Source organism: Ruditapes philippinarum, unplaced genomic scaffold (assembly GCF_026571515.1).
Source record: "Ruditapes philippinarum isolate M1 unplaced genomic scaffold, ASM2657151v2 ctg2922_1_1_1_1, whole genome shotgun sequence".
Classification (NCBI taxonomy): Eukaryota; Metazoa; Mollusca; class Bivalvia; order Venerida; family Veneridae; genus Ruditapes; species Ruditapes philippinarum.
This window is the reverse complement of record NW_026865831.1, coordinates 201077-264350: the sequence shown is the minus strand read 5'-3', so window position 1 is coordinate 264350 and position 63274 is coordinate 201077. Positions and strand designations below refer to the sequence as shown.

The window sequence follows — 63274 nt, the reverse complement described above, 5'->3', positions numbered from 1 at the left end:
AAAGTGCTTGATCTATATATTTTGACCTAACCCTATATATATCTATCTTATGTTATTTCCCGTGATAAAGCCCTGACTTTATTTTCTTTTCTTCTTTTTTTAAATCTTTAAACTTATGACAGTATTTAGATTCTATGACCCGATTACTTTGATGAACTTTGTATGTTTAAGATAGGCAGTTACGATGCCGCATTGATCCGCGCACTTTATACGCGGTAGCGGGAAATAATTTTAAGTTTGGCGCGAAAAAGTAGTCCGAGATTTCCCGAGTAAAGGCGGAAAAGAACGAAATTGCAACTTTGCTTGAAAATCGGATAGAAATTCAACCAATGAAAATAAGAGGATACTTGACCAATCATCATCCGATTTAAACTCCAAAACATCCAATGAAATTATAGTATTTTTAACCAATTAGAAAGAGGAATGTATTGACTAATGAAAATCTTTGTTTACATGACGTTTTAAAGTTCATGAACCAAAAATAATTCACAACCCAGAAATCATTGCGAAAATAACCCGCTAGTTTTGAGCAGCGATAAGAAAGGTGAGAAAAATTATACATATAAGCTCAACTTAAATGAAATAACGTGTTTTATTATTAGTAAAAGTAACAAACCACATCTTCTTTCATCGATAATAGGTGTAAGTTGTTCGAAAAAGTCATAATTATACGCCAAATACTGGAGTAAACCAATTCAGTTTAGGCGCTTCGCGTGTGGCCGCCAGGGTTTCATTGCTCTATTTTATTGTTTTTCAAGAACATGTTGCATTTATTGAATAGTTATGATCTTGAAAATGTCTGTCATTAACATATTTTCATTCACGTTTCGTAAAAAGACAAATTTACTTCTCTGAACATGAAATATTTCTCTGTACAATGCAACTTCCGGTTGCTAAAAATAGAACTGTGTTTTCCAATTTGTCATAAATTTGTTTTCTGGTTCTAATGTTTATCCTTCTAAATGGTCTATGAATTTAATGTTAAATTGATAACAGTTTTTCACCAGATGTATCAAGTGTCTTATATATATAGATCTACATAGATGAAAGGAATTTAAAACATCAATTCTAAATTGTTTAGGTTTCCAACACTGCATGTTTATATCTGGCAAGACATATTTTAAGCACAAGTCTGAACAAAATCTCAATTTACAAGTGTCAGTATCAATAGTTTAATTTGTTTTCAGATAGACAATGGCTCGTACAAAGCAGACTGCTAGAAAATCCACAGGAGGAAAGGCTCCTCGTAAACAGTTGGCCACCAAGGCTGCAAGAAAGAGTGCGCCATCAACTGGAGGTGTCAAGAAACCTCATCGTTTACAGGCCCCGGAAAAGTAGCCCTTGGGGAAATCAGAAGGTTTTTCCCAAAAAATCCCCCCGAGTTTTCTCATCAAAAACTCCCCTTTCCCGAGATTGGGGCAGAGAAATTTCACAGGAAATTTAAAACAGATTTTTGAAATTTTTTAACGCAGAATTGGGGCTTTTCAGGTGTGGAAATGTTTGAAAAAATTTGGTTTTTAAAATTATTCTAGAATGAAAAATTGCCCTTTCTAACTTAAACCCGTTCAAATTTTTCCCAAATATGAAAACCTTTTGTTGGGGGCCCTTGGGCCATAGCTTTCCCTTTAAAACATACATACCACAAGTCTGTTTGCAGATTATGCTTTTTTAGAGATTATTTATTTTCCCATTAGAAATAATTTTAAATAAAATCCTTTTTTTCTGGGAAAAATTAAAAACCAACTTTTTTCAAGTTAAAAGGGTTTTAAAAATTTAATTCAAAATTAAGCCAAAAACATTTCAGGAAATGATGCCAATAATCCTTTGGTATTTCTGTGCACCCTTCAATTAGTTAAGATCATTTAAATTAACCCCAATGTGGCTTGCTGAGGGACACAAAAAACTGCAATTAATAACTGGCTAGCATAAATTGGAGAAGAAAAAAAAAGATGCCAATAATTGAGATGTGTAAATACTGGTAAACTAGGTTTTATGAAACTATGTAAATTATAGAAACTGCTTGCTGATCTTGACCCAAAACCCCCATGCAAAAAGTCCCAGAAAGTAACCTAGAAATTATGACATATAAGGTTAACAATAACGATTTCTGTTAACCACTGTTAACAACATAATGCAAGCGCATTGTTTGTTTAGCATGATATAACTGTTGTGGAATCCAATAGTTAGAGTTTCTGATTATTTATTTAATCTTGCAGATTAATGTAGAAAGCTCAACATATTTTTACAGATCTTGTCATCATGTAAGCTTTTGTTATTTAGTCGTAAAAGTAATATTTGTTTATTCATCTGTTTAAATAGGAAGCCAGTGAAGCTTACTTTTGGAACTCTTTGGGAAAACACCCCCCTTGTGTCTATCCATGCCCAAAAGAGTCCCCCAATTTAAAGGGCCCAAGGGCATTCAGTTCCCGAAAAAATTAAGAGGAGAAAGAAACAAAAATAAAAGAAACTCCATCCAAAAATTTTTATAAAGCAGTATCGGTTTATTTTTATAGAAATTGGATTTACATAGTGTTTCCAAAAACTTTTTTTCCCAAAACATTAGTTTCGGGCCAAAAAAGACTCCCTTTATTTTTTATAATTTCAGATTTTTAACAAGTGTAATATTTTGTACGTTTTATAACAATTCAGGGGCATGCCTAGAGAATTTTATCCATTTTAAAAAAATCATGATCACAATTTACTTCATATTTCAAGATAGATGACTGTTGTATCAGTGTATATTGTTTTCCTTATGTTGTAACTTATTTCTTAAATTTATGGAATACTTTATAGTTTTGGTCTTTCTTTAAAAATAAAACAAAGCAATTGGTACAACTATTTTGAAACTACTTGTTTTTCCAGTAATTGTAATTCAAATTGATAGGTATACTCAGTGAATTTTATTTTTATGTTGTCTTAATCATTAAAATTTAGTTTTAAAACTTAAATTTCTTGTTTTATCTAAATCCCTTTTAATAGTTTTCCTTTTCAAATTACAAACATAAATATTCCTTTAAAGCAGCTTACCTGCATCAGATGAGGTGAAAAATAATTTTCGAGAAAAACAAAACTACAATATTCATGATAAACATTTCAAATAAAAAGGAATTTTGCAAAATGTTACAAGCTAATAATTTACTATTTTATCACTAGTTTTACCTAGTTACTAATACTATTTAACAGAAGTAGAGGATATTTGTTTAGTATAGTGTAAGAAATTCGAATTTGAATCCACTAGGCTGGTCAGACTATCAGATTGGAATATTTACTAGCCCAAAAGACATTTCACTAGCACGATTCATTTGTTCAAAACAGTTGTTTATATTGCCTCTGAAAATACAGTAGCCTGGTCGGGCTTGTTACTGTGAAAAGTTGGTAGCCCGAGGAGAAATTTAGTAGGTGGGGGGGCTATCGGACTACTCATTTCGAACACTGAGTGTAGGATTACTAAAATCAGAATATATTTCACCAAGTGTGCACCAAAAGGTATATATTGCACGAGTGAAATATGAACTTTTGGTATTCGCGAGTTGAAGTACTTTGTCACTGGCATTTCAATGAAACCACATAACTGGCTTAAATGTTTCAAACAATGAAATCTAAGGTTTGAATTTTACTGATATCTATTAAGCACTGGAAAGCATGTAATAAATAGAGGATATTTGTTAAGTTCAGTGTAAGATCGGAATATATTTCACTGAGTGAGCACCAAAAGGTATATTTCACGAGTGGCGCAGCCACGAGTGAAATATGAACTTTTGGTGTTCACAAGGTGAAATATATTTCGATCTTACACTAAACTAAACAAATTTTCTTTTTATTTATGCAAATAAACGTTTTAAAAAGACATTGAACCTAATATTGAATGAAAAGCGCGCCAAATAATAATACAACGTGACGTCATTTACGACGTCACGTCATTAAGTTGGTACCCAGTTCTGTGCACGCTGGTATTTCACTGAAACAACGTAAGGGGCTTAAATTCAAAACAGTGAAATTATCAAAGTGGTAATTTCACTGTTTGAAACAGTGAAATTACCAGTTTTATATCACTGATATATTTCTATAAACCACCGAAAAGCATGTAATAAATAGAATTTCTGCTTAGGTAATTTTTTTAACAGAAATTCCTATAAAACTACCAATTACTATAAAATTACCTTTCATTGAGTTAAATCATTTGAATTTTTACACTGCTACAATTTTGCTTTTAGAAATAATTCTTGTTAGCTCATCAGAACCAAAGGTTCAGTGTGAGCTATTAGTATCAAAGGGGGATGCTCCGTCGTCATGCTTCAACAATTGTCTTCTTTGAAACTGCTGGGCAGATTTACTTCAAATTTGGTCTGTAGCATCCATGTGACTGTCACTTGAATTTGCTCATGTCATTTCAATTGACCCCTCTTTGGGGTCAACAGAGCTAAAAGTAGAAAAACATCTTCTACAAAAGTAATTGATGGATGATCACCAAACTTTGTCTGTAGCATTCTTGGTAGTCTTATCAAGTTTGATCTTATTAATTTGATTGGCCCCTTTTAGGCAGCAAAAGCTAAAAAAAGAAATACCTTCAAATGTCTTTTTCTACATAACATATTGATGGATGATCACCAAACTTTGTTGCATTCTTGGGTAGTATACTATTTATCAAGTTTGCTCATATTAATTTGATTGGCCCCTTTTAGGGGCCGCTTAAGCTAAAAAATAGAATAACCTTTAAACATCTACTACAGAACTAATTGATGGATGATACCAAACTTTGTTGGTAGCATTCTTGGAAACTCTTTTATCAAGTTTGCTCATATTAATTTGTTTAGCCCCTTTAAGGGGTCACTAAAGCTAAAAATAGTTAAACCTTTGAACATCATTTCCTACTGAAATAATTGATAGATGATCACCAAACTTTTTAGCATTCTCAGGTAGTCTTTTATCATGGCCCTCTTGTTTGAATGCAAATTAATATCTTTCTAGAGGCATGCTGCTTAACGAAAAATAACATTTGTGAGGTTTATTCAAGACAACTGGTTATGGAATGATCCGAATCCACATTAAAATTGATAGGTTGAAAGACCCCTTTAGATAATGTTAAACAGTTACTTTAGTCTCTTTTTTTATGCTCCCCAAAGGGCGAGCATATAGTTGCTGCCTTGTTCATCCGTTGTTTTCTTGTCCAGATATTAACTTGTAAAATATTGAAGGAATTTGATAAACTTTAGTGTTAAAGATTAATATGAGCAAGTGCAGTTGACAAAAGCCATAATTCTTTGTTGTTTAATTTTTAATTATCCTAAAAAAGATATAATGCTAGTCCAAGTTCAACCTCTAACCTGTCAAATTATAATTTATATCTATTTTAATTAATATCTATTGAAACTCCCCCCCCCCCAACAGTTATAGAAACAAGTCAAGAGGAAGTACAGTGTTGAAGCACAATAACTCGGCAGGACTTGTGTTTGAATTATCTCTATTATGCATAATAATGCTTGTCAAGGAAATATCTTGGATTTATTGGAAATTTTATTAACACATCACACAGTGATACTAGTAACTAAGGTATTACAAAGAGGATGTGTGCTGGCTAAGACCAGTAATACTATCCTACCTTGTTTGATTTTTGGTTATCACTTTATAATGCCTAATAAATTAAATGCTTGTTACGCCTTTGATTTAAATTTATAGCCTTTTTAGCACAACTTTTAATTGAAGAAATTAAAAAAAATCTTCATACTTGGCCACTTGGCCACTACAACCCTTTAAGTAAACCAGACTAATTCATATGCTACTATAAGACAAAGTGCCAAATGAAATCAGTTGTTACTTTCTTTCCGGATTAACACTGGCTGTTGTTACAGACTAATAATGTCATGTTGTGGTTCAGACAGTAATATCCCTACCTAGGAACAGATTTTTCGATCCGAGCAGCAAAAATGTCATATATTTTTTTGTTTCATTTTACGCTTTTTCCCAACAGTATTTCAGTCATATAGGCGGGTAGTTTCCTAACCATCGTTCCTAGAGAGTTACACCAGTACTAGACTACCTTCCTCCGTGCTAAACTACCAAAGCATCACCCGGGGATCAAACCCACGCCAGAGGTAACTTGATTAGAAGTCATCGACTCTAACCCCTCGACCACAGAGGCGGTTCTCTATTCTAGGTACTAGTAATGCAAGTAATTATGTTTTGCAGCTTTGGTATATGGCATGCAGGACAATCTTGTCGTTCCTTACCCTAATAAGATCAAAAAACAACTTTTTGTAAAATAGGCCCAATCCTGTTGGTCATATTTCTCATAGCAACAGCTCAAATAGCCACAAGGTGATGCTACATGCAAAATATCTAAGCCCTTGGTATTGCAGTCTCTAAGGAGAAGTTCTTTTTTACAATACAAGAGGGCCATGATGGCCCTGAGGTCGCTCACCTGTATATAGGCCCCTCCCCCACCCCCCCCCCCCCCCCAACGTTGCAGGGCCAATTTAAACCAAGGGCTTTTAATTGCACAAACTTGGTAGACACCCATAAGAACATGTTTCATGCTAAACGTCTAAGCTCTAGCTCATTGGGCTTTTTAAAAGAAGATTTTTTTTAAAGTTTTTACTATACACAATGTCATATAGTTAAAAACAATAACACCCCTGGTTCGGACCAGTTTTGACCCCAGGGCTTTTATTTGAACAAACTTTGTAGACACTTACTAGAAGATGTTTCATGCTTAATATCTAAACTCTAGCTATTTGGGTTTTTTCAAAGAAGATTTTATAAGTTTTTGCTATACACATAAATAAAATCAATGACCCCCAGGGCAGGGCCAATTTTGACCCAAGGGCTTTTATTTGAAAAAACTTTGTAAACACTCACTAAAAGATGTTTCATGATAAGTATCTAAACTCTAGCTATTTGGTTTTTTTAAAGAATTTTTAATTTAAAGTTTTTGCTTTACACATATATGGAAAATCAATGACCCCCGGGGCAGGGCAAATTTTGACCCCAGGGCTCTTATTTGAACAAATTTGGTAGACATCCATTAGAACATGTTTCATGCTAAATATCTTAGCTCTAACTCTTTGGGTTCTTTAAAAGAAGATTTTATAAGTTTTTACTATATGCATATAGGGAAAATCAATGACCCCCTGGGGCGGGGCCAATTTTGACCCCAGGGCTTTTATTTGAACAAAATTGGTAGACACCTATTAGAACATGTTTGATGCTCAATATCTTAGCCATAGCTCTTTGAGTTCTTTAAAAGAAGATTTTTAGTTCTTTAAAAGAAGATTTTTAAGTTTTTACTATATGCATATAGGGAAAATCAATGACCCCCAGGGGCGGGGCCAATTTTGACCCCAGGGCTTTTATTTGAACAAACTTGGTAGACACCCATTAGAACATGTTTCATGCTAAATATCTTAGCTCTAGCTCATTGGGCTTGTAAAAAGAAGATTTTTTTAAAGTTTTTACTATACACATATAGTTAAAAACAATGACCCCCTGGGGCCGGGACAGTTTTGACCCAAGGGCTTTTATTTGAACAAACTTTGTAGACACTTACTAGAAGATGTTTCATGCTTAATATCTAAACTCTAGCTATTTGGGTTTTTTCAAAGAAGATTTTAAGTTTTTGCTATACACATATAAAGAAAATCAATGACCCCCGGGGCGGGGCCAATTTTGACCCCAGGTCTTTTATTTGAACAAACTTTGTAGACACTCACTAAAAGATGTTTCATGCTTAATATCTTAACTCTAGCTATTTGGGTTTTTTCAAAGAAGATTTTTTAAGTTTTTGCTATACACATATAAGGAAAATCAATGACCCCTGGTGCGGGGCCAGTTTTGACCCCAGGGCTTTTATTTGAACATACTTGGTAGACACCCATTAGAACATGTTTCATGCTAAATATCTTAGCTCTAGCTCTTTGAGTTCTTTAAAAGAAGATTTTTTAAGTTTTTACTATATGCATATAGGGAAAATCAATGACCCCCTGGGGCGGGGCCAATTTTGACCCCAGGGCTTTTATTTGAACAAACTTGGTAGACACTCATTAGAAGATGTTTCATGCTAAATATCTTAGCTCTAGCTCTTTGGGTTCTTTAAAAGAAGATTTTTTAAGTTTTTACTATATGCATATAGGGAAAATCTATGACCCCCCTGGGACGGGGCCAATTTTGACCCCAGGGCTTTTATTTGAACAAACTTGGTAGACATTCACTAGAAGATGTTTCATGCCAAATATCTAAGCTCTAGCTCTTACGGTTCTTTAAAAGAAGATTTTTTAAGTTTTTACTATATGCATATAGGGAAAATCAATGACCCCCCGGGGCGGGGCCAATTTTGACCCCAGGGCTTTTACTTGAACAAACTTGGTAGACACTCACTAGAAGATATTTCATGTCAAATATCTTAGCTCTAGCTCTTTGGGTTCTTTAAAAGAAGATTTTTAAGTTTTTACTATATTCATATAGGGAAAATCTATGACCCCCTGGGGCAGGGCCATTTTTGACCTCAGGGCTTTTATTTGAACAAACTTGGTAGACACTCATTTGAAGATGTTTCATGCTAAATATCTTAGCTCTAGCTCTTTGGGTTCTTTAAAAGAAGATTTTTTAAGTTTTAACTATATGCATACAGGGAAAATCAATGACCCCCTGGGGCGGGACCAATTTTGACCCCAGGGCTTTTATTTGAACAAACTTGGTAGACATTCACTAGAAGATGTTTCATGCCAAATATCTAAGCTCTAGCGTTTACAGTTCTTTAAAAGAAGATTTTTTAAGTTTTAACTATATGCATATAGGGAAAATCAATGACCCCCCCCCCCCCCCCCCCCGGGCCGGGGCCAATTTTGACCCCAGGGCATTTATTTGAACAAACTTGGTAGACACTCACTAGAAGATGTTTCATGCCAAATATCTTAGCTCTAGCTCTTTGGGTTCTTTAAAAGAAGATTTTTTAAGTTTTTACTATATGCATATAGGGAAAATCTATGACCCCCCTGGGACGGGGCCAATTTTGACCCCAGGGCTTTTATTTGTACAAACTTGGTAGACACTCATTAGAAGATGTTTCATGCCAAATATCTAAGCTCTAGCTCTTATGGTTCTTTAAAAGAAGATATTTAAAGATTTTTCTTTCGGTTGCCATGGCAACCAGAGTTCTGCATGAAATGGAATTCTTTGAACAATCTTGATAAAGCTTCATACAAAGAGTATTCCTGCCAAGTTTCATTAACATTGGCCTTGCGGTATCATAGAAGATGTCCTTAGAATATTTAAAATGTGGACGGACGACAGACGACGGACGCCATTTGGTTGGCCATCCTAAAAGCTCACCTGCACTTTGTGCAAGGTGAGCTAATAAAACTTTATAAAGTTGTTGACCTCTACAGCACCACCAATTTTGACCCCAGGGGTAAGGCTCCCACATTTACACATTTAAAGATTTTCATTTCAATGTTCATTCTTAATCTTAAACATTTAAGATATTGTTTACTGTTTGAACAAAATGACCATGTTGTCTTCTCAATATATTCTAATTATTATTACCTGTAATCATGAATTTTATCAATTCTAAATGATTTATTCCCAGAAACAATGAGATAATAGTTTTCAAGGCTATCATTAAACGTAGCTTGTGGCTTTTTTTGAAGGGCGTGAAAGCTACATAGCATACACAGCTTTTACAGTGGTTAAAAACTGACAGTACATTGCTTTGTTAATAAGAGAATAACACATTTGTTTACTTTGTCCACCACCAACAATGCATAACCCTTGTTAAGTAAAATTGTTCACATAAGCATGTGTAAGACCAGTAGAAATTATGATGGATGACAGACACACTGCCATCACAAAAGCTCACATCTGTGTACTTTGTGAGTAAAGGTGAGCTAAAAACTATTATGATTATCCTGCTCATTGAATATAATATAGAATTTTACCTAGGACCCAGGGCCTTTCAATTTACTGATCTGTTACTTAAATTAAGATATTACCCGACTTATGAGGCATATACATATCTTAAGTCACGTAATATCTTTATTTAAGTAATGGTGATAAATCATTGTAATTTATACTCCTTAAATATACTATTGCTGAAAATTGCACAAGCCATCAAATAGTTGACAAAGACATGACAATTATGTGAAGTTTCAAAGGAATATGGTCATCTGTGATATGAAGTTGTAAGTAAAATTTTAAACCAAATGTTGTGCTAACACCAGGTTAAGTAGGATAGCTCTTCTGGAACACTTGTGCATGGCATGTCCTTGCCAATACAGAAACATTTGCAATTTTTGAGGATTTGAAAACAAATAATCTCTGTTATGAATTTTATTTAATTTATTGTGCATTTTGACATTTATTATACATGTATATCTAAATATAAATACTACTAGTATTTACAACTTCTAATAAAAACTGCTATTTTACAATTTAAAATAATATCTATGTGTACACTGTACAAATGCCTTACACCTGTCTCTATATTTCACAGCCACAGTAAACAACAAACATTTCAATTTAATTCAAATTCTTTTTGAACATATAGGAATCCGCACTAAACATAATTTCAGAAGAATTGACTGTCATTATGTTTGCTATTGTTAACAATATGTGAAGTTACATGTAACTTCAATATGCTGCCCTCAAAAATAACCCTAACATAAAACAATATAAAACAATACAAGAGCTGTCGGTAGGACAGCAACGCTCGACTATTCTTAGTGCTTGATAGTAAAAAAAATGCTTGATACAGTTACCTCCTCCTGTTTACAGGTTGGGGTCATGATGGTGAACAAGTGTGCAAAGTTTCAAAGCCATATGTCAATGGACTTTGAAAATATTTGAACTATTACAACAAGAGCTGTCGGTAGGACAGCATGCTCGACTATTCTTAGTGCTTGATAGTAAAAAAAATGCCTGATACAGTTACCTCCTCCTGTTTACAGGTTGGGGTCATGATGGTGAACAAGTGTGCAAAGTTTCAAAGCCATATGTCAATGGACTTTGAAAATATTTGAACTATTACAAAAACTTTAACGTAAATTCTAAGTCGAAAAAGGGGCATAATTCTGTCAAAATGCTTGATAGAGTTACCTCCTCCTGTTTACAGGTTGGGGTCATGATGTTGAACAAGCGTGCAAAGTTTCAAAGCCATATGTCAATGGACTTTGAAAATATTTGAACTATTACAAAAACTTTAACGTAAATTCTAAGTCGAAAAAGGGGCATAATTCTGTCAAAATGCTTAACAGAGTTACCTCCTGCTGTCTACAGGTTGGGGTCATGATGTTGAACAAGTGTGCAAAGTTTCAAAGCCATATGTCAATGGACTTTGAAAATATTTGAACTATTACAAAAACTTGAACGTAAATTCTAAGTCGAAAAAGGGGCATAATTCTGTCAAAATGCTTGATACAGTTACCTCCTCCTGTCTACAGGTTGGGGTCATGATGGTGAACAAGTGTGCAAAGTTTCAAAGCCATATGTCAATGGACTTTGAAAATATTTGAACTATTACAAAAACTTTAACGTAAATTCTAAGTCGAAAAAGGGGCATAATTCTGTCAAAATACTTGATAGAGTTACCTCCTCCTGTCTACAGGTTGGGGTCATGATGGTGAACAAGTGTGCAAAGTTTCAAAGCCATATGTCAATGGACTTTGAAAATATTTGAACTATTACAAAAACTTTAACGTAAATTCTAAGTCGAAAAAGGGGCATAATTCTGTCAAAATGCTTGATAGAGTTACCTCCTCCTGTTTACAGGTTGGGGTCATGATGGTGAACAAGTGTGCAAAGTTTCAAAGCCATATGTCAATGGACTTTGAAAATATTTGAACTATTACAAAAACTTTAACGTAAATTCTAAGTCGAAAAAGGGGCATAATTCTGTCAAAATGCTTGATAGAGTTACCTCCTCCTGTCTACAGGTTGGGGTCATGATGGTGAACAAGTGTGCAAAGTTTCAAAGCCATATGTCAATGGACTTTGAAAATATTTGAACTATTACAAAAACTTTAACATAAGTGGTTACGCCAACGCCGACGCTCGGGTGACTGCAATAGCTCTACTTATTCTTATCGAATAGTCGAGCTAAAAACTTTAACGTAAATTCTAAGTCGAAAAGGGGCAAGGGGCATAATTCTGTCAAAATGCTTGATAGAGTTACCTCCTCCTGTTTACAGGTTGGGGTCATGATGTTGAACAAATGTGCAAAGTTTCAAAGCCATATGTTAATGGACTTTGAAAATATTTGAACTATTACAAAAACTTTAACGTAAATTCTAAGTCGAAAAAGGGGCATAATTCTGTCAAAATGCTTGATAGAGTTACCTCCTCCTGTTTACAGGTTGGGGTCATGATGTTGAACAAGTGTGCAAAGTTTCAAAGCCATATGTCAATGGACTTTGAAAATATTTGAACTATTACAAAAACTTTAACGTAAATTCTAAGTCGAAAAAGGGGCATAATTCTGTCAAAATGCTTGATACAGTTACCTCCTCTTGTCTACAGGTTGGGGTCATGATGGTGAACAAGTGTGCAAAGTTTTAAAGCCATATGTCAATGGACTTTGAAAATATTTGAACTATTACAAAAACTTTAACGTAAATTCTAAGTCGAAAAAGGGGCATAATTCTGTCAAAATGCTTGATAGAGTTACCTCCTCCTGTCTACAGGTTGGGGTCATGATGGTGAACAAGTGTGCAAAGTTTCAAAGCCATATGTCTATGGACTTTGAAAATATTTGAACTATTACAAAAACTTTAACATAAGTGGTTACGCCGACGCCGACGCTCGGGTGACTGCAATAGCTCTACTTATTCTTATTGAATAGTCGAGCTAAAAAGTAACACAAAAAGTAAATTTTCAAGTCAAAGTAATAAAAAACTATGTACTATAAATTACCTCTGCAAAGTTGCTTTTAGTCAGTTTATTCAGAGAATTAAAAATTCTACAGATATATGAAAATTATGAGCTTCTGATCCTCAAATATATAAACTTGTAAAAAAGATAAAATGGACGGACAACTTTCAAAAATGATATGTAATACATATTGTTATCATGGTAACATAGAAGTAAAAAGAATTGACATTCCTTTAAAGCAAATTAATCATGAGGTAACAGACTTTAAAAGAATTTATACATTTACTGAAAGTAAGTAAAAAATTAGATTTAAAACAATTGTACCCATATGGAATGTTAAAATATTCTTTATATACATGTTCTTAAAATACTCAGTACAAAGTCTGAACAATTTTAATAGAAACATATAGATTGTAAAAAATATATCATACCTTATAAATTAATCATTTTTTGCCTGTTAATTCAAGAAACTGGAACACAATATCTCATTCAATAATCTTTGAATCATAATTACTGATTATAAAGTTGATATACTAGTAAAGAACAGTCCATAGATCTACAAGAATGATGTGATTGCGTATTAAGAGCAAAACCCAGCAATAATTTCTACATATCATGCCAACTGTAATGATAAACTTTTCTAGAGGATGTTCATGAAATTCCCACTTGCTTCCAACCCTTTTCCGTACATTTAATGCATTTTCATTGATAATTTTTTTCTAAATGTTTAATTAAGGTCCCAAGTCTTTATCACAATGGCTTATAATAACTTAATTGACCACTATTTTTTCTTGCCAGATTTTAACTGTTTTAGCTCATTTTCGTGGTAGTGAGAAATCGCTGAAGTTTCTGCTAACTGAAATAAGAAAAGAATGGAAATTGTTAACAGTTTAATTTCTTATTCCTGATGAAGGTTGTTATTCAATCAAAACTAGTAGAATAATAAATACAGTTAAAACTTGACTCGGTGTTGACATTGGTTCCTCTTTCTTCTTTTTTGTGTAATTTTTATTTTAAAAAAATAAATAAAATTTAATGAGTAAAATATTTGAAGTAATCAGTAGACTTTTTTCTTCTCAAACAAGAATCACAATGTCTTCTAGTGTATATTACAGTTTCTAAAAAAAATGTTAAAATACAAGAGCATTGTAGCATGTTGTAGCTACCTTGTAGAACAAGTAAAAAATAATTAACTGGCCAAAACTACCTTTTTATTCAAGGGCCATTACTAGGCCAAAAATTATTCAAATGGAAAACACAAATTGAATATTTAAACAATGTAATGCCTACCATGTCCAATAATATGTCTATCTTTAATTTAAGTAGATTATTTTCCTCTGACAGATTTTGGTTATCACGTCGTAGTTTCATCACTTCTTTATGACTTGCAGCACTGGGACCAGTCTCTGATAATAATAAAACATATATTTCATTCATCTTAAACGTCATCAGCTTAATATGCGGTAATCCGTATATTCACATTTATTACAATTCATTTACAGGTTATACTATTTACTAGTGTCTAAAAGATACATGTTCATCTATAATACATCACTTTAACAAATGTAAATACAAAAAATCACTAATAAATTTAAAAGATAAATAATAAACTAATAGGTATAACATTTACAACAACCAGCTTGTATAAAATGGTAATAATCTTACCTATATTATAAAAAGTATAATCATACACAAAGGTTATATATTAATTTAATCTTTGATGTAAATGTATAAACTATCAAGGCAATTCCAGTTGTTCTGTTTAACATATAAAATACACAATTTGACAAGATTTCTATTTTCTTTATATTTTATACATAAATCATACCTTGTACCCACATTCCATTTTCAAAAGCCACTTCCTGACCGCCAAGTTTTAGTTTGACAGGGCCTACATCTGGACCAAATTCTTCCCGAGTTTTATCTGCATCAAGGTGAAGGTTTGATAGTGATTGGGCTCTTCTAGGGGGTGTTTTCTTTGGAGAAAATTTATCACCAAATGGAAAAAGTGGCATGTTTCTAGAAACTAAAGTAAAATAAAAGATTTATATGAGTATGACACAACAGAGTTTTTTTTATTGTGCAACAGGCACAATTAGCAAAACAGGCACAACATATGCTTATTTATGAAAATAATTAACATTTAAGTAATAACACAGATTAACTGAGTGAAAAAAGTATGTTATTTTTTTTTAATTATCACAACAGTTGTAATAGGTTGTTTTGAAGGAATTTATGCCAGCAAAATGGCCAAAACTGAAAACATGGACATATTCATGGTGTAACAGAGATATTTTCTTAAAAAGGGAACAATTTATGATTATAAATAATTTTCATTAAACTTAAACAAATTATATATATAATATTTATCACATAAACTGCGGTGCAGGAGTGTAATAAAGCCATTTAATAACAAGAGCTGTCGGTAGGACAGCAACGCTCGACTATTCTTAGTGCTTGATAGTAAAAAAAAATGCTTGATACAGTTACCTCCTCCTGTTTACAGGTTGGGGTCATGATGGTGAACAAGTGTGCAAAGTTTCAAAGCCATATGTCAATGGACTTTGAAAATATTTGAACTATTACAAAAACTTTAACGTAAATTCTAAGTCGAAAAAGGGGCATAATTCTGTCAAAATGCTTGATAGAGTTACCTCCTCCTGTCTACAGGTTGGGGTCATGATGGTGAACAAGTGTGCAAAGTTTCAAAGCCATATGTCAATGGACTTTGAAAATATTTGAACTATTACAAAAACTTTAACGTAAATTCTAAGTTGAAAAAGGGGCATAATTCTGTCAAAATGCTTGATAGAGTTACCTCCTCCTGTCTACAGATTGGGGTCATGATGTTGAACAAGTGTGCAAAGTTTCAAAGCCATATGTCAATGGACTTTGAAAATATTTGAACTATTACAAAAACTTTAACGTAAATTCTAAGTCGAAAAAGGGCATAATTCTGTCAAAATGCTTGATAGAGTTACCTCCTCCTGTCTACAGGTTGGGGTCATGATGGTGAACAAGTGTGCAAAGTTTCAAAGCCATATGTCAATGGACTTTGAAAAAATTTGAACTATTACAAAAACTTTAACGTAAATTCTAAGTCGAAAAAGGGGCATAATTCTGTCAAAATGCTTGATAGAGTTACCTCCTCCTGTCTACAGGTTGGGGTCATGATGGTGAACAAGTGTGCAAAGTTTCAAAGCCATATGTCAATGGACTTTGAAAATATTTGAACTATTACAAAAACTTTAACGTAAATTCTAAGTCGAAAAAGGGGCATAATTCTGTCAAAATGCTTGATAGAGTTACCTCCTCCTGTCTACAGGTTGGGGTCATGATGGTGAACAAGTGTGCAAAGTTTCAAAGCCATATGTCAATGGACTTTGAAAATATTTGAACTATTACAAAAACTTTAACATAAGTGGTTACGCCGACGCCGACGCTCGGGTGACTGCAATAGCTCTACTTATTCTTATCGAATAGTCGAGCTAAAAACGATATTGCACTAGTGTAATAACACTTTGACATGACGTCATTTATGTTGCAAATAAACATAGTGTTAAAGCGCTAATGTTAGCGTTATACTATAGGCGCGTCAATGAAAAATGACTCTTTTTTACAGTAAACTGTTCTTATTTTATATATATGTGATAAATAGAATATTATATTCGTGTAAATTCAATACTTAATTTATTGAACTTGTTGAATAAACCAATATTATGCTCGCCAGAGACTCGGATAATATGATTTTATTCAACTCGTTCAATAAATTTAGTATTAAACCTACACTCATTCAATATCCTCTATATATCAAATGTAGTATCAACATAAAAGTTTATTGTAGATTTTAATAGGAAAATTTCAATTTATATGTTTTGGAAGGTTATACATGCTTGCGAAATGGACATATTCTCAGCACAACAGAGATTGTTTTGTATAAAGGGCACAATGAATGTTTATAAATAACAGTTATCAAACAAAAATTTATTATAATATACATTTAATATAGTAACATAATGAAAGTTAGTTTTAATATATTATTTTAAATATTTAATTATTGACTACAGTTTCTCAGTTCTTCATTTGTCAGTAATTTCTTCTTTCTCTTTATTAACAATTAATCTTATTGGATAGTGAAATCTCATTTTTTATTGATCATAGTTATTAGTATTTAGACGCTTCCAGTTATTTGCATCACTTCTTGATTTTTATTTGTATGTGTCATTGCTCTTACAACATTTTCATTCATTAAAAATTTGTTTATAAGCTTTAGTTTGAGTTTTATATATATGATTCAGTTGGCCCAACATAGTCGTATAAATATGACGTCGCTTTGAGATATTTTTGCTTCAAGGCAAAGCAACAGGCTTGACTGAAATAAACTATAACAAGTCTGTAACATCTGATATATTGGACTAGGTGCAACAGAGATAATAACAAAATTACAGCAAAACAAGGTTTATTAAATTATATAAATTAATTTTACTTTTTGATGAATTTCTATATTTATGACCAATGTAAACCTTCGACATTTACTTAAACAAACTCTTAAAATTCTTGCAAAATTAAATTTTTTTAACTTGGCTGCATCCAAAATATCTGTGTTGCATATTTTAGTCATTCTAGATTTATATTAGATCTACATTCTGTTGTGCGGAAAACCAGTAAAAAAGCATACACAAGGTTATTCATTTTACAACAAATTCTGTTGTTGTTGTTTTTTACGTTTCACAAAACTTAATAAATAAATACCATCCAAAATAGTCCATGTCCGAAATCCTTTCACATATGATCAATCTCTTAGCGTATTTATTAACCATTTGAAAAGGTTTCAATAGGGCAGTTTAAAAAGAAAATATCATATAAAATTACTAATTAATATAAATACCTTCAAGATACGAACAGTAAACAAATAATCTTTCTTTCAATTGTGTTGTTTAGTTTGGACTTGTTGCCGGAAGTCAAAATAATGGACGCTTGTGCCAAAAAAACACAAAAAAAGCGTCCGCATGATATAGACCAAAACAAATATCAAATAGGAAGTAATCTAAATTTTGTAGCTTTTACAGAGAAAATACATATAAATTTGTAATGTTATATAGATATAATTATTTGTGACATGTAAACTGTACAATGTGATTGATCTTTTTTTTTATTGGCTCCTGCCAGAAATCATTCCTTTGAAAATAACCAGTTATCAAGAACACAGGACAGGTAACAGAAAAATTAATTAGATCTACCAAATATCCTGACACTTAACACAAGTTACTTAATACTGTATGACATAATTTAGTTGATATTGATCCAGCTGTTTCCTTTATTACTTGTTGAATTCAGTTCTTTTTTTCTCTACAAATGTTTATAACTTCAAGCAGTTTTTTTAGATTTCCCCAATTTTATATCATGGGTGTGGCTCTTCATCTACTCCTGTTCAGGCTGTTGATATTTCTAGAGAGAATTAAATTACAGTAGAACTTATATGAGTCAAATTCTGATAAGTCGATTTTCTCAATGTGTCAAAATAAAGTGAAAGTCCGGATTTTCCGAACTTATGAGTTGAAATTTTATGTGTCAAAATTTTTGAATACTTTGTGGTTCAAGAAGAATAAATCAAGTACAATTTACCACAAATAAGTTGAAGTACTTCAATTATTTTGACACCTTTGATCTCAAAACATTTTCACACCTTTTCTGGTAAAGAATATGATTTCTGATAAACTTGTGTGACAGGTGTTAATAACTTAATTACATAGCTGTGTATTGAATGTGTTTGAATGTGTAATAAAATGCTTCAATTGTTACCATTCAGTGGTATTTAAAAGTAAACAGTAAACTTCGTGACCGGATGTAGCCTGATAATCACTCGGAATATATTTACTATAAGCTGGTTTAGTTAGATATTGCCCTTTCCTTTTGTTACGCCTTTTGTAACTTGCTTGTAAATGTCAAGAGCTGGAAATTTGTCTGTAATTTGAGACCAATTCATGAGTTGAAGTCCTGGTGAGTCAAAGTATTTAAGCAAGTCCCTTCAACTTCATCTTACCGAAGTTCTACTGTTTATCAAGCGTAAAATGCATCTCTTTCAAATATTCTTTCATTAACTGAGGAACCATTCCATTCAGGGATCAAAAACATTAAATTCAGAGCCATTCCTCCTGCAAGATGTTTGCGACTGATAAATACTACCCGTCTTGCATGTTATGCTACTTTTCTTGCATTCAAAACTTAAAAAGTTTACCATGCAGGTTCAATTAATTAATTAATGAATAATGAATGCACTCTTCAATCAACTGGGCTCAGTTTAGCGGAAGACAGCTGATGATCATATGTCTTTATTTAGCCACAAATATCCTAAAACCAAGCTGTTGTTTTGGCGCAAATAACTCACTAGAAGCATGGGCATTGTGTTTTTAACTTTGTAGACATTAATATGAACATGAAAAGTCCTCCTACACATACTGGGGATTGAATCCCAGACCCCATGATTACTAGGCAGTCATTCAAGTGGCCTATACATGAAATCACAACATTTATAATCAGGTGACTGATGACTTCTTCAGCAGATTCTGAGATGATTTTCAGAAAATTGCCACTACAGAAAAGACAATATAAATTTATAATATTGCCATTAAATACCAACAATAACAAAATTCCTACATGATCGTCATATATAATCACGGATGACCTCATGTAATATGTTCTACCTGTTAAATGAAGAGAAACTTTATAGTCCTCAAAATAAATCTGCTCAACACTTTAAATGCTTTGTAGGTTGGTAGAATATTATTGTTGAAGTTAAATAAACTTTAAAGGTTATGAGTTTATGATTTTTGATTTTATAGAGTGGTGTAAAAAGTAATGGATGGATATCGGAGGCAAGATCCATACAGAAGTAGCAGGGAACAAATTCCACTGTCAAATAGTAAGATATCCTTGTTATATTCTTCTGTTTCATTTTTTTTTTAAATTATCATTTATTTTCAGTGATGGCAATCGGATATCTGGCATTGCAGTATGCTTGTTTATAGAGTTTAGTTCAGTTTAACAGTTTATAGAGTACCTTTTATTATATGACATAACCTTGATTTGAGTTAAATGTTATGACCTTCTGTCAAAAGTTCCTCAGAAAAATTCTGTTTTATATTTTTCAATTTGAAATATTTCTTTTAATGATAAAATAACATCACACCTTGTTTTTCTTTTCAGCTGACCTTGTTTATTATATTTATGAGGTCAAACTAATCAAATATTGTTAAACATTTCTCTGTTATCATATTAAAAGGTCTTGAAACCTTGAATCTGTATTTATAAATCTGAGCCTAATTACATTGACATAAATTCAAACAGTCACAGAATATCATAAGGCCATGTTAAATATTGATAATTTGCTATTTCTTTTGATCAAAAGACAATGAACCATAACCATCTCTGATAAGTGAAAACATAATCACCTCTAATGTCTCTGGTAGTTTTTATGGTGATCTAGCACTAATTTGAGTTAAAGGGTTTGTGACAACATTTCCTATGTATTGCTATATTGTCTGGGGACCATCATTACTTCAGGTTTTATTTTTTACCAAGACAAAAACCAAAAAACCATCTGCAGGTTGCCTCTGTTACAGTCACCAGATTCCCATAATAATCTCAAACATGATCTTAAGTACAATATATGCACATTGCTCATTGATTCATTACCTGTTTTAATCAATTTTGTACTGTGATATTTTTTTTTAAGAAATGTGAGTTTGCTATGCCATGATTCTATAGACCTCATTATCCGGCTTTCTAAGCAGGAGAATAGTTAGTATGTTAACTAGCTGTGAATTCTATATACTAAATCTGTTGGGAACTAAGACAAGACAAGCCAGTCTGACATAAAATTCATAAGACTATATTAAATGATAAACTATTGATTTATTTAGACTAAAATAATTATATTTCAGTTAATCCAGGTTATCAGGATGAGATAGTGCCCGATTATCCTCGTGCAGCATTTAGTGAACATGGTCCTGCTATTCCACTTGACCGGCGACCATCTGATGCCTCAAGTTTTACCTCAGAACATGGTATAGGAGTTCATAGAAGGTCACAATGGGCAAAAGAAGAAGGCCCAAGAGATACTGCAATCTTGTTAGAAAGTCTTCCTAGCAAACAGTTAGGTCAGTAAAAATTTGCGATTTCTCATCTGTTGATGTGAAGAAATAATATGTTGTAACAAATCTGTAGAAAATTGTTATGAACTTACACATTAATCATTGTCATATTGTTGTTCTCTCAGGCTGTACCAAAAAGAGTATCTTAAATAGCTTGATGTAATAAAACTTTATAAACACTTGAATATTTTTAATAAATAACTAATTTTAGCTTTATTGCATTATAGCAATGGACTATTGATAAGTATTTAGTAATATTGTTACTGACCCTTAATCTTTTGAAAATTGTGGAGTGACAATTTACAGTGTTGCTATATTTTATACTTCATATCAATACAATTGAGCATTTCTTCTTATTTTGATACCATTCTATTACAGAAAAAATGGCGAGTGAGATTGCACATGGCTCATCTATCAGGAAAAAGTCCACTAAAAGGAAATCGTTCCATGCTAACATGCATATACCTACAGGAAGAGATGCATCAGAAGATTTCATTCGAGCTGTACACGATAATCCCGATGCTGCTGAAATTGAAGATGATGATATAAAGGCCATGACAATGAATCTTTCACAGAAACGTAGGCTAAAGTAAGTATTAGCATGAAAAACAAGAATTTTTTTACTGATTTTGAAAAAATCTACCCGCTAAATGTGCACATAGACTAGATAATGTAGTCTTAGTTTACATTTAAAAGCTTTACTTCCCAAATGTTGCATTTCCCCAACCCATCAAAACAACTGACAATATGATTCAGATTGTCTATTTTTCTTGACTGATTAAAAAATTTGAAAGGGTATTACATATGATATTTGTTTAAGATGTGATGCAGGTGGTATTTATGCAAATAAACAAATATACACTTTATCATCAATTTATAATTTAAAAATGCCTAACCTGCAAATTTAATGCACCATTTTACCTGAATCAATTGGATTTTTTTGTCTGTCAAATACTAGCAGCAATGTAGGATTACTGTTTACTGTTTTACTTTTTTATGATTTTTGATATTGTATTTCAAGTTAGGTGAACTCTCATAAGCTCTACTATTAAGTTTTTATATTTTCTTAAACAAATGCTTCTTATACCTGTATTTATTATTACATTGATTTTCAACATACTAGGGATTTAACGATGATCGAGTATAATCGAAAATTGATCGTTTATAGGACCGATTAGCGATGATCGAATATAAAGTTCAATAATCGATCATCGGTTATTTATCTTCTTGCTGTTACTTAAGTGACTCACTGTATTATAACAAATCTTTAAATTAAAGCCAGCTTTGGTTTACCCAATAATTTTCATTAAAATGAATGAGAAAGCATACTGGTGACCATGAGGGTAATTGTTGACAGTGAGGCATTCTAGTTTACAGACATACTATGCTCAAATTTGAAATTAGAAAATTGCTACACAGTCTATTTGTAAATATGAAATAAACATGTTTTGACTTCAAACAAAGAAGATATGTATAAAATTATTCTACACACTAAACTAAAGATGGTTACAATATAAGTATATACATGTAGTGACATTAAAAAAACCTGGCATTTTTATTAATGACCAACTTCTCTTGTTCCCATACATAGCTTATTCATTCCTTTATTGGAATTGAGACATAATAATTTCATAGATATAATGAATTTATTTGATTAAAATATTTTACTCAAAGATGAACATAAGCATGAGTAACTAGTTTATTTCAGTTGATTAAGTGGTAGTTACACAAAATATAGAATATAAATGGAATTCTTATAAATATTAAAGCATGGTATGTGCATTGTACATATTTACTTTGTTATCATAATGATAAATATTTCGATTATATAATCGATGATTGATCGAAAAAGGTTGTTCGATTATTTTCGATGATCGATTATGATTTTTGTCCGATTAAGAAACCCTACAACATACACATTTTTGTAACCCTGCCAAAGTTTGGGGGGATAAAAGTGTTGCACAGTGTGTCTGTCTGGCTGTCTTTCCTGTAGTCTATCTGATTTTCAATCTTTCTTGGACAAGCAATGTCTATAAAACTATATGTAACTGTTACATATTTCAGCATAAATATGCATACTTTCTCTGCTCTTATATCTATGGAAATGTTTTAAATGAATGTCCAAATGGCATTACATAATGTCATGATAATATTTTGATATTAAATCTCAAAATAATGTTCATTTGCTTCACACTGCTATGTATCATAATGATATTCTTAGGTACATAATATTAATAAGCTTCAATTAAGTGATTTTGTATAGTACAGCAGGGGATATCAGCTCAACAATTTGCTTGTTGTATATCAAAGTAGTGCTGACAGATGTAACTTATTATATCCCCCTCTAATTATGATGAGGGGGCTATACTGGAATCACTTTGTCACGTTGTTAGGTCAGTCTGTTGGTTGGTCTGTCTCCATCATATCCGCTTTATTAATCCTGTACCTCTTGAAGGATTTTCTTCAAACGTGGCTCAAATGTTCACCTCAACATGGCAATATGCAGAATCCATGCTGCTGCTGTGTCAGCTCAAGGTCAAGGTCTTTCCAAAGGTCAGATGTCAAATTTTTTTGTCCAGTCTATTAATGTTATACCCCTTGAAAGATTGTCTTCAAACTTGGTTCAAATGTTTACTTTGACATGGCAATATGTAGAACCCATGCTGCTGCTGTTCCAGCTCAATGGCAAGGTTACCCTTTATGGTCAAATGTCAAACAGTTTATATCTGCTCTATAAATCCCATATCCATTTTAGGATTTTCTTCAAAATTGTGTTAAAATTAAATGTTTACAGCAATAGGTTGATGTGCAGAACCCATGCCAACCTTGTGCCAGCTCCAGGTTAAGGCTACACTTTAAGGTCAAAAGTCAAACAATTTCTTGTCCCCTAAAGGTGACACTTTTTTGGCAAATGTCAGACCTGTCTGTGTTATGTCCTTTACCCCTTAAAGGACATTCTTCAATCTTGGCTCAAATGAATAATGTGATGTGCAAAATCCATGCTGCTGCTGTGGCAGCTCATGGTCAAAGTTGCTATTGAAGGTCGAATGTCAGATATTTTTGTGTCTACACTATTATACAAATATGAACTTTTGAGCCGGTTAATATGATATAATATGTACTGAAAAAGATAATATTGACCGATGCAATAGCCAGGTCAGTATTATTTTTTCAGTACATATTATATCATATTCACCTGCTCAAAAGTACATATCTGTTTTATTATATAATCTATAAATCGCTTTTACATGGGAACATGTCAAATCTGCCATACAGCGGAAATCGACTTGGCTACTTTTCCATAATGTCATGGTTCAGAACTGTTCTTTATTTGGGGGAGAAGATGTGTAAGTGGCCAAGGCTCAGTCGGTAGAGCCGCAGTACGGTATTCTGAGGGTCCCGGGTTCGAGTCCCGGTCAGGCTGCACATTTTTCTCACCCTGTGACATTTGGAGCCCAACATGGGAGCGTGACTATATTAAGCTCAGAGTTAATTCAGATTGCTCTGTAATTATTTGGCTCTGACATTTTGATGAGGGCATTGGCACGCAAAATTCGAAATATTTTTTTAAATGTAAAGACGGTAACTAAAATAGACTAATAAATTTGACTTATATTTGCGAGTTGCCGAACGTTTTCTTAGAAAAATAACAACAAACTTGGTGTGAAGTCATATCATAGCACACGTCTTTTGTGGACTTTCCAGAAAATGCATTTTTAGAGAAAAAACGGTGAATATACTTAGAAAGTCTATTTTTGGAAGAAAAAACAGTGAATATAGATTTTCACTAGTTATATTTTATGAAAAATTACTTCTTAACCAATCGAAGAAAGTCATTTTAAAGATCATAGATCAATAGATCATATAATAAAACTTGTCCACCCTACAACATGGACCTACATAAAACCTTTTCAATTTTGTCATATAGTTGTTGGGGTATTGATCTCTTCTTAGACAGCTCAAGATCTAATATTACTTTTCTCTCTGTCAAGTTTGCCTTCTAATTGTTATGCAATTACTGGACAAGTGGAAGCAGTCATCAGTGACTATCAAAGGTCAAGGTCTTATAACAATGATACATAAAATTCATCTTATTGATATATCACGACAATTTTTATCAAACAAAATGTTTAAATTACAAACATGCACATATTTCTGCTTTGTTGACCTTGCAAACCCCATGCATAGATCTGTGTTAAATGACGGTGTCATTGTGAAGTGTTGCATTAGTCTCAGATAAAAGCACAACACACACAGTGTGTACATAATTATGTATACATGAATGGCATGTAAGATTCCTTCCTTGCACACAATAAAGCAACACACTATCCTTATCTTAAACCATAAAATGAACCTTTGCATGAGTATAATGCATTTACGAGGACTTATTGATTTATTATGATTATTTATTTGATGTTTATTTATCTCTTTTGCTCAGGGAAATACTGTAAATGCTACCTTTTTTGAAATTTAAAGAAATATTAGGTAACTTAGAAATGATTTTAAGCAATTGTTTGTAGATTATTCAGATAAAAATACACTGCATTCCTGATCTATTTGTATACTTATAATTGGATACATTACATTTCATTTGGTACAATCAAGACACCCATTTTGTATCATTTTAAAAATGCAAATTTTTTTAATCATCTGTTAAATACATGGTTATCCCTTCATATGTCAGTTTTGCTTGATAGATTTTATGAATATTTCAACTTACTTATGCATGTGTAATTACTTTTGTCACAGGAAATGAAATTTGAGATTTAATTTTAATTTCATTATAAATGTACATAATTCAAGCCTGCTTTGAAACATTATACTATATTTTATATATAAGCACATTTTGACATGGTCTTTTTGAATAGTTACAGAACACATTAAATTATATAATATTGTTCAGAAAATGGATTACTAGTATTTAGGAGATTTTGGATAATGCTGACATATATCTCTTGAAAAATTAGAAATATTTGGATTTAATATATTGATGTCAAGTTTTGATGTTTGGCTATGTATAGATTAATACTTTGTAGGGAAGATGTTTTGGAAACATACATGATTAGTTATGTCTGCCTCAATTTTTCTGACGTTTAGTTGTTTTAATGAATTTATCAGTATTAAATGGAACTTCAGAAGAACTTTTCATATATTTGTCAGACTGTTTAACTAAGTGTCTAAAATGTGATCCAAATTTAATTGTTTATGGTGGAAAAACAGATTTGTTTTACATAGAAAATGTTTTATGCTTAAATAAAGAAGAATATTGAATGGTGACAATGCAGATATATTCATAGACAAAAACAAGACTATGCCTTATTTCAGTGACTTTATTGTTTTACTTAAAGTGCATTTAAAGTGATACAGTATGTGTTCAATGTATCTGTAATGTCTCACAAAATATCTGTCTGATAATGGTTAAAGTATGTGTACATCTGTGTCCTTCCTATAGTTAAATAATGTTTGTACCTTTTAATTTAATGCTTTCTGAAAAAGCTCTATAATAACAGACTAGAAATTAAAACTATCAATGCCGGGATATGAGTGTATTTGTTAAGAAAGGTTGTGTTATGGTGGATTTATATGTTAATCATATAAAGGAAGAATGCTATTTATTGATTAGGAGTGAAGTCAGCCTTAAAAGAAAACAACCCAAAACACTGACACGCTGGAAACGGTTCAAGTACAACTGTAGCATAGTAAGTATCTGATTATTTACAAAATATCTTTCTAAGAACAGTGTTAATGATGATATATGTCTCTCTTTTTTTCGTTAAAGATACCCTTAATTTGATAATGAAACATTTAATTAGGAAGACTGTTAATCTGTTATGTAAAAATTATATTGATAGTTTTGTATGTATCTAGAACAGAGATGAAGTAAGTACAAGTAAGTATCCTGGAGCAGTGATTCTGTATCCATAACCTGCATTTATATAGGTGTCTTAAATATTTATTGCATATAACAGAATAACAATCTGTTACAAAGAAATAAAGCTCATTAAATTGCAAAAACTGAAATAGAAAATAAAGTATTACCTTGCAAACTGTAGACTGAAGCCTGTTATCTAACACAATTATAAATGTTATTAGGTAGTATGTTCAATGTGTAAGGAATGATTTGTATTGCCTTGTCTGAGAAAAAAATCTATCTATCAATCTTTCTATCTTTCAATAAATGTCAAACTTCTCGCAGGGACGTAAACATGTTTGCACATCAAAATCAGTCCTTTTAGATATTTTGATAGTAACTGGATCTTAAATGTAGAAAGGACCTTGTTAAAGTTAGCTTTGATTCATTATTGTTGAATAAATTTGAATGAAGTTGCTATATGATTACCTATATTTCTTACATTATTTCAGACATGGAAACACTTCAAGTATAATCTTGCAGAGTTTGGGTACTTTCTGAAATTATGGAGGGGTCATATGAAGAAGATAGAAGGTCATTTTGGTACAGGTGTACTTTCGTACTTCCTGTTTCTGAAATGGTTGTTTTATATCAACATTCCGGTGTTTGTGTTAACATTTGGTTTTGTGATACTGCCTCAGATGTTGTATAGATATGTGGTACAGAAAGGCAATGCGTTCAAACAGAATGTTTCATTTACTGGAAAGGAGTTGTTAACTGGTTCAGTAAGTTATTTATTTTCACACCATACTGAAATAATACTTCAGATTATATAGAAATGTCAATTTCATTTCGTTCACACTGGATATACATAAGTTATATAGAATCTCATTAAATAAATGTTTCCTTGGAGTGCATTATAATAATGTTTTCTTGAACTTGTTTCATAAATATTTATACAGTTTGGAAAAACATCTACACTTGTTAAAACTTTGCAATATGTATTAGATTAGAATATATATATGTATAGGTTATATAACATTTAAGTGTACAATAAGGGAATATATTTGGATCAGGGGTTTATTTAAGCGGACGCCCGCTTGCCCGCGTCGGGTAGAAATCGCTGCGGGCAAGTGAAATTTGAAAGCAAATTGCCCGGCGGGCAAGTGAATTTTCATTATGCCTTCTATTATCTTTGATATCTTTTGCCGATAATACTTTTCTTTCCGTTCATATTACAGTCAAACAAGTGTATTTTTAACTGTTTCTGATTGTAGTTGGACTCGTATCAACCAATCAAATAACGTAATAAAACTTTTTCCATTTTGCTTTATTTTCAAAATGGCGGGCGGCGCCGAAAGTTTTCCCATTTTTAAAAGGAAAAAGTCTACAGCAATTAAAGAAAAAGCCACGGCAAAGAAAACATCTGATTTTCTGAATAAATAGCATAAAATCACAAAAATTCAAGATGAGTTATGTCAAAAAAGACTGACACATCTGCAAAGTTCAAGAAAGAACAGAAAAATCAGGCCGTAAAAATCTACTCCTTTGAATCCTGTACGCTATTTTTTTCTTCGTACGGTCATTCTTTAACTACTGGCGTCGTCAACTCATTTGCAATAGGCCTATAGAATTTTTTTAAAATTCATCACCAGTAATTTTTTTACACAAATCTTGACTAAAAATCATAATAGTCTTGAACTGTTGTTAATTTATTTTCCTTTCTCCCCTACAGCAATGTTTACAAATATTCTAGATCTATATTAATAAACAGAATAAAATAATCCATATAATGTTTAAAATCCTTTTTGGTAAATCACAGCATATTGTGTAACTATAAGTCATCTGAGGTCAATCTAGGTCATGCCTAATTTACGACCAAAACAGAAAAAAACCTCCTTAGGTGAAACATACAGCAAATGACGTATATTTCGTCTGCATGACAGTTCTTTGAACCAGTCAGTGCTCTGAACTGTATGATTACTGCATGCGGTGAGTCCCTTTGATGTGACATAGGTTAAAACTTCAAATAAATTTCAATACACACAGGGAGGATAGGAATCAGACAGATCAATTTAAATTGAGTATAACACATCCTGTCATGGACTTGGAGCAACTTGTTGTTTTTAAAAATGAAATAAATTTGAAAGGTACATAGCTAGTTTGGTAATGCAAACAAAGCAAACATATTTTTGATATTTTACATTGTTTGAAATCAACAATAAACATTTAAATCCTATCACAATTTTCAACAATCAATGTACTGTTTCCTTTTTAAAGTTGTAATAGGGAATAAATATTTTTAAGGTGATAGCATCTGAATGTTAATATATTTTAAAAGTCACCTGGAATAGGGCCTAATTATTTATTACCTGTAATTTTTATAAGCCTTAACAGATCACGACTATTGTTAATCTTCATTTTCATTTTACTATTTTGATGTGAGGAATCCCTGACATTTAGGAGTTTTTCTAAATTTAATCTCAGGGATTTCTATTGGATCCCTGGCAAAGACAGTTGTGTTGACAAGCAAAAAAACATATACAGTAGGGAATTTAGGACTATTTTACTATCTGAGGCATAAGTTGATAGGATCTGCAATAAATCTTATTTTTACCCATAATTTTCGCTTTGATTATTAACAATCTTCACATTTAAGATCGGGCAACCTGTTTTTCTTGGGGGCAAGTAGATTTTTAAAGTTACTTGCCCTTCGGGCAAATGAAAGTCAAAACCTTAAGTAAACCCCTGTGGATGAGTACAAGCTGGAGAAACCATATTGGACAAGCCACTTGATTACTACAACTGTGCACAAGTCCAAATATATTCCAGTTTTGTACTTGTTTTATGTTTAATAACTTGTTTATTTTATATCTGAGGAACTGCAACTTAATGTAGTTAAGGTTTAATGCTGCAAGACACATCACTTATAGTAGAATTCATTTGCATACTTGTGACATTAACAGCATTTGCATACTTTTGTCATTAATGGCTTTAATCATTGACATTGCATGTAAATGACCAAAAGCACTTATCTGTCCAATAAAAGATAACTATATTGGACATTAAAGGGTCCGATATGAGAATATATTGGATGGTCATGTGGTTCAATTTAAAAGCAATGATTGGATGTCAATAATTGAGAAAGAATAATAAATTATATTTGTACATTATCAGGGTTGGTTTACAGACACAGAGATGTATTATGGTAACTACACGTATGAGACGTTCAGTATAACAGAAGATTCCTACTACAACATGAAATATGCATACCTGTTTACATGTGGCGGATACTACCTTATGTGTCTGATTATTTTAGCTTTAAGGTAAAGCATTAATGATAACAAAGCATCCTTGAATTTATAAATAAATACTTGCTTTATTTGCATCATCATAAGATTGTCATTGACACATTATGGCTGCATAGTGGTATTCACTATATAAATCATATATATACCTGAAGTTCTGTTTTAGGTGTAGGAAAATTACTTATAAATCAATCACTTGATTTATGTACAAAATAAATGATGTATCAATCATTATGTATTGATATAAATATAGTATAAATCATTCACATCAATACTTTGAATTTACTTTTGATTTTTGTTTGATACTTAAGAATTTATCTATATTTATTATTGCACACTTGTACATATGAATTTTTTATACAAATGTATATTAGATGTGATGAAACTATGTTATTAGAAAAGAAATTTAGTTTGAATATAGCTTTAAAAATATTTTCAAAAAGTTTGCCTATGATTGAAATGTATTAGTATGCTTTTTACAGCATATCTAAATCATACAAGAAGAACTATATAGAGGGTAGTGGAGCGTTTGACTTCTATTATGTCAGTCGAGTATTCTGTGGCTGGGACTATGGTATAACAGCAAAAAATTCTGCTACACTTAAACATAAAGGAATATATAATGAACTTAAGGTAAGGAAAACCTTAAAATAAAGGAACATAGTGATCTTAAGGTAAGAAACACCTTAACATAAAGGAACATATAGTGATCTTAAGGTAAGGAACACCTTAAAATAAAGGAACATTATAGTGATCTTAGGGTAAGGAACACCTTAGCATAAAGGAATATATAGTGAACTTAAGGTAAGAAAAACCTTAGAATAAAGGAACATCTAGTGATCTTAAGGTAAGGAACACCTTAACATAACAGAACATATAATGAACTTAAGGTAAGGAACATTTTAACATAAAGGAATATATAATGAACTTGAGGTAAGGAACACCTTTACATAAAGAAATATGTAATGAAATGAAGGTAAAGAACACCTTAAAATAAAGGAACATATAATGCACATAGATATGGAACTCCTTAAAATAAAGGAACATATAATGAACACCTGATTATAAAGGAACATATTATGAAGTTAAGGTAAGGAACACCTGAACATAAAGAAATACATGTATAAAATGATCTTTAGGTAAGGAAAAACCTTAACATAAAGAAACATATAATGAACTTAAGGTAAGGAACAAATTAACATGAAGGAATATATAATGAACTGAGGGTTAGGAACTCACAAGCATAAAAGCATAGATATATACATGTAATAATCAAAGGTAAGACCAGGTATATGACAATGATAAACCTCTGTCACATTATGGTACTTAAGTAGCATTTGACTAAAGTTATTATGATTTATTATAATTTAATATATACTGTTAGTTTCAACATGATGCTTTCTAAACTTGATTTGGATAGTACTTCTATTAAGTTTTTAACAAATGTTAAACTACATTTAAACCAATGTTGCAGGAATATTTATCTGGTTCAAGAAGAGAGGATGAGGAAAGGACATTTGGTCAGAAATGTAAATGGTTCAGTATTTGGGTGCTATCAAATCTACTTATACTAGGAATGATTGCTGGATCTGGTTATCTCATCTTCTATATATCAGATACACAGTCTGTTAATGTAAGTATAATCTGTGTTATAGTCTTTTAATGCATGTATAATATAGGTAACAGTCTGTCAGTTTAAGTATAGTGGGGGCCACATTCTGTTAATGAAGGTATAGTGAGGATTACCGTCTGTAAATGTAGGTATAGTAAGGATCATTGTCTGTTAACATAGATAAAGTCAGTATCATGGTCTGTAAATATAGAAATAGCAAGGGTACCAGTCATCAATGTATATATAGGTAGGGCAATGGTATGTATTTAGGAACACAATTATGTTCAATGGCTCCTTTGGTCGTGGTTCAATGATTTTGGACAAAGTTATCTCTCTTGAATGTTGGAAAAATTTTGAATTTTCAGTTTCAGCACTCATACTTTTGTGGAAATGTATGTAGTCATTATTTTGGCTACAAATATGCAATATGCAATTTACAAATGGTTAACACTGAATAGTTTCAGTGCCTTGAACTTTGTATAAAAATTGTTTGTGTTTACATTGAATAGTTTTAAGGGCTTTGAACTTAAAATGAAAAAAATAGTTTGTGCAAACAAATTTGGTACTAAATATTGTAACATCTGAAATTTTGGCTGCATGCGGGGACATTTGTGGCGTGACGACACATTTCTAGTTTTGTCTAGGGAGCATACATTTTACATGTAGGTCAGTCAGTACATAACTACATATCTTCTTTTATAAATGAGAAACTATCTAAGTTTGACATGACTAAGAGTGACAAAATATTAGCAAGTTAATGGGTTAAATGTTAAAAAAAGACATAATTTATATAGCACCTTGAAATTGTATTTATGAGACTATGTATTATATGATTTGTTTTTGTTTACTTATAAAATGCACAGTGATAGAAGTGAAAATGATACATGCTACAGAATGACTTTATTTATGTGTTTGTTAGTTATGTTAGTGATTGCCATGTTTATGTATTTATTTGTACATTTATCTAGGAAGGACAGGTGATGAACCTTACACCACATAAAGCTATCTGCCAGTTTATTTGCTCTGTTGTGGTTTCTATTTGACATATTATCAAAACATTGAATATTTGCTTAGCTTGAATCATTACAATTCTAATTAGAATCATTATAGGATAATATTACTTTTCCTTTTGTCGTAATATTTATAACTTTTGAATAAAATTGACTAATTAGAGGGATTATTTTACACCTTTGAAAGTTGAATAATTAAATCTGGAAAAGCTATCCACTTTGACAGTTTTGTATATTGTTCATACTCTATTGCTTATAAATAGTAAATAAGTACAGTACAATATGAATACAGTCCAAACTAAAACAAAGGCTACTTTTTGTACAAATAATTGAACAGTTTTCTGAAAGTCAAATAATGTTACTACCATTTAGTTCATGTTAGGGATAACTTGATAATTCAAACAAATAGTTCTTACTTATAATTGCTGTAAAAATATTTTTTTAAAACCTATTAGTAATAATTATGGTGTATAAAAAAAGCTTGGCAAAATTGTATTCTGTAATAAACTGTTGGTAAACAAAATTTACCAGTCCAGAGATATATTAGAGAAATAAAACCATAATAAATATACAGGTAGTAATAATTCTTTATTGTTGGAAATTGAAGCTTGGTTTCCAAAAAGATGTTATATTGAGGGGAGGTCATTTGAGTGTGTCATAAAGAATCCACAACATATCTATATTATGTATATACATGTATATATATGTATATATAAAACTGTCTGTCTGTCTCTGTGCTTTTATTTTATTTGTACTTCTCCAGTCAGTGTTTCATATTTAGACTGTATAAAATTTCATAATCATTTTTTGGGAGTAATGTAAAAAATCAAACAATTTGATGTGATTTTACATGTCTTAAGTAACATAGTTTAATCATCAGGGAATATTTTGGATAGTTGAAAGCATTTACCATGATAAGACATGATATTATATGCAGCAGTCACTTCTTAAAGTCTAATGTGAAGGTCACATTTATAGTTCAAAGGTCAGTGATAGGGCATGACAGATCTTGTTTTAATTGGCATATATTTTGCACAGCTATGTGATATTCATAATTTGGTGTTAGTATGCTACAATATGGTGTAAGAGGCTTCATAATAGTATATTATTAGATTTAGTTATGGTAACTGTTTTTATACATCCTGCCTTTGAAATGCTTAAAGTGTATGCATATACCTCATACACAGTGTCATTTTAAATTCCTGCAGTGTATTTATATACCTACAACACTGTCAACTCGTACAGTATGCTCATATTTCTTACACACTGTCAACTCTTACAGTATATTTATATACATTTTACACTGTCAACTCTTACAGTGTATTTATATACTTTCTACTCTTTCAACTCTTACAGTATATTTATATACATTTTACACTGTCAACTCTTAAAGTGTATTTATATACTTTCTACTCTTTCAACTCTTACAGTATATTTATATACATTTTACACTGTCAAGTCTTACAGTGTATTTATATACTTTCTACTCTTTCAACTCTTACAGTATATTTATATACATTTTACACTGTCAACTCTTAAAGTGTTTTTATATACTTTCTACTCTTTCAACTCTTACAGTATATTTATATACATTTTACACTGTCAACTCTTACAGTGTATTTATATACTTTCTACTCTTTCAACTCTTACAGTATATTTATATACATTTTACACTGTCAACTCTTACAGTGTATTTATATACTTTCTACTCTTTCAACTCTTACAGTATATTTATATACATTTTACACTGTCAACTCTTACAGTATATTTATATACATTTTACACTGTCAACTCTTATAGTATATTTATATACATTTTACACTGTCAACTCTCACAGTGTATTTATATACATTTTACACTGTTGACTCGACAGTGTATTTATACAACACTGTCAATTCTTACAGTGTGTACACTGTAAATTCCTGCAGTACCGGTATATTCATATACTTCATACACTGTGTAATTCTTGCTCAATGTGGGCATTTACTAACTTTATGCTTAATGCATTAAATAATTCATTTGTATGTAACTGTATAAGTGATTTTTGTCTCCATAATAGAAATACCATGTCTGAATATGTTGTCAGTTTGCCAGTTATAGTTCACAATAACTTCTTTGTTTTATCAATATTCTTTATAGTTAAGAATGTCAGATTACCTATATTATTACATAATGTTTTAACAGAACTTTCATCACACAGGTTTTTCATGTATAAATATATAAATTGTCTTGTTTTATATAAGTTATTGTTTGTCTAAATAAGTAAAGCATGACTTGTAACCAAATATGCACAAGGTATTATACAATGGCAACTTATGTATCATACCACATAAACATTAGCTTGGTCATGGTTTTCAGATATTAATGTTTGTACCTGTTTCTTTTTGGGGTTGAATTTGGAGTCATTTATTTATTATTTGTCAACATTTTCTGGTATTGTAAGAAATGTTTCTTTGATATATATGAAATTTGTAAGTGTTATTTCTCTTCACTGAATAAAATATGCCCTATTGTTTAATGACAATGCTAGTATGATTTTTTTGATAGCATTCTGTAAGTTTATCTCTATAAATACATGTAGCATGATGCCCTCCCCATTGTATGTCTTGTATACGTGTACCTTTTGCATATATTAAAAAAGAAAAGAAATACAATGTATAGAACTTTACTTAGGAAATAGATATCAAATGCGAAAGAATGTAATCAAAAAGGGCAATGGGCCTAATTGTTTAATTACAAAGCATTTGATTGATAAATTTGATAAACCATGCATTATTATACTTAAACACATGAAAATTTGATATCAATTTCCATTCTAACATGCTATTAGGAAGGAATTTCTATATTTTTGCCACATTGTGGCTGAGGTGGTAACTTTAACTGGTAAGGCATTAGAATTGCAGCCATGATTTATACCTGCGTGATTGTAAGAGGCGACTAAATGGGTTCAAATAACTGGAGTCTATGCATCTCTTAGCTCCAGCAGGTGAGGTGGTTTTGAGACCTGGTGTAACTTTGAAATTTGTTAAACCTGTGGTTATCCAAAATCATCTTTCCTATTTCTGAGTTTGTGTGCCACAAAACCAAACAAACAAACAAACAGATTTTATGTTGTACATATGTGTATATTGTATAATAATGCAATTGGCTGCCTTGTCTATTTAAAAAAGGAATAAGGTGAAGCATGTTAAAATTATAAATTTAAGTATTGTTTGTTGTAATTCTGGTTGGTGATAAATATGTACATACTGCAATAGCATTAATGAAATATACTGTCATTAAGAATAAAATTTAAAGGATATTAGTTACATGAATAAACTGTCATCGTCCACTTTATATTACATGAGAGTAAATAGTTTCACCTTACTGAATGGTACATTTAAAAGTAGAAACTGCCATTACATTTTAAATTATACAAATGCTATATCAGCTGTTTAAATAAAGCATTTTAAGTATAATATTTAACTGTTGCTTGTGATGGTAATTGTATTAATGTGTAAAGCTTCTATCACATCAGCCGCATGAAATTTGGTTTGTATGATTTATAGAGAAATCTGTGCCAAAGAAAGGTTGCAGGTAATTTCGCAGGCTATCTAGACAGATCTGTATATCTGTCATGTGACATCATTTGATTGCGACCTGCGTAGCAGCAAGATGCTTGTGCGGCATACTTCCGTCCTTGCAAGACAAACACAAAAATTTTTTACATGAGAACCTAGAAATCGTGAGACTGCAGTACCAGAGACATAGATAACATACTATGTTATCTATGTCTCTGGCCGTACTATTGTTTTACGATAGTCTTGAGACATCCAAAATCTGTCAAAAAATCGCAGAAATAATCTGCATGTTGAGAAATCAGTCCGTGACGTTGAGGCAACCTTAAAGAATTTGTACCAATGTCTTGCTGCTTCCGCAGGAAACACAGCAATTTTTATCAAAATTTGTTTGTACGGCTGCTGTAGGGCTGTTGTGATAGAGGCCTTACATATATTGACCTGCTAACATTGACAATATTGCCAGATCAGTATAATTGTATGTTTTGTTATTAATCTCTGTTGTAGGGAGAAAGTTTTATAAGCCTGGTAAAATATACAATGTTGTAATTTATTTGAGCAGCGTCACGACAAAACCAACATAATGGGTTTGCGACCAGCATGGATCCGGAACAGTCTGCGCATCCTCACAGTCTGATCAGGATCCATGCTGTTCGCTATCAGTTTCTCTACTTGTTATAGGGTTTGTAAAAAGAACTGCATGGATCCTGATCAGACTGCGCGGAAGCGCAGGCTGGTCTGGATCCATGTTGGTCGCAAACCCATTATGTTGGTTTTGTAGTGACGCGGCTCATTTATTATTTAGGCTGCATGGTAAAGTTTGTCTTTGAGTGTTTCAGCACTAAGGTTTAAGTTTGATAGTGACTTTGATACAGTTTATGTACTGTTATGTTGATATCTCTATATTATATTATATTATTTTAAATTATTTTCCCCTAATTTAAAAGCTTATTTTGTGTATTTAACATGCATTAACTTTTGTGTTTCTGCATGTATGTATGTACACAACATGTGAAAAAGACAACACAATTATGTAATATAAGGTTTAAAGTTTCCAACAACACTTTTATTCATTGGTATATATGTGACACTTGAATTATGTTTTAATTTGCGGCAGGACTGAATTGTTTGTTAAAAAAATGAATCTATTTATTTTGTTTTAAATACACAACAACAATTATTTGTGAGGGTTGTTTATTTGATACTTTAACACCTAATTTCGTATATTTTGACCAACCTTTAGTAGACGCTGGCTGCGATATAAAAATGTTGTTTAATGGAATTAAATTATATAGTAAAAATCATCGGGAGGGATTTTATGCAGCCGCTTAACAAAAAAGTTGCTTAATAAAGGTGGACGCAAGTACGTTGCACACATGTAGTGATTTTGTTGATTTTTCTTTCTTTCCAAAGTGATTATTAAAAGTGCATGAAGAATGACAATATTTTAATAAGAATGTCACAACATAAATTATTTGTTTAATCAAGAATTACAAAATATAATTCTATGCTTAATGTGACAGCACTGAATTTCTTGTTTACAGATATTATAGTTATTTTGTGTCAAATAATAGCTTTACAAAAGACTAAATGTCTTACATTTTTAGTGTGACGGTACTTTTTGGGGTTATTAGTATAGCATTATTGATGTGTAAGCCTATTTTTCCTGTACAATGTGTTGCCATTTTCCTTCTGGTTTAATGAAAGTAGCACTGGTATTTATTACGGTAGAATAAGTGAACTTTGTGTTGCAGAGTGACATATGATTAAACATCCTATTCCTTGTTCATAGTAACTAGTCTCAATTAATAACTTACATTTTTGATAGCATTATAGCATGTTTATATCATTGACATATTGTTAACAGTTTCAACACAAGATTTTGTATATAAATCTTTCTAAGCATTTCTCACATGTAAATATCCATTGTAAAGTAAGATGACTGATTGTGTTTATAAGTAAGTAACAATTTTTCTGTATAAAATGTTGCAGGTTGACATTCCAGTGTTGAGTGAGATGGCCATGCCTCTATGTGTGTCAGGGGTTAACCTAGTACTCCCATTTATATTCTCTTTATTTGCCAGAATAGAAAACTACGAGAAACCAAAGAATGAACTTTACATGAATATGTCTAGGTAAATTTTTCATCTTCCTAATACTGTTAATAGTTTTATTGAATGTACAGCTTGTAATAGAATTAACCACCATCATTTTAATTATTATATGAGCTGCATCACGACAAAACCAACATAGTGCGTTTGCGACCAGCATGGATCCAGACCAGCCTGCGCATCCGCGCAGTCTGATCAGGATCCATGCTGTTCGCTTACAAACCCTATAACAAGTAGAGAAACTGATAGCAAACAGCATGGATCCTGATAAGACTCGGCGGATGGGCAGGCTGGTCTGGATCCATGCTGGTCGCAAACGCACTTTATGATGTTGGTTTTGTCATGACACGGCTCATAATTATGTATTTTGAAGGGTGCAGATATTGGCTTTTGTTTTAAGAAGACATTTTGTTAAGTGAAAAGTTTTATATTTCAGAACTATGTTATTGAAAGCTGTTACTTTGGGTGTCCTTGTGTATTTCTGGTATCAGAAGCTGTCCCATGATGTAAGTTAATTGATTTTGTTTGAATTTATTGAGCCGCGTCATGACAAAACCAACATAATGGGTTTGTGATCAGCATGGATCCGGACCAGCCTGCGCATCTGCACAGTCTGATCAGGATCCATGCTGTTCACTATCAGTTTCTCTACTTGTTATAGGGTTTGTAAGCGAACAGCATGGATCCTGATCAGACTGCGCGGATGTGCAGGCTGGTGTGGATCCATGCTGGTCGCAAACGCTTATGTTGGTTTTGTCATGACGTGGCTCAATTATGTTAATTGTTTTAAATAAAAAAAACCTTTTCAAACTTGATTTAGAACCTTGATAACCATGCACACATTACTATAAAGTTGAAAGCTACAGACATATGGCTTATATTCAATAATTATCATCTAATGTCTTTATTGCTTCATACCTCCAGATGTGCCAACAAACAAGGAAACATCTTTGAGAAAATGAATTAGGATTTTGAGAAAAGTAAAAATATTTTCCATTCAAGTAATAATACAATGAATGACTAATTTTGCAGTATTTATCACCATATTTCTACTGTGTGACTAACACAAAAGGTATGTTGTAAATGTTTCAAGCTATGTTTCATTTTGTTACTTTTCAACTTGTTTGGTATCACATTCCATTCAGTTGATTGTTTTTTTATACACATGTATATTTATGATTTCAGTGTAGAGAGACGTTTATTGGTCAACAGATTTACCGTCTAGTGATAGTGGATTTTATCTTCATTCTACTTACAACATTTTTCGTTGAGTTTGTTAGGAGGTGAGATTTCTTTTGACAAAATCTTTTTATATGTCAGACTTTTGTGAATTCTGGTTACTTATAGTTCACTTATAGTTCACCTGAACACAGTGTATTTAGAGGGGAGTTTTTGTAATGGCAATGTGACTGTGATCAGTAATTCATTAGTTGTCCTTGTCCATAATTTCCTTCATCTTCTCCTGATCAGAAAGGTGTGACCAAACTTCATAGGAATGATCCTACAGTGTCCATCTACAAAAGTATTATAAATTGTTACAGTCTGGTGCATGAACAAGTCAAAAGACATAAAAATGAAACCTAAAAATAAAAAATATTCTTCTCAAAAACTACAATGCTCAGAACTTAGATATTTGGCATGTAACAACACTTTGTGGTCTTCTAAAAAGTTATGTAAATAATTCTTCTTAGCAAAAAGATTCTCTCCACCTAGGGGGTTCTTTGGCATTATTGACTATGCATAGGAAAACACATTTAAATCTTCTTCTGGAAATCTACAATATCCAGAACTAAGATATTTAGCATGTACCATTTCCAAGTTGATCATCTCTGCAAAAGCAACATAACAAAATAACCAAATGACACTCATGATATGACCTTATTGTTTACGGTACTTCTTCATTTGAAGAATTGTGGCTTTTTCTAACAATGTATCTCAGATGAGTGATCTAATGGGCTTGTTAATCTCTCTTTAAGATTATGACTGTGAACTTATGTCCACCTTTTTCAACATATATGTATGTGTACAAATATCTGTTGTTGTCCAAGTTTAACTTATAAAATACCATGAAATGTTGTAAAATATTTTTCTGAATATAGCATCCCTTTGAAGCATAATCCAACGAAAACTCTATATAAATATTTATAGTGCTTAACTTGGAAATATTGTTGTGGTCAATATCTTTATTTGTTTAAGAGACATCTGTTGATGAATTTTTAAATTAGTTTGCTTTTTGATACCTTTTGGACATCTTCGGTACTTTTTTTTAAGATATGTTCTTTTTCAAAATAATACATTACAGAATTATAGAGTACTTAAAAATTAAAAGATAATTATAGCATATACAGGGAAAATTTGTTTCTGACCCAGATGTAGAGTAAACATGTTTTGACAGATATATTGTTAACAAACACCACATCACAAAATACTTCAAGCTTTTAATGTAACTCTAAGCTTCTGCTATCTGTCACATGTTTTAAAAACAGTGCTTGTTTTATTTTGACCAAACTTCACACAACTTTTCCTTTGGTGTTTCTTTTTCTGTTCCTTGAAATGTTAACAATGAAATTTTACTCACATTTCTTGTACATGTCACATTAAAAACACTTGTTGTTGAAAATAATGCAATAGATATACATGTACTATTGCAGATTTTTACATCATTATAGATATTCTCTTTGTTTTTGGGTAAACAAAATAAAGCATCATTTTTAAGATGTAATTTTCATATTTTATGTATTATTCATCAAAAGTCTTTAAAATTTTCAATTGAAATTTTTAAACAAGAAATTTTAAATATAACTTTAGTGGAAATTTTACAAACTATATTAGTATGTAAAATTTTGTGGATGTAAGTGCAATGAGGAGGTTTTTCTCTTTCATGTTTCTACAATAGTATATTTTTAGTTATACTTTAAAATACTTTTTTCTTTCTCCTTTGAGACTTCCCGATATCAACATTTAAGGGAGGAGCTGTTAAAATTATGCTGCTGTTGGGGAGTATGGCCATATCATGTTTTTTTAATTGTTATTTACATTTTGTGATTATACATTGGGTAGAAAGACTGCTGGAATATTAAATAGGTTACTTAATTTCTTATTCTTCTCTGCTTTTTCTTACCTTAATACTCAGTTAAAACTCTCAATTTGTAAATATTGTTATATAGATTTCAATTTTTGATTTCGCAAATATAATTGGCCTTATCTCTGATTCTGCAAATTCGGATTTAAGAGGTGGTCAATTCTAAGAATCTATTCGGGTTAATTTGCTTGAGCTTTGGTTTATTAATTGTTCCATTTTTGAAATTATCTACGGTGGATTTAATTTATCAATAAAAAAGAATCCATTGTTCGAGACATTTGGTTTTAGGAGCCTTTTCCACGGAATATACTGGCCTTTTTGCCATCTAATATCTTATGTTATTTTTAAATAACCCCTTACTTGGTAAACAGGTAGACCTAGCCAAAAATCCAGAAATGGTTTTTGTCTTAAAAAATTTAATCTTTTTCGCTGGGTAGCCATTGAAAATGAATATGTTTGAAAACTTAAGAATTATTTGAATTAAGAAATTGACCAAATCATAGTTTAGATTTTTTCTGGGAACAATGTTGTATAAACCCATTATCGGAGATTTCTTTTGAGTCTTGAGTAACCTGTTTTTGAACTTTTCATTTCGGTTAATCTTTAGTTTTATTTTTTAGTCCCCTTTTTTTCCTTTCCCTTTTCTTTTGGACAATAGAATTTATGGGAGAGGAAAGATAGATTTAGGTTAAATTTGGGTACTTTTTTATAACATTTTAATAACAACTCGACATTTTTAAAGGCTTTCTGTTTTTTTTTTGAATTGAAAAAAATGGGTTTTTTGGTTTGCATATTTGTTTTTCCCTTTTGATTATTTTAAGGCAAATTTTTTAATTTTTTTAAAGGCTAAACCGGGAAAAAAAAAGTGAGTTTTTTTGAAATTTGGCCAATGGGGCCCATTTAGCCCATCTTATAAATTACCCAAAAATTTTTTTTAAATGAATCTCCAAACACCACATAGTAAATTTTAATCAAATTTTAAATTTTGGCCATGGCGTTTACAAAGTTTAAAAAAATGTGATGCAAAATTAGGTCACAGGGGGTTTGAATATGTTTTGATAAGGAAATCAAACCCCTTTAAAAAACCCAACCCCTTTCCAGAAAAACTACAAGGGCCTTGGGGGGAAGAAAATTTTATAAAATTATGGGTCAAAAAGGGCCCCCCAACCTTTGGGGACCCTAAAAATTTAAATAAAAAAAGTTAAAATTGTAAAGGGAATCTTAAAAGTTTTTCCTTTCAAAAACAAAGGTGCCAAGTTATTAAAATTTTTTGGCTCCATCTACAAATATTTTTTTTGGCTCCCCTGTTTAAACCAAAAGTGACAGGGTGATTTTTTTGGGGGCGATGGGTTTTTCTTTCCGGGGGTTTCCTTTCCGTGTTCGTCCCCGTCGTCCGGTTCCTTTAAAACTTTTGCTTTAAATGAAAATCTCCTCAAAAACCCCAAAAACTTGAGAATTTTCATCCAAATTTTCACAGGAGGGGTTCCTTTTTTGGGTTTGGTAAACCTTTAAAAATTTTTTCAAAAAATTTTAATTCCATGAAAGAACCCCCCTGGTTGCCTTTGGAAAACCCGAAAGAAAAATCTTAAAAAAACCCCCCCTTTTTAAAAAACCTTTTAAGAAAGCTAGAGTTTTAGATATTTGGGCATGAAACTTTCTTTTTAAAAGAGGGACCAAGTTTTAAATAAAAGGGGCCCTTGGGGTCAAAATTGGGCCGGGGCCACCCCGGGGGGGTTTATTGATTTTTCCCTATTTTTGCAAAAAATAGGTAAAAATTAAAAAAAACCCTTTTTTAAAAAGAACTAAAAGTTAGACAAAGGGTTTTTTTGGCAGGGGGGAATTTTCCTTTTTATAAAGGGGGAAATACCAATTTGTTCAAATAAAAGCCGCGGGGGTTGAAAAATTTGGCCGCCCCGCCCCCGGGGGGTTTTTTAAAATTTCCCCAAATTTGCATATAAGTAAACACTTTTAAAAAAATCTTCCTTTAAAGAACTGTAAGAGCTAGAGCTTAGGTATATTTGGCAATGAAAACATCTTTCTAGTTGAATGTCTACCAAGTTTTCAATAAAAGCCCCCTGGGGTCAAAATTGGCCCGCCCCAGGGGGTCGATTGATTTTCCCTATATGCATAAAGTAAAAACTTAAAAAATTCTTCTTTTAAAGAACCCAAAGAGCTAGAGCTTAGATATTTGGCATGAAACATCTTCTAGTGAATGTCTACCAAGTTTGTTTCAAGATAAAAGCCCTGGGGTCAAAAACTTGGCCCGCCTGGCCCCGGGGGGTAAATTGATTTTTTCCCTATAATGCATGTGATAGTTTAAACTTAAAAATCTTCTTTTAAAAGAACCGTAAGAAGCTAGAGCTTAGATATTTGGCATAAAACATCTTCTAGTAAATGTCTACCAAAGTTTGTTCAAATAAAAGCCGCTGGGTCAAAATTGGGGCCCCGCCCCAGGGGGTCATTGATTTTCCCTACATGCATATAGTAAAAACTTAAAAAATCTTCTTTTAAAGAACTGTAAGAGCTAAACTTATATATTTGGGCATGAAACATCTTCTAGTGAATGTCTACCAAGTTGTTTCAAATAAACCCCTGGGGTCCCAAATTGGCCCCCTCCCGCAGGGGTCCTTGATTTTTCTTATATGCATATAGTAAAAACTTATAAAATCTTCTTTTAAAGAACCCAAAGAGCTAGAGCTAAGATATTTAGCATGAGACATGTTCTAAGGGTGTCTACCAAGTATGTTCAAATAAGCCCTGGGGTCAAAAACTGGCCCGCCCCAGGGGTCATTGATTTTCCCCTTATATACATAGCAAAAACTTAAAAAAATCTTCTTTTGAAAAAAACCCAAATAACTAGAGTTTAGATATTAAGCATGCAACATCTTTAAGTAATATCTACAAAAGTTTGTTCAATATAAAAGCCCAGGGTCAAAACTGGCCCCTGCCGGAGGGGGTGTCATTGTTTTTTACTCTATTATGGGTATTAGTAAAAAGCTTAAAATCTTCTTTTTAAAAAACCCAATGAGCTAGAACTTAGATGTTTTGCATGAAAATCTTCTTATTGGTGTCTACCAAGTCTGTTTCAAATTAAACAAATAAAAGCCCTTGGGTAAAAAATTGGGGGCCGGGGGGGGGGGGCTATATACAGGTGAGCGACCTCAGGGCCATCATGGCCCTCTTGTTATAAATTATGCTTGTTGGGAAGCAAAATTGGTAGAATTATGACATTTTCTAGCAATGGATCTCAGGTGAGCAAATGTGGGCCATTATGACCTTTCATGTAATGGTTTTCTCTTCTGCTTTGTCCTTGCAGCCGAACCTGTATTGATGAGTTTCTAGCTTTTGTTTTTCTGTACTTTTTTAATAAAAAATTTAGCTTAGCATGCCTTGGAAGAAAAACAATGAGTCACTGCAATTATATAAAATCTTTATCATGATCTTAGTTAATGGTTCCCAAGGGTCTTTACTGAGATGTTTTATGGGTGTTAGTCTTCCAGTTTTCCAGGGAGGTTTTTGCCAATTCTTGTTTTACCCTCTTTTATCCCCCCCCCCCCCACCTCCCCGCCACCATAAAATAACAAAAAAACAATAACATAGTTTAAATAGGGCTAAAATAGCTAATGATAAAATTACAGAAAAATGTACATATATTACATTCACTACAACATAAACACATACAGTTCATGCTATATAGATACTTGTAAAGTAAATATATAAAATTGTATAATGTATTATTGTAAAGTATTTTTCCAACACTTTTTATTTGTTTCATGTCTGTGAACATTTTAGTTTTATTATTAGATGCTTCAACGTTTATTTGAATATTTTTGATTACCTATACCAGTTCTATATTGGACCCTTACAAGTTATTATTAGTGACTCTCCATATTGTATTGCTTCTACGTTGCAAAATAACAATATGGATAGTTCTCCCTGTAATTACATGCTTATATAATATAATTTATTGAACACTTGCTTGATTTATATCAGCCTTATTCTGCAGAAAGTAAATATAAACATATTTTGCTTTTGACATTTCAAAGAATTCATATCAGTTATTTAGCGCTACCAATATGTGATAATTGTTTTGCATACTTGTGCATAAGTTAAATACCAAACTGAATTTCTTATAATGATACTATAGAAAAGTTAAGGTTATACAAATTTTTGCTATAAAATATGTTTGTATAAAATGATAGTAGAGCAGATGAAAATAATGTCATGTCAGTAGAATATTTCAGAAAGACTATTGTGATTTACATGATTTACATGATGAATTTATGGTTTATCTCTTCCAGATACACTGGAGCCGCGATATAGCGCTCATGTTGGGGTCCTTGATCTCAAGACAAGCGTTGTATCGAGTAACTTTTTACAACGCATCATTTTGTAATTATAGCGAAAATATCGCATTACCCCACCCACCGCCCAAAACATATAACGCTTGTTTAGTGGAAATGATTGTTTACTTACCTTCCAATGGATATCAGTCCAAGCTTTTTTTTATATATTATTATTAATTTATTTTGTAAAGCATTACTGAATATCTTTAAATATAAAACATGAAATTTACGAATTAAAAATATAAACCACGAATGAATGTTTGTAAATTTCCAGTAAAACAGCGGTGTTAGCGTGAGTAATGTGTGGTCATGAAAATTGATACCTAGTGGATGGGACTAAATTAATCGTCTTTCCTGCTAGCAGGTCTCTTGTGAAAAAAATCAGCCATTCCTCAACAACTTTTTTGCAGATAGATCGAAAGTGCATGCTTTTTAAAATTAATTGTACGCTTGGGTGATTTACTTAACTCGTCGGTGTTTGCATGTCTTAGCTAACAGTTTGATACCTGACTGATCAACAGTTCAAAATGAACAAAGAGGGGGATTAACGCTTACCTGTGTATGAACTTCACACCTTCTTATCATGAGTGACGTAATTATGACTGTTTATTGCACTCGACTGACACATTGAACAAGCGTTATAGTGGGATAAGGTGCGGTATTTGATATACATGAAAAAAAAATTATAATCGGCGAAAAATACGATTTTTTTTTGGGAGCCAAGGCATATGAGCGTTCTACTGAGATTAGCGCTATACCGAAGAGCGCTATATCGCGGCTCCAGTGTATGTAATGAAAACAAAGCTAAAAGTTAGTAGATAATTGCCTCATTTAAATCTGATTATATAATTTACTCAGGCTAAATTGGCAAAAATGTAAGACATATTTTATTTTCTGTCTTTACTTTTACAGGTTGATGAAAGAATATTGCTGTAAATCATTGAGTTATCCAGAGTTTGAGATAGGCAGAAACACGCTTAACTTGATCTATTCACAGGCATTATGTTGGTATGTTTTGCTTCCTTCATATTCTATATTAATTATAATTAATTATTGATATGTTAAATACTGCCACACAGTAACGCTTCATTCAGATACTGTTATAAGTACTACAGTGTAAACTCACTAAACCTGGAAGCTGAATTCCAAAATCCTCTACAAATTGTATTTTTCTTGGTGGTCCTGATTGTATTTTAATTTATTATTTTTATAAGGTTATCTATGTTTGTATTTTCAGGTTAGGGATGTATTTTGCACCAATGTTGTCACTCATTATGATCATCAAACTTTTCATCATTTTCTATGTTAAAAGAGTAAGTATATCAGATTTTTAAAGAAGTTTTCTCAATGACATAATTAGAAAAAGAATATTCTCACAAATGGTAAAGAATAAAACATTGTATTTATATTTTCATTTAGATTTAATTATGATATTGCTGCTGGTATTGTATTTTCATAAATATTAAATAATTAACTGAAATGTTCAGATATTGATCTCTATTATTTTGTTGTCACATATAACTTCAAATTTTCAGCAATGTTATTATATATTAAGTTAGTTTGTGTGACTGTTAGTTAAATTGTTTTACCCAGGTGCCCATTTATATCAGAAATTAGTATTGCATTAAGGGATATGTGGTATCTTCTTTCATAACACTGTTTTAGCTAGGTAAATACTAGTAATTAAAGAGTTTACCATTGTGATATTATTATATATATTTTAGCTAGGTAATACCGGTAAGTAATTAAAGAGTTTACCATTGTGATATTACAGGTGAGTGTAATACAGAACTGTAAACCATCACTACGACCTTGGAGAGCATCAAGGGCACACACAATCTTCATGGGTTTTCTCTTCTGTTTCTTTATCATGGCAACAGCAGCAGTGGCTTGTGCCATTATCTTGTAAGATTAAAATGTTACAATTTATGTTAGAAATAACAGAGGCAACTGTTTTCTTTAAATTGTCATGATTTATCTATATTTTATAACTAGTAACAAGTAAATCAAGGGAAGGAGAGAATATAACTAGTAGTTTAATTTTGTCATGAATTTCCATTTATATGTTATACATATTTGTTTTTTCACTCTCGGCATCTTTGTAAAGTTTGTAAAATACAAAAGTAAAATAGTTCCTTATGGAATATAAATAGATATGCTGTGAAATAATATTTAAATCAATAATAGTGTTTTTATAGAAGCCACCATGGCAGTAGATTTGGACAATTGAATGCACGTAATTTACTTGAAAATAATGTATTGTATTTTAGTTTAAAGCCAAGCACAGGTTTGGTCCATTCCGGTAACCATACAATCAAGTTATGAGGTTGTACAACAAGTTTAAGTGGAAGGCTGGAAAAGAGATAAATAACGAGGTGTTACAGCAATATTCAATAATACAAGTTAATCTCAATCTTCTGGGGTTTTATAGTGCCACACTGGTTTGTGCTGGTTTGTAAGTTTTATATTTTCACAGCTTTATTATTTTAATCATATTTTCTGACTAAATTTTTTAAACAACCTCTTTGTAAAATTCACCTTTGAATTTTGGTGTACACTAGATGTAGTGAAACAAAAATCAGATCTCTGCGGCTTGGTGAATAACACTTACTTACAGCTTATTGTCCCCCGCCTTTTCGAAGAAAAAAGGGGGATATAGAAATAGGCTCTGTCCGTTCTGTCCGTCTGTCTGTCCGTCCGTCCGTCTGTCCGTCTGTCCGTCCGTCACACTTTCGTGTCCGGTCCATAACTTTGTCATTTATGAAAGGAATTTGAAATAACTTGGCACAAATGTTTATTATAATAAGACGATGTGTCATGCGCAACAACCAGACCCCTACCTCCAGGGTCAAGGTCACACTTGCTCATTCAAGGTCAAAATTGCCTATTTGAGGGTATATGTCGTGGTCCGGTCCATAACTTTCTTATCTATGAAGGGATTTTGTAAATACTTGCCATAATTGTTCACAAATAATCAGACGATGTGTCATGCGCAAAAACCAGTCACCTACCTTCAAGGTCAAGGTCACACTTGGAGGTCAAATATTAACATAGTCTTTTACAGGGTATATTTCGTGTCCGGTCCATAACTTTCTTATCTATGAAGGGATTTTGTAAATACTTGCCATAATTGTTCACAATTATCAGACGATGTGTCATGCGGAAAAAAGCAGTCACCTACCTTCAAGGTCAAGGTCACACTTGGAGGTCAAATATTAACATAGTCTGTTACAGGGTATATTTCGTGTCGGTCCATAACTTTCTTATCTATGAAAGGGATTTTGTAAATACTTGCCATAATTGTTCATAATAATCAGACGATGTGTCATGCGCAAAAAACCAGTTGCCTACCTTCAACGTCAAGGTCACCACTTGGAGGTCAAAATATTAACATAGTCTGTTACAGGGTATATTTCGTGTCCGTCCATAACTTTGTCATTTTATCAAAGGAATTTGAGATAACTTGGCACAAATGTTGTTTTATAATAAGACGATGTGTCATGCGCAACAACCAGACCCGTACCTTCAGGGTCAAGGTCGTACTTGTTCATTCAAGGTCAACATTGTCTATTTGAGGGTATATGTCGTGTCCAGTCCATAACTTTCTTATCTAATGATGAAACTTTTGTAAATACTTGCCATAATTGTTAACAATAATCAGATGATGTGTCATGCGCAAAAAAAACCGGTCACCTACCTCTAAGGTCAAGGTCACACTTGGAGGTCAAATACTTACATAAGTCCTGTTACAGGGTAATATTTTGTGTCAGGTCTATAATTTTTTTCATAGATCAAAAGGATTGTGAAAATACTTCCCACAAATAGTCACTATATAAAAAGAGGATGTGTCATGCGCAACACCTGCCATCCCTACCTCCAAGGTCAAGGTCACACTTAGAGGTCAAAAATTAACATAGTCTGTTATAGGGTATATTTTGTGTTGAATCTAGATCTTCTTCATAGTTCAAGGGATTTTGAAATAACTTGGCACAAATAGTCACAATAATAAGACGTTATGTCATGCACAACACCTGCTCCCCTATCTCCAATGTCAAGTTCACATATAGAGGTCAAAGCCTAACATGATAGATTTTTAAATTTCGTGTTTCATTTTATTTTTTTAACAAATTTATTGTTACATTTGCAGATCTAGCATTGATCATAATTTTGGACTGAATGTCCTGAGATCCATACCTCAATCTTTTGAAATAGCACAATTTTATGCTTCATATAAAACTCCCGGGGCGGGGGACGTTGGTAACTCTGTTACAAATTCTTGTTCTTTTTGATATTGCTATGAATTATAAAACAAGAGACTTTTTTGGATTAAAGAAGCTGTTTTGTTTATGTCTGGCTTATGTCTAAAATGATTGTTTTAGTTAATTTTTGTATTTGTCTTTATTATTTTCATATCATTTAATTTTATGATGTTGCCCATTTCAAAAACTTAGAAAGTTTATATGTTGACATGTAAATATTTTGTGATTACAGAGTGTTGACATATTATATGAGGATTGTGATGGTAGGACATAAAGAGATGGTAGATCTTCTTAGACAACAACTCTCCATGGTAACACTAAAACTTATATATATATCACATTATTTTATTTTGTTCAGAAATTTGTCACTTATTTCCATTAATTAGCAAAGGGATATAGATTGTTGATTTTGTATTGTTTTTTTTTCTCTTATTTTACATATTAGCATTGCTTTTTTTTTCAACACCTCTTTCTGCCAAAGCCAGCATTATTGTAGGCTATTAATGTATTGATAATGCAATAAGGTAGTTTTAAAGTTATTATGTGTTTTAATGTTAGTTAAAAAGTTAAATTGTGCTTTTTTGTTAGTTAAAAAGTCACCTTGTTAAAAGTCACCTTGTGTTTTAATGTTAGTTGTAAATTATGTTGTGTTATAAAGTGGCTTTGTGTTATAAATCACCTTTTGTTTTATAGGAGGGTAGAGACAAGGCTTACCTGTTGAACATGTTGCAAGCTGCAAACAAGAAACACAAAGACCGGCCAAAAACAGGGGGTCGTATACTATCCTCTGGGTCTGAGGCTTCAGGGACACTCACAAGTACTGCTCCAGGTTAGTCTTAAATCTGTTTTATTCCAGTATTCATCAGTGTCCAATCTCTACAACTACTATAGAACTTTAAATTTGTACACAGTGTTAAAATCAGTGTATGACAGCAAGATTGTATTCCATATCATGGTTTTCAAAGTATATTAGAAAGTTTATTGTTCAATTTACTGTCTTCTAAATAGTCAAATCATTGCCAGCTTACTTCATAATAAGACCTATAGTATCCTTTATTTATGTGTAGACATAAGAATCTATATATTAATAAGATATTATGGTAAGGGTAAGAGGAGAAAATTGGCGTAGTCAAACAGCTGATATTTGTCTGTAAATAGTAAGTTCACAACTTCATACCACATTATTAGCACATTAGTTATAATATTAATTATTTGAAAAACCCTTAACCAGCTGAATCTGTTAAATGAATTTGCTTTAAATTTTGAACAGCTCATTTAAATCTTTGAAGGATTTCATGAAAACAATACAAAAATCAATCTACTAATAAAAGTATAGAGCCTGGTCAGTCTGCCACAGATGTTCATGATGGCCTGGCTCTATACTGGTGGCCAAACTTATCACTTTGGATTCAAGCAGGTTAATGGTTTTTGATATATTTATTTTGTTTGATTTTTATTTGCATGAAAACTCATGCACACAAATAGAAATTACATTATTTTTTGTTTACTATATTTTCATTGAAAGATTCTGCCAGAAAAAGCATGATAATATTTTTATCATCTTTTATAAAAAAAAGATTTTTCATTGTGGTTAATAGACTACATTTATTTCTGTATGTTTTGCATTATGTCTATGTTAGAGATCAGGTATGGATGAATTGCTTGTTCATTTTGCCAGTGCTTGTCAGAAGCTTATTTAATATCAGTTTAGTGATACATGTAATAGAAGAATATAGTAATAAAATGAGTGTTTAGATCATTTTTTTTAAAAATGTAGTCAGAATTCTTAAAATGAAAATATTTGCTGACCAAGGAATGTAGAACCTATATGTTTCGTTTTGAGCAACAGTTGAAATGAAAAACATGGCAAAGAAAGGGTAGATAGAAAGTTACTGAGAATGAATTTCAATGAAATAAAAAGGCTGTATTTAATAAGATCCAAGGTGGCAATTGCTTGGTATCTAAAATGAAGAAAATGATGCTTTGAAATTATTTATATACAAAAAAGAATAGATTTTAAAGAACTTTTCCCGTGTTTTATGTAATTTTGTAATGTCTGTTAATTTAATGGATCTTATATTGTTAAAGTAAAAAGAGCAGATCTTAGTGAGGTAACTTTACTATTTATGTCTCCATGAATTTGCTTCTTTTCTAATTAAGATAAGTAATTTATTATTGGCTTGAAATTAAATGTCTGAAGCTTTATTTTACATCCTTGTCAACAAATCTCATACCGTAAATAGACAGTTATAAGATGCAGTTTTGGTCATAAATATTTTGCTAGAAAATTATAAGTGCGTCATATAAGCGCAGTCTACTGAGTGGAATCTGAAAAAAATATGCATCTGGTGAATTTTTAGATCATAGATGGTCACTCCAAGACACTAGCATCCACTCACCATGTATGACTTTTATTTTAACATTGCTGTGTTAATTTTCATTGATTGCCATATTGGTTTGAATTTATTTTACAGTTTTGTAACTTTTGTTATGTTTCATGATTAACTGCACATTTCATTTTTTTGTTTTTGCATTTTTTTGTAAAATTCAAGATGGCAGCCAAGCAACTGTATCTGCAGATGTTCATAATGACTGTGATGTTATCTTATGAAAACCAGTCTATTTAGTCATGTATGTAACCAGTCTAGGTAACCATGGTGATGTTACCATGACAACAATTGAGCATGCTCTACAATGGTTATGTTGTCTGTATTCTATTTTGTCATGTACAATCATACAAGCATGTAGTTATATGATGGCTTTTAGTATGTTTAGTGGCAGGAATGATTTTAAAGCTGAAATGACTAATTTACACTTGCATGAACAACTTTTTATAGCACATATTATTTCACTGATATCTGTATTTATACATTGCTTTTTTGATGCAGTTGTGAAATCAAAGCATTTGGTATAGGGAATCATTTAATTGCTTCTTTTTATTAAAATTTTTGCAGTTTTAGTGCAGGAACGTGAAGTATGCAACATATTTGCTGTTACATGTAGATGACCCTTAACTGATCATTTTTTAGGAAATAGATATCAATTCTGAGTGCATTGTTGTAGAATAATGCACGGTTTGAGTTCAAATGCGTAGTAATATAATCACGAAGGCCGATAGGCCTGAGTGATTAATTACAAAGCATTTGAACGAAAAATGTGCATTATTATTCAATAATGCACGAAGAATTATTATCTATTTCCATTCTAACTTGTCAAGAAAAAATAGAATTATTATTATAAAGTTGGACTTTATGTTTGGTGGTTTGAAAACGTTGATAAAACTTTGTTTGTTTATTTTATTTCACTTTATAATTTTTCAAGCGAAATACAAATTATTAAAAGTGAAATAAATGTAAAACTTAACTCGTTTGCGACATTAAAATAGCGTACTTGATTTGATTGTTTTGCACGTGCTGTTTGGCGCTACATTGTGACGTCATGTAAACAACACTTTAAAAGTCTGTACAGCGTTAACTACTGAATTAAAGATACTGCATGGTGTTCGGATTCATTTTCTTAGTTAGACCATTTTCTTTCATTCTATATAGCTTTCACAACAAAATTCGACAAAAAATTGTTTTTATTTATCAGATTTTTTTAACAAAATGGCGCCCTCAATGTGAAAATTCACAGGGAGATAATAAGAACGCCGAGTGCATTGTTGTAGAATAATGCAGGCTTCGGGCCTTCTTTGTTTATATAGAAAAAAATCCGATAGTGTTAGAATAATCAATTCAGTGAAAATTGATTTATGATTTGTGGTTCTCTGTTAGATTATGTAGTCTTATGTAGTCATTTATACATACAATAATCATGTCTACTTGTTTGTTAAGTGATGTTTGAAACCTAAGACTGTTTTTGAGTAATATGGTAGCCCTTGTTTCCTGTTTGCTTTATTGTATTATAGGGGAGCATCTGTTATCAAATGGTTAAGACTTCAAACCATCTGCCCCTCCCTGCTGTTGGTTTAATTCCTACAGGGACTTTGAATTGTTTCATGTGAGCAAGCTACCTTACAGAATGTCAATGGTTCTACTCACATGCCCTTTTGTGCCTGAAATAATGCTAAGAGGGGCACCTGAGGTCTTCCTCCACCAGTAAAGCTGAAAAGTTGCCATATGACCTATACTGTGTTGGTGTGACATTATCCCCCCCACCAAAAAAAAAAAAATAATAATATGTTACTGGTAGTTAAGAAGATATTTGAAGGTTTATAAAATTATTGTGCATGTTTTAAAGCTTTACTTGTATGTGCTTGTGGTAATTGATGTGATTAGTATTCAACCAGAATTAATATAACGCTTTTCTAGTTCAGGTGATAATATTATAATTTGATAAACTCAACTGAGCACACAGTGCTCAAAGATGAGCTATTAGTATCATTCTGATGTCCTCTGTCCATCATCTAAAGTTGTGTTGTTACCATTTTCTAGAAGTAACACCTTCATTAAACTTTGTCAGAATCTTTGTTTTTATTGTATCTTGCACAACTTTGAACATGTCAGCAACTAAGCCTTGGCTCAGATTAAAACAACACATTGTTTATACCTTTGAAATCATGTTTTTTTTTTTTGTATAAAGTCTTAGTAAAGCCTTATTTTTATTCCAGTACTTACTGATGTTTTGAAGGTTAAGTTTGACTACAAGCCATATAGGCCACATATATTGTAGTGTTTAAAATAAGAACAACTTGTGAAATAAAAGGAGACCTTTTAACAATCTGGAGACCATAATTACTGTTGAGTCATGTACTTGTTTTATAATTTCTAGGTTAAGTTTTAATATGAGCCATATTGGGGAAACCCATAGATCTGAACAAATGTTGAAAATGTCATAAAAAGTGGATATGAATTAACTTCTGGTAAAAAAACTAGGTCACTATAGTTTAAATAAAAAAGAAATCGTATTCTTGTTTTTTCCCCCATAAAGTTATGATTGCACTTATCTGATTATAAGATGATGATAAATGTCTTTTGTTTTAACTATCAGGGAATAGCAGTTCTTGTTTATGTATGAAATATTTGTGATCATTATGATTCTCTCAGAGTTAATGTAAAACTAATGATAGTTATAGATGAAATCATTTAAACACAGACTACCTGTACAATAGTGCCTGCCTTCAAATCACTTTTTACTACCCTGTTTCCATTACTTATCTAATGCTTAAGTTTACCTCTCTCTGTTTGTTTGTGTAAAGAACATTGTGACATTATTAAGGATCTTTTGTTTTCCAATTTACTTGATCTCAAAGCTTTGTTGAATGTTCATTGTCTTGTGTAAATCTGTCTTTACACTTTATCTGATGTCTATAAGATTGTATTGAATGTCCTGAAATATAGGCTATTTCTGTCTGAAGGATACTGGTGTTCATAGGTTTGTTAAAAAAAAACGACTTTGCTTATACTAGTGTTACAAATGATGGAATTATTTTATTGAATTTGATTTGATTATAAGGATTGTTTTACTTTTTATAGATATATAGAGAATACCATACTAGTTCTGATATTACAAAATTTATCAGGCAAAGCTTAAAAGAAAGAAGGGCAAGGCTTTGTCAAGGCTTAATTTTTTTTCGTGCCTGGCCTGATAAATTTTATAACATCATACACTTGTTTGGAATTCTATTTATCATGTTTTCAATTTCATTATGCATTTCTTTTTTTTTAAATTCAAATTCAAAAACCTGTAAGGAACCTCTCGAGTTCATGCCACGGGCAGTAATATGACAGGAGTTATTCATATCTGTAAGAAAATGGTCTCAAATGTTTTTAGTCAAATGTAAGAGAGACTTTCATATTCAAAAAATCTATTCATCAGTTTTATATTAATTTTTCAGTAAGAGGTAAAAATATTCCAATATCTTCATTTTATTTCACTGTGTATTTATAAGGTGTCTGAGAAAGCTTAGAGTGACTGATGAAGCTAAATTTCTCAGACATGTACTTTGTCAACTGATATTAATGTAATGATATGATAAAATATTATATTTAACAAATATATTACAAGTACCTACACCAATGTCTTACTATTAAAAAGAGTGTTTTGATAGGTATATTCACCAAATATACTTTATTATGACTACCTACACCAATGTGTTACTATTAAAAAGAGAGACTTTATAAACATATTATAATATTAACATTATGTTTTACAGGTGGTAGACAATTTGTGAAGCAACTGGCTGCCACAGCAGACAAGATGAAAAATGAGAACACACCTATACAACAAACACGGAGGAGAAATAGAGATGACCCTGGGGCAGGGGCAGCTTCTCCCTGATTCCTGCAATGTTGTGTCATATTCCAAAAGTGAAATAAGTTCATGGACATGTAAAGTTTATGATTATGCCATATGTCTTTATAAACAAATCGAAACCCACCCTTTTTTATCTAAAAAGAACTTTTGTCACAAACTTTTAGAACTTAATATTCAATAACTGTATACAGCACACAATTTAAAACACAGTTTACAAATCATTTGTTTCATTATGCAAAAGGCATTACTTTAAGCAGTACAATCAATTTTCATTCATTTATTCATAGAGCAGTAAAGACAAGGCTAGTTTAGCTTACCTCTATGTGTGTTCAAGGTTTCTTCATCAGTCATGCTACAATCATTAAACTGTTATGTTAGAGAGAAAAACTGTACATTATAATTATATGATGATGTCGGTGTGTACTACACTGATAAGATAGAAATCCAGTTTGTTAACAATCTGATTAAAATCAGCTCTTTGATTAATGCTATGCAATGGGATCTGACTGGCACTTATAGGAGGTGAAAGTGGTGTGGTGTCTAATTTCAAGAAAAAACATGGCGTTGTCCATATAGCCTGACAAAACAATTATGCCCACTAAAATTGAATTTATTGTTTCCATTTTATTTGTTTTAAATTACATCAATTTTATTTTTTTTGTACAAAATCAATTATTTGTTTTACTTTCATGGACAGTGATATTTTGATACTTCATCAAATGCCTATCTGTAAAGGATGATTTGATTGCATTGCTTGAACTTTCTCGGGCAATCCAAATTACAATGAAGGCGACACAAATATGGTGGCAATCAGATCTACATGCAGGAAAACTTAAGTAGATCTGAACTTTAGTCAGATTGGTTTGTTAGAATACTTGTAAATATAGATACATCACATAGCTGTATTAATGGATCTTTTGTTAGTCTTACTTCATTGGTCTTAAAACTAGCCTTCATATTAGGGTAATTTTCTATCTGTACATGTACAGGGTTTTTGCTAAATATATGTATTTTTTTTCTTACAAACAAGTTGTAGGATTTATATGTAGACAAGAGTCCAATGCTTTTTGTCATAGAAAAAAGAAGAATGTAGAATTATAGTTTCCAGATCTCAAGAATTGGCTGATTTATCTCCCCAATAATGCTGATTTACTTTAAATTGTGTACATGATGGTTAGTTATTTTGATATACAATATTATGAATCATGATTGACTAGACAAATGAAATAAATAGCTGAGAGTGTAATAAATGTTGTTTATTTAGGCAGACTTCTTTAGATTGATCCCCAAACTCTGTTGGGATGACATTGCATAATACAAGTATTATGATGTTACAAAGATTTTACACCATGTATACATGTTGTATGAACAATTATTTCAGAAGTATTATACACATATATAAATTATGTACCAGTGATCTGATCAATGTGTTGTTATTTTATCATTTTGCTGGATATTTGAATGACAATGAGTTTGTCATTATTTGGTTGTGATTTAATATTGATGCAAATTGTTTTTCTATACAAATTGAAAATATAGTGTTAGTAGACACCATGCTCTCATACTATATGCATTGCTTTCAAATTTTTCAAATATTATGAAGTATTTATTAACCTACAAATGAAGTTTATTGCCAGAAATTCGAGGAACTTTTGCTTAGAAATCAAGAGTTCTATATGGCTGTTTCATTGATGAACAAATTAAGTTTATAACCAACAGAAAAGGTGGAAAGTATTTTATATAAAGGATATTTTAAATATTTATAAAAGTTCACTATGTAATCAGTTTGGTTTTACAACTCTTCTAGCACTCACAATTACCATGTAAGTACTATGTAACTTTTAGAATAAGCTGTTTTAATCTTTCATTATTTGTAGTCTTGTCAGGAATGGTGTCCAGCTTAACAAACTGAGTTCTTTTATTAAAATTTGCGAAAATTTTATGAGCCAAATCCCATTCAAAATACTATAGAAATATTTAAGTAGTTCCACCAAAAGACAAGCTCTTGTTCATTTATGCTGTGCTGTGAATTTTCGCTTATTTTGGGATTGTGATACTCTTTGTTTAACAAATTAACTTTATCTTTATCTTTTTTTTCTTACATGGTAAAGACTCTAATATTCTGTCTCTTTTTGTTCTGTGATAAAATAGTATCCAGATTCTCTGTATTATTCACATACTGTATTGTCCTAAAATATATACAGGTATTTTATCATGTTTTCCAATTAAGTCTATGTTCAACATCATGTGTGAAAAAATAATGTAGATCCATACTCAATTTTTATATCTAATAAAAAAATATGAATCACCACTTATTAAAAGGTAGTAGTTTGTGTAATCAACCAATTATGAGCTTCTTTTCAAAAGTACTACTAGTATTTTGAATCTTTTAGACATGATTTATTTATAATAATGAACATGGGAGCTTTTTATAAATACAATATTGTAAGTCATTATACCCCCGCACAACAAAGTTGTAAGGGGGGTATACTGGAATCAGCTTGTCCGTCCGGCCGTCCGGCGTCCGGCCGTCCGTCGGTTTTTTCTTGTCCGCCCAATAACTTAAGATTCCTATGACCCACAGCCTTCATATTTGGCATGATGGTTACTCATGATTAGTAGATGACGCCTATTGATTTTGAGGTCACCAGGTCAAAGGTCAAGGTCACAGGGGCCTTGACTTCAAAAACCTTGTCCGCCCAATAACTTAAGATTCCTATGACCCACTGTCTTCATATTTGGCATGGTGGTTAGTCATGATTAGTAGATGACCCCTATTGATTTTGAGGTCAAAGGTCAAGGTCACAGGGGCCTTGACTTCAAAAAGCTTGTCCGCCCAATAACTTAAGATTCCTATGACCCACTGTCTTCATATTTGGCATGGAGGTTAGTCATGATTAGTAGATGACCCCTATTGATTTTGAGGTCACCAGGTCAAAGGTCAAGGTCACAGGGGCCTTGACTTCAAAAACCTTGTCCGCCCAATAACTTAAGATTCCTTTAACCAACTGTCTTCATATTTGGCATGGTGGTTAGTCATGATTAGTAGATGACCCCTATTGATTTTGAGGTCACCAGGTCAAAGGTCAAGGTCACAGGGGCCTTGACTTCAAAAACCTTGTCCGCCCAATAACTTAAGATTCCTATGACCAACTGTCTTCATATTTGGCATGGTGGTTGTCATGATTAGTAGATGACGCCTATTGATTTTGAGGTCACCAGGTCAAAGGTCAAGGTCACAGGGGCCTTGACTTCAAAAAGCTCGTCCGCCCTATAACTTAAAATCCTTTGACCCATAGTCTTCATAATTGGCATGGAGGTTAGTCATGATTAGTAGATGACCCCTATTGATTGTGAGGTCACCAGGTCAAAGGTCAAGGTCACAGGGGCCTTGACTTCAAAAAGCTTGTCCGCCCAATAACTTAAGATTCCTTTAACCCACAGTCTTCATATTTGGAATGGAGGTTAGTCATGATTTGTAGATGACCCCTATTGATTTTGAGGTCACCAGGTCAAAGGTCAAGGTCACAGGGACTTTGACTTCAAAAAGTTTGTCCACCCATTTATGACCCACAGTCTTCATATTTGGCATGGATGTTGATCATGACTATAAGGTGACCCCTATTGATTTTGAGGTCACTGGGTCAAAGGTCAAGGTCACAGGGACCTTGACAAAAAAAAAGCTTTTCTTCTTAATTGTTAAAGAATGTCCTGTCCGCAACATTTGAAGCATGTAGAATACATAACTTAGCAATGCACTGGCTTAGTAACCTCAGATTTTGCAGGGAGGTTGTCCTTGAGCTCTAAATGGCCACTGTTGATTCTGACAAAGTGGTATGCGGGGGTATTCACGCCATGATAGTGGCAGTTCTAGTTTTTAAACAAAGTATATGATCATTATAGCCTAACATAAACAATCAACCCCCCTTGGTCTGCTAGTGGCATCTGAATATATTAATACAGCTAGTGCAGACCAAGATCAGCAGGGACTGTCTCATCATGGTCTGCACTAGTATGGCTTAATGCAAATAATACATTTGAGCCGCGCCATGACAAAACCAACATAATTGGTTTGCGACCAGCATGGATCCAGAGCAGCCTGCGCATCTGCAGTCTGGTCAGGATCCATGCTGTTCGCTATTAGTTTCCCTACTTGTAAAAGGTTTGTAAGCGAACAGCATGGATCCTGATCAGACTGCGCGGATGCGCAGGCTGGTCTGGATCCATGCTGGTCACAAACCCATTATGTTGGTTTTGTCATGACGCGGCTCATTTATTGTTAACTTCTAGATATTTTAGAGTATGTTTATCAATAGGTTTATTTTAACAAGTGGTAGGATTTTGAAGTATGAAATTGTTCTCACATCTTCCTTCTATCTTAGTAAATATACAAATATAGTTACTGTGATCTTCACACTTGTTTTCCAGAAAAAGAACTATAGCTTATAATAAGAAATAACATTCTTATTTTCCATGAAAAGTGAAATCTGATATATGTATATATGCAAATTAAGATCAAATTATTTATTTGGGTAAAATTATTTATTGAGTCAGCTTTTTGAAATCATTGTAAGACTTGACTTTGAATTTTTATTAAACAACAACTACTGCATGTATATTTGATGTGCACACATTGTACTTATGTATTACTACACATACTTGATGTGCAATCTTTGAATTTAGTAGCTATTATTGTTTTTTTATTCTGACTATTATCTTATTTCATATTTTAAACATGTTAAAAAGTATTTTATATAAATAAACAGATGCAAATTTTTCATATTTATCGAGTTGTTCCTTACATAAAACATTTTGACAATGTCTTTTAGTAATGTAATGTGTCCGAGCTACTGTCTATATTTAGGTACAGCTTTTGAGCTATTCTAAATAATAGCTTTGGCTATTAAAACATATGTAATTTTTCTCGGGCTTCTTTGCCTTATGATTGGAAATAAATGATTCTTAAATGATTTAAATAACAATAAGAATTATATAGCTCAAACAGTTTACTTAACCAAGTCAATGTCTCGTAATAAAATCTCATCCAAAGGAAAGTCCTATTTAATTTGTATGGTTACCTATTCAATATGATTCTTTGTAAGTTTATTAATCAACCTTCAGTATAGAAATCGCAATATATTCTATATGATCAGACATCTATCCTTAGCTCTTTACTATCCTCACTTGCAACTAAAATATAACTAAGAATGAACAAAAAGCGCAATGCTTTAAGATATCAGAACGCAATGCTCTAAATATCTGGGTTAATCTTATTATGTGATACTTTCGGCACAAAGTCCCAAGCATTATATAAGTTAGCTGATAATTAATTATTATTACTTAAATATTTATCTGTCCTTCCTAGTCTATGTCTCAGCAGCCACCAAATGCTTGTATGTAGTCTATGCTTAATGGCGGTCCATCTTCCAGGTAAGGCACAAAAAGCTGCTTTCTCTGTTAAGAACTGACCCGGACATGTCATCAGTCATCCCCTTAAAGAGTTAATTTTGAAGCAAATAGTGGTGACAAATTACCTCCATGCAATTTCCGCGGGGTATTAGCCAAAGATTTTTGAATTAACAATAGGTCACTGTACTGCAGTCAATGAGAACCTAAATGTACAGTAACCAGAGAATAACAAAAGGGTTGCCCTTAAAAGGGCTGTTGGTGCCAGCTAAAGGCTTGCCGTTCAAGCAGTCTATCTGTGCTCCAATTCACGCATCCTAGCACACCATTCTCGTCACATTAGCCTACTTTGTAGGGCCACTTGCAGCTGGTCCGCAGTACAACTTCTGATCTTTTTTTGCACTATCCCTAGTCTTCAAATCTTCTGCTGATGCCCTGTGCCTTCTCAGCTACCAGCATGCTCCAAGGGAAAGTGAGAAGAGCCACTCCTCAATGGTATTGGTAGTTTTCACCCCGGATTACAGCAGTAAGCCACATTGAATTTACCAGACTAACAGTTCAGCCACCGCACCTTTCCTGTGCAAGCTGTCAAGCAGTTTGCCAGTACTAGTTGCCTTCACTTTTGCAAGAAACCGAAACTTCTGTACATGCCAGAGCAGAGGTACAGTGCGAATGACCGTAAAGGGTTTCATGATCAATCGCAACAAAAGTGACCTGCAGTCTGTGAATCGAACACGGGTCACCAGATTCACAGTTCATTAAGCTAACCTGATGTCTTTTCCACTCCTCAAATCGTATGTGCCTGCTTTCATACTAATGCAAGTACCACGTGATATCTATTAATTTTTTAAAGGCTGACTGAGAATTATTTTTGCTTCAAGAGCATCTAGCATTATAACAATTATTACTACTTGATAAGCGTCTTAAGAGTCTTTTACTTATGAACTATGATCATATCTATTATAACTCACTTAACTTACTAATTCTAAAGTGTTTTAAAGATATATAACATATACAAATTACATCATCTCAATATAAAAGCATTTACCTATGTCTAATTAATACAACTGTGGTAAGAGTTTGTAAAACAAAGGAAATTACTCTGTGAATTATTTTAGGTATCAGGCTATTTCCGTCACACAGCTAATATACAGATACAACGCACCAGGATTATTAAAGTGAAAACTATTTTAACCTTTGTATCAGTTTGGGGACCTTTCTGTTGAAAATATGTCAAGAGTATTAGTTACCTGCACTCTAGAGCATTCATTGGTTACTTTTTTTCTGGGGTTTCATATTGTGACATTTTTATTTTTGCCTGTTATACAAAAGACTTAACTGCTGGCAAAATGGTGGACTGATAATTTTACAATATTGTTTTGTTTTAACCCTAACATGTACAGCTCAAACTGGATGATGGTATAGAATTTTGTAATAAAATATGATGTACATGTAGGTGCAATACATTT

At 32.2% G+C, this 63274-nt stretch overlaps 2 protein-coding genes across 2 annotated transcripts; one reads left to right on the top strand and one right to left on the bottom strand.

Moving 5' to 3' along the window:
• Positions 1-12138: 12138 nt before the first annotated feature.
• LOC132730463 (protein chibby homolog 1-like) lies at positions 12139-17876 on the bottom strand. Its single transcript, XM_060716387.1, has 4 exons — positions 17744-17876; positions 14684-14881; positions 14146-14261; positions 12139-13711 (listed from the first exon to the last, which is right to left on the bottom strand). The coding sequence occupies exons 2-4, from the start codon at positions 14868-14870 to the stop codon at positions 13637-13639; spliced, it is 378 nt and encodes a 125-aa protein (XP_060572370.1). The 5' UTR covers positions 14871-14881; positions 17744-17876; the 3' UTR covers positions 12139-13636.
• Positions 17877-17878: 2 nt separating this feature from the next.
• LOC132730460 (transmembrane channel-like protein 5) lies at positions 17879-61177 on the top strand. Its single transcript, XM_060716384.1, has 21 exons — positions 17879-18069; positions 19698-19777; positions 20799-21014; positions 21387-21597; positions 26632-26707; positions 27372-27644; positions 30037-30185; positions 30650-30800; positions 31642-31800; positions 36854-36874; positions 38339-38481; positions 38894-38963; positions 39643-39740; positions 46798-46893; positions 47123-47198; positions 47660-47790; positions 48156-48203; positions 50377-50455; positions 50838-50973; positions 52505-52546; positions 56299-61177. The coding sequence occupies exons 2-21, from the start codon at positions 19714-19716 to the stop codon at positions 56421-56423; spliced, it is 2364 nt and encodes a 787-aa protein (XP_060572367.1). The 5' UTR covers positions 17879-18069; positions 19698-19713; the 3' UTR covers positions 56424-61177.
• The last annotated feature ends 2097 nt before the right edge of the window (positions 61178-63274 follow it).

Coding starts and splice junctions, on each gene's coding strand:
- LOC132730460 (XM_060716384.1), top strand. CDS start 19,714: ATGGATGGATATCGGAGGCAAGATCCATACAGAAGTAGCAGGGAACAA. Junction 27,645..30,036: donor AGGAGTTGTTAACTGGTTCA/GTAAGTTATTTA, acceptor GTACATTATCAG/GGTTGGTTTACAGACACAGA. Junction 31,801..36,853: donor CAGATACACAGTCTGTTAAT/GTAAGTATAATC, acceptor TCTCTGTTGTAG/GGAGAAAGTTTTATAAGCCT.
- LOC132730463 (XM_060716387.1), bottom strand. CDS start 14,870: ATGCCACTTTTTCCATTTGGTGATAAATTTTCTCCAAAGAAAACACCC. Junction 14,262..14,683: donor AAATGGAATGTGGGTACAAG/GTATGATTTATG, acceptor TATTATTATCAG/AGACTGGTCCCAGTGCTGCA. Junction 13,712..14,145: donor TAGACATATTATTGGACATG/GTAGGCATTACA, acceptor TTCTTATTTCAG/TTAGCAGAAACTTCAGCGAT.